The 72089-nt window shown below is 41.5% G+C and overlaps 1 long non-coding RNA gene across 1 annotated transcript; it reads right to left on the bottom strand.

Annotated features, from left to right (window-relative positions):
- Window positions 1–31594: 31594 nt before the first annotated feature.
- On the bottom strand, window positions 31595–68286 carry LOC121006200. The gene is made up of 2 exons (XR_005780069.1): window positions 67289–68286; window positions 31595–31720 (listed from the first exon to the last, which is right to left on the bottom strand). It is a non-coding gene; the product is annotated as an uncharacterized LOC121006200 (long non-coding RNA).
- Between the last annotated feature and the right edge of the window lie 3803 nt (window positions 68287–72089).

Below are 72089 nucleotides of genomic sequence, written 5' to 3'. Positions count from 1 at the left end.
AGCATTGACTTATACACATTTTCCAACAAGGTTACCACCCACAGGGTTTTGTAAAAACAACCAATAAACACGTACAACACAGTAAAACACTCCTGTGGCGAAAGCCACTTCGCCACGGTGTTTTGATGGGGGCTGTTTGCCCGCCTCCTGCCCCAGGATTACGGCCCTTTAAGATACTTTTACTAACTTTTAAACCCCTGAACCTATTCAAGTGAATTTTGGATAGGTTTGTCCCCAAGTTATACTGGTTAAATTGATATAAGTTATATGTATGTACAATGTAAACTCACAAAGTTGTAACAATTTATAAGAAGTGTAACTTTTCAGCTTAGGAGATAGTTGAGTAGATATAGAAATTGACTCAATTATCTCCTAGACAGAGGGTAGGAATATGCTGGGTGTGTTTCTATTGTCCCATTGTGCCATTGTCCCATTGTGTCCGATTGGCTGCTGTACTTACATTGTATGTGTTGTAATATATTGATTGGTTGTATTTCAAAACCCTGTGGGCAGTACTATGTTTGTGGATTGTGAATAAAAGAGGCTGTACGTGCAAGTACAGTCAGTTCTGCTTAACCCTCAAGCGAAGTGTCGTCTCGTTATTGGGGGAATTGGATTGTATGCTGATTGCCAGGAGTGTAAGCCGATTGTATGCTTTTCCTGTTCCGCGGTTTCCAGTGTTCGTGTAGTTTGCAGTTCGGCAGACTGGTGCTTGCAGTAGCTGCCTGTGCATTGGAAAGGAGGATATCGTCTGAACGGAGTTGTGTGCTGAACGGTCCGTTACAACTCCCACACAAAATCCTCCCCTCTGCCTGTGATACAATTACCTTACACGGGTTAATGTAATCATCACAGGCAGGAGAATACACAATGTCTTCTGTCCTGGAGACAACCGAGGAGTAATTCAATTATCTCTCAGGACAAAGGGAAATCACCAATACACACGTAGCAGACAATAGGACAGATATCACTACTCAAATATACAATGTCCCACCCTTTAAAGTACACATAGACATTTAACATATCCCAAAATGGCACGAATTAGACCAGGGGTTCAAAAGTTTAGCATGGGCTGATGAGAGGGCCCATAATCCTGGGGCAAGAGGCTGGCAAACAGGCCCCTCCAAAACCCAGTGGCGAGGTTGGTTTCGCCACAGGGTACATGAGTGATCTGGCAGCCTCTTTTGGTTTCACTTTGTCTGTGTGTTGCTGGTATGTCCACAACTCCTGTTCAGGTGTGGATCATGTGACCTTTACCTCTCCCTATTTAGTCTGACTTTATCCATCACTCCTTGCTCTAGATAGCTTCATTTGGTTTTGGAATCACTGGAATGTGGTTCTTGTTGAAGTCCTGTTCATCCATCATCCTCAGAATTTAAGGTGTTCCGCTTGTTGTGTTTTGTATTCCCCCCCCCCCCCCCCCCGGTTGTTTACTAGGCCTCAGAGAGACGCTGGTTCCTTCACCAGGGAAGGAACGGGTTGTCTCTGTCCTGTCATTACCTTTAGGGCATCCGAGGGTCACCAGAGTTTTCTAGGTTCCTGTGTATGGACATCTCTACAATCGAGAGGTGCCCATACGGATAAGAGTTAGGGCCAGGAGAGGGTTTTATAGGTGGTGACCCTTTTCCTTCCCTAGCGGTCAGGCCTTGTGTCTTTCCCCTTCCTTCTTGTTGTCTTTTGGTGCTCTCCCCTACTACATCTGTGACACCTAGACTTCCAATGTCTGGGGATTACCATCCGTGCAGCCGACAGGAAATGTCTTAGGATCCCTTTCTTCACCTGGGCCAGGGAGCCAGGAATGAGATATAGCAGAGTTATTTGAGGAGTGTTAAGTATCGTCTTGCCAGAATACTTAACGTATATCTGCAAGATTTGGTCCCAGAACGAGCAGATTGCTGGACAGCTCCACCATATGTGTAATAGGGAACCCCTATCCTTCTCACATCTCCAGCACATCTCTGAAACTGAGGGAAACATGTGATGTAGCGTGGTTGGACCATCTAGTGAGAATTTTGTAATTCTATTCTTTGACCTGCGTCGCCAGCGTACACATCTTCCTCACCTCCTCCTCTGTGAACTGGACCTGTTAATCAGATTCCCATTTATCAAAGAATGGGGCCCTAGCCCCACTATAGAGGTCTAAAAGCACCCCATACAATGTGGGCAAGATGCCTCTACCGTCTCCTGATTGTAGGTAAACTTTATAAAAATCTGCCAGTTTGTCCGTCATCTTGTTGGAGAATGTAGCTCTAAAAAATGAATTTATCTAGGCATACCCCAGCCAAGAAGTCATACTAAAGGTAGCGAGCGCTCTGGCGTAAGGCTTCAAATGAGGTCAATTTCCCTGAAGTCAGGACATCTCTTATTCCCAGGAAACCGTTATGTACAGTTTTAATGAGAAAGGACGAGGGGACCAATCCCGGAGTAAATGCTGGATTGTCATGTAATGGAGTCATGGGTCAAGGTCTAAACGAGATATGTGATTTGGTGATCCAGTCATCCCAAACTGCCAGGGCATGTCTTACAAGATATGGCCAGTCCTCTCTAGGTGGTCAATCTATCAAAGTGATCCAAAGTACAGCTTTAAGGGAAAGAGGTGACAGAAACTGCTCCAAGGTGACCCACAACTTCTTTGAACCTTTGTGCATCCAATCTAAATTTCTGGTGAGCACTGCAGCGTTATGATAGATGTGAATATCTGGGAGACCGAATCCTCCCAAGGATTTATGTTTGATTAGGACATTCTTATTTAACCTAGGTTTACTGGTGTGCCAGATGAACCTAGTGAGAGCTGATTGAATTTCTACAAAATACTTCCTCGGAACATGAATGGGTATAGTTTGGAAGAGATATAAAAATCTAGGAAGGATATCCATTTTGACAGTGTTCATGCGACCAAACCAAGAAAGGTGTTTCAGTTTATACAGCCATAGGTCTTCAAGAGTTCTCCTCTGAAGTGGCAAGTAATTCAAGAGGAATAATAAGTGTAGTTGCCGAGGAATTTGAATGCCCAGGTATGTCAGGCTTTGATCTTTCCATCTGAAAGAGAAATTATTTTGGATAGCTGATACCTTTATTTGGGAAAGGGAGATGTTTAAAGCTCAGTCTTAGCATGGTTCACCTTAAAGTTGCTAAGGTGACTGAACCTGTCGAAGAGATGTGAGGGAAAGTCACATAAAGAAAAAGATCATCTGCATAAAGCGCAAGCTTATGCTGCATATTACGGGTCTCTACGCCTTTAATATCAGGATTGTTCCTAATTGCCTTTGCTAAATGTTCCATTGTCAAAACATAGAGAAGAGGGGAAAGGGGGCAACCCTTCCGCGTGCCGTTATGGATCTCGAAAGTAGGAGCGAGAATCCCATTGGTTCGAACACGTGCTGAGGGGTGGGTATACAGAGCTGCCACCATCTCTAAATATCTCCCATCCAGGCCAATTTGTTTTAATGCTGCCAGCATAAACTGTCAGTGTACCCTGTCGAATACTTTTTGAGCATCCACTGACATCAGGGAGTCTGTTTTTTCTGGACCTGTGAAATCAAAGTAATGGTGCGGATAGTGTTGTCCCTCGCTTCTCTTCCTGGGACAAATCCCACCTGATCTTTATTAATAATTCCAGGAAGAATTTTGCTTAGGCTACTTTCAAACTTGTGGCATAGTGATCCGGCAATCAGTTCCATCGCCGGCAATCTGCATGCAAACGGACAGCATTTGTAGATGGATCCAGATGCGGATCCGTCTTACAAATGCATTGCAAGAACGGATCCGTCTCACCGGATGTCATCACATTTCACATTTTTAACGGATCCAGCATTGCGGTATTTTTAATGCCGGATCCGGCACTAATACACTGCATGTCCAAAAAAAAAGTCGCCACTTGGATTTAACTAAGCAAATAGTTATGAGCCTCCTATTGGATAATTACTGCATGGGCGATTATCTTTCAGCTGGCAATAAGTTATTTAACCCCAACTGGTGCAATGAGTTGCTTCTCATTTCTTAAACAACCATGTTGAAAGACACATCTCGTGGTCGTGGAAAAGATGTTAGTCTGTTTGAGAAAGGTCAAATCATTGACATGCTTTAAACAGAGAAAACATCTAAGAAGATTGCAGAAACTACTAAAATTGGGTTAAGAACTGTCCAACGCATTATTAAAAACTGGAAGGATAGTGGGGACCCATCGTATTCGAGGAAGAAATGTGGCAGGGAAAAAATCCTGAATGATCGTGATCGGTGATCACTTAAACGTTTGGTGAAATCAAATCAAAGAAAAATAACAGTAGAACTCAGGGCTATGTTTAAAAGTGAAAGTAAGAGCATTTCCCCACGCACAATATGAAGGGAACTCAATGGATTGGGACTGAACAGCTGTGTAGCCGTAAGAAAACCACTAATCAGTGAGGCAAACCAGAAAAAAAGGCTTCAATTTGCTAGGGAGCATAAAGATTGGACACTGGAGCAATGGAAGAAGGTCATGTGGTCTGATGAGTCCAGATTTACCCTGTTCCAAAATGATGGGCGCATCAGGGTAAAAAGAAAGGCAGATGAAGTGATGCACCCATCATGCCTAGTGCCTACTGTACAAACCTGTGGGGGCAGTGCTATGATCTGGGGTTGCTGCAGTTGGTCAGGTCTAGGTTCAGCAACAGTATGTGCGCCAAGAATTAGGTCAGTGGACTACCTGAACATACTGAATGACCAGGTTATTCCATCAATGGATTTCTTCTTCCCCGATGGCACTGGCATATTCCAAGATAACAATGCCAGGATTCATCGGGCTCAAATTGTGAAAGAGTGGTTCAGAGAGCATGAGACATCATTTTCACACATGGATTGGCCACCACAGAGTCCCGACCTTAACCCCATTGAGAATCTTTGGGATGTGCTGGAGAAGGCTTTGCGCAGAAGTCACACTCTACCATCATCAATGCAAGATCTTGGTGAAATATTAATGCAACACTGGATGGAAATAAATCTTGTGACATTGCAGAAGCTTATTAAAATAATGCCATAGTTAATGCGTGCCGTAATCAAAGCTAAAGACGGTCCAACAAAATATTAGAGTGTGTGACCTTTTTTTCTTTTTTTTTGGACAGGCAGTGTACATTTCAATGTAAATTAATGCCGGATCCGGCATTCCGGCAACTGATCCCGAATTTTGGACGGAGATAAATCCACAGCATGCTGCAGTATTTCTTCCGTCCAAAACGCCGTTCAGTGACTGAACTGAAGACATCCTGAACGGATTTCTCTCCATTCAGAATGCATGGGAATAAAACTGATCAGTTCTTTTCCGGTATTGAGCCCCTATGACGGAACTCAGTGCCGGAAAAGAAAAACTCTAGTCTGAAAGTACCCTTAGTCTGTTTCCCAGAATTTTTGAGAAGATCTTGATATCACAATTCATCAAAGATATCGGCCTGTAATTACTACATATACAGATATCTTTGCTAGGCTTGGTTATGACCACTATGTGGGCTTCGATGGATTTTTGAGGGAAGGGACACGTTGGAGATATAATATAAAAAACTGTAAAAAGGGTAGCTGTAAAGCCGTCCGGACCAGGGCTTTTCTTAACTTAAGTGAGGAGACTACATCCTGTACTTCTGGTTCCGTGAAAGGCTGATCTAGTTCTGTACTCTGCTCTGATGAAACCCATGGTAAAGCAGTCTCATTTACGTAAGAATAAATACGGTCTTCAAGATCTTTCTGGGGCATATCTGCAAATTGTCCTTTGATGTTATACAAGGATTCATAATATGTTTGAAAAACATCTGCAATGTGGGAGGGGTGATGTACTACCTGTCCCCTATGATCCTTAATCTATGGGTTATAAGTTTGTGTTAGCCTGGGCTGTAACAACTTAGTAAGCGCACGTCCACACTTATTGGAAATGGGGGAAGACAGTACACAGGGTGATAGCCAGACCACCCTCAGTTCGTCTTCTCAGCGCAAATTGGATGATGAGGAGGAGGAACAGGAGACGGTTGCCTCCGCTACAGAGGGTAGTACCCATGGAAGTTTTATTCCATCTGTTCAGCGTGGATGGGTAGAAGAGGATGCGGAGATTGAGAGTCATCCTCCTGATGAGGAAAGCGAAGTCTTGTCTGTTGGGACTCTGGCACACATGGCTGACTTTGTTAGGCTGCCTTTCCCATGACCCTCGCGTTGTACGCATTTAGGCCAACACGGATTACTGGTTGTTCACCCTTCTCGACCCCCGCTACAAAGAGAACTTCTCATCTCTGATTCCTGTGGTGGAGAGGACGAGCAAAATGGTGCAATACCAGAAGGTCCTTGTGGAAAAATTGCTCCAAAAATTTCTAGCTGACAACGCTGACTGCAGAGTACATAGTTCATTGGCCAACCAAGGAGGGGATACGAGGGGAACACACAGCAGTTCCAACATAGGCAGAGCAACACTCTCCAAGGACTGGGACAGTTTTATGACACCCCGCTAGCACCCTCAACCTGATGCGCGGCCTAGTGTCACAAGGAAGGAAAAATTTTGGAAGATAGTGAAGGAGTACGTAGCAGATTGTGTCAGCGTCCTCAGTGATCCCTCTGTGCCTTACATTTATTGGGTGTCCAAGCTGGACACGTGGCACAAACTGGCGCTCTACGCCTTGGAGGTGCTGGCTCCACCGTCAGCGTTTTGTCAGAGCGTGTATTTAGTGCTGCTGGGGGCATAATAACTGATAAGCGCATCCGCCTGTCAACTGAAAATGCTGACCGGTTGACTCTTATAAAAATGAACAAGTCTTGGATTGCCCCTGACTTCTCTACTCCACCAGAGGAAAGCAGCTGAACATAAAGGCACTCTAAATGTGGCTTTTATGGTGTATTGAATACACTATATTCCCATGCACCCCTTCCACCACTAAAAAGGGTATATGGTTCAATCTCCCTTTTCTCATCCTCCTCCTCCATCATATCAACATGCTTATTAGGCTGCCCTAACTCCTAATGTTTTAGAGGGTCAGCTCAGCAGCAGGCCCTCACCCATAATGTTTTTGAGGGTCACCAGCAGGCCCTCAACCATAATGTTTTTGAGGGTCACCAGCAGGCCCTCAACCATAATGTTTTTGAGGGTCACCAGCAGGCCCTCACCCATAATGTTTTAGATGGTCAGATCAGCAGCAGTCACTCGCCCCTAATGTTTTTGAGGGTCAGCTCAGCAGCAGACCCTCACCCCTAATGTTTTAGATGGTCAGCTCAGCAGCAGGCCCTCACCCTTAATATTTTAGATGGTCAGATCAGCAGCAGGCACTCGCCCCTAATGTTTTAGAGGGTCAGCTCAGCAGCAGACCCTCACCCCTAATGTTTTAGAAGGTCACATCAGCAGCAGGCCCTCGCTCCTAATGTTTTAGATGGTCAGATCAGCAGGTCCTTGCTCCAATAGTTTTTGAGGGTCACCAGCAGGCCATCAATCATAATTTTTCAAGGGTGTGTAGGATGCCCTCCTTTATGTGTAATAAAGGGTGTATTGTAGTGCCGGTTCCTTGTAATTTTTGGCAACCCTTTCACTTAGTGCATAGGCTTTATGAGTGTAGGAGTCCCACTACCTGAACTATTGTATCACAATGTGAATGAGGCCCTCCTTTATGTGATATGCAGGTTGTATCGGAGTGCCTCTTCCTTGTAATTTTTGGCAGCACTTGCACTCTATATAGAAGTAAATATACAGGAAAGAATGTTTCCTAACAATTTTTCCTCTAAAATCGATTTTATCTTCGGTTTTGTGAGTATTATTGTCAGTCTGTAAAAGTGGCGTACTACTCGGACAACATCGTTCCCAGCAGTGACCTGGGAGTCCAAGATGCATCCAGACATCCTCCTCATGCTGTTCCCGAACCATTCCAGTGGTGTTTCCATAAATTTCTGACCTTTTCATGTGAACCAGACACCCTCCCCTCTTCAGAGCAGGGGGTGCCTGGTTTAATGCTCTGGTTCTCCCACTGACTTCCATTGTGCTCGGGTGCTCTGTAGAGCACCCGAGCATCCCGAGGTGTTCTACTCGAGCACCCGAGCAATTTGGTGCTTGACCAACACTAGTGCCCACCTTACAGGACTTTTTCAAGAAAATCCTGGATAGATCTATCACAGATTATTTGGAAATTGACAGAGCTCATAGGGCTATGGCGCCTCCTAACCCCGATCCCTCCAAGCCTAGAGACGTTATCTGCCGCCTGGAATATTACACTGTGAAGGAGGAGAATGCGGAATCAACCTACTATTGAATATGGTGGCGATCACTGCTTCGCCGGACCGGGGCATGCACACTGCAATGCCCATTTTGGGTACGGCATCAATTCAACTAGTGCGCATGCGCCAGCCGGCGAAGCAGTGCACAGGCGCGGGATTTCGGCCAGACCTAGGGATGATACAAGGGAATAGGAGGGCTGGCAAAGGAAGAGGCTGGGGGTGGAGTAACGATTAAAAAGGCAGAGCAGCCTGGGCACCTACACACTGAACACCACCCCTGGGCACTTGCGAGTGCTCATTTGCATATGAAATAAACGTCGTTTTTCCTGCTTCTGGATGTCGAAAGAAAATAACAAAGGTACCATTAGAATCGTGTATAGGTGTGCTACAGCGCCATGTAAGTGCTGTATATGGTCATATAGTGGTGACAGACTTCCTTTAAGGGTATACTAGTGTATACACCTTTTAGTGTTTACACACTTCCTTTGTGCTTTTCCTTCCTTTCTTTTCCCCTTTCCTTCCCCTGTGTTTTGGGCCATAGTTGCAAGCTGTAATATATGAGCATGGCCACTCCTGGCTCCGTCAAGATTGTTTCCTTAAATGTTAGGGGATTTAATATCCCAGAGAAGAGATCAAAGATATTGTTGGATTTACAAAAATAAAAAGTCCAGGTAGTACTACTGCAGGAAACACATTTTAAAACACAGCATGTCCCATATTTTCGCTCTAAAAACTATAACACTTGGTTCCATAGCACAAATCCGGAAGCTAAATCCAAAGGGGTTTCCATTGCTTTACATAAATCCTGTTCTTGTTCCGTTATAGATACCCGAACGTGTGACAAAGGAAGATATGTCTTCATCAAGCTGGCGGTCCATGGGAGAACGTACACAATTAGCAACATATACTTGCCAAATTCAGGACAGGGTAAGACTTTTGCCACTATAATGTCCAGATTGCACTCCTTCATAGAGGTTGTTCTTCTTGGCGGGGATTTTAATCTGACTTTGAATCCAAAGTTTGACACTTCCTTGGGTAGGTCATTAGTGCCATTCTCAACAATATCCAGAGTATGAGCGGTGCTACACAGTAGGAGACTAGTAGATATCTGGCGAATACTGCATCCAGGGGAACAAGACTACACTTTCTACTCACCGGCCCACAACACTTACAGCAGGATTGAATTGTTCGCCGTTTCCTATCATGCTCTAACCTTCCAACCTAAATCTACTATTGGCTCAGCTTTGTGGTCGGATCATGCACCCATATTTCTCACCCTTGACCTACATGATATGGTGGCCAAGGAATGGACTCGGCGCCTTAACGAGACCCTGCTGAAAGACACTGTTTGTAGTCAGGCGATAGAGAAAACGATAAAAGATTTCGTGGTGACTCACTCTTCTGACAATACAGCTCCTCCTCTGCAGTGGGAAGCATTGAAATGTGTTATTAGGGGCACACTCATACAACACGGGTCCAGATTGAAGAGGGAAAGGGAAGCTCATATCAAAAGGCTGACGGACCGTTTACACGAACTAGAATCCTTACATAAACAATCTTTCACCCCAGCCCTCTTGGTTGAATTGGCAGAAGTGAGGGACAATCTAAAAGAAGCTATAGACAAATGATCCCTCCTTTCCAGGGAGCGCTTTCATAGTTTTTTATATGATAATGCAAAGCGTCCGCTGATAATAGCGTTATAGCCGCTCACCACCTGTGTTGATTCCTCAAAGTTGCGTAAAACCTCACAGAGGTCAGACATCAATGCCCACTCGTCGCTTGTGAAGAGCGGAAGCTGACTGGAAAGGCGTCGACCATGTTGCAGCTTGTATTCCACTACTGCCCTCTGCTGCTCACAAAGCTTGGCCAACATGTGGAACGTCAAGTGCAGTTCCAGCACGTGCTCACGTTGCACAACAGTTGGTGAGCTGGCAATTGCATGCGCTGATGGAGCGTTGCTAGACCGGCTGAAGCTGTCGATGACTTGTGGAAATGGGAACATACGCGGCGCAGCTTCACCAGAAGCTCAGGCAAATTGGGGTAGGATTTGAGAAACCGCTGAACCACTAGGTTGAACACGTGGGCTAGGAATGGTATGTGTGTGAGCTTGCCAAGCTCCAAAGCCGCCACCAAGTTACTGCCATTATCAGACACAACCATGCCTAGTTCTAGGTTGGGTGGCGCGAGCCACAGCTCAGTCTGGTCCCTTATCCCCTGCCACAGCTCTGCGGCGGTGTGCTGTTTGTCACCTAAGCAGATCAGTTTAAGCACGGCCTGTTGCCGCTTCCCCACTGCAGTGCTACACTGCTTCCAGCTACTGACTAATGTCTGACTGGTGCTGCAAGATGATAATTCAGTGCTGCAAGTGGAGGAGGAGAAGGGGGGGTTGCAGCTACTAACGTAGGTGGTGGCAGAAACCTTGATGGAAGTAGGGCCCGCAATCCTTGGAATCGGTAGCACCTGTGCCATCCCAGAGTACGACTCGCTGCCGGCCTCCACAACGATCGCCCAGTGTGCCGTCAGGGAAATGTAGCGTCCCTGGCCAAAAGCACTTGTTCATGTGTCAGTCATTAAAGGGGTATTCCATCTTCAGTTTTCATACCTTCGTCCAGCACGACGTTCACTTCCTGGATTTGGCGGTGCTTGATTGACGTCTTCTCCCGGCCAGGCCGCGCTTGCGCAGAAGACTGAAGTTTTTTTCCTGGCCGGGCAATGTCCTGAACGCGCACACCGCCGCGCATGCGTCATGGTGACTTATTCCTGGCCTGTATAGTACAGAGCCGGCGTGCGCTTTCGCGGCTCTGTACTATACTAGCCAGGAAGAAGTCATCATGGCGCATGCGCGGCGTGCGCGTTCAGGACATTGCGCGGCCCGGCCGGGAGAGAATCTTCAGTCTTCTGCGCAAGTGCGGCCCGGCAGGATTCGACAGGAGAGGTGGCCATAACCAGGGGAGACGAAAGACAACAATCAGGTAAGAGGGGACTTATTTTCTCAAAAAGGGTAGGAATTGGGTTATAAAACTAAATAATTGCGCTGAATGTCACAGAAATTTAGACTGCGCAAATGTAAAATAAAAGATGTAGCAGAGTTTGCGTCACTATCAGAAGCGGCACTAACAATTCCATGCAATTAAGCGCAGGTTGCGCTAACAATTATATTGCTGCCAGATACAATAGTCCTTAAAAGGACTTTTGGGTCTCTAACAAGTTGGCTACGGCATTACAGCAAGTGCCAGTACCTGCGCGCACTTTTATTGGCTGCGTAGCAGCCAACAAATGTGCAGGGAGGAGACTCAAGCATCACACAGCGTTTGGCTGAACACCACGATGTGCCGAGCATCGCGATGCTCGGCTGAACACCACGATGTGCTGAGTATCGCGATGCTCGAGTAAAATTTGTGTTTGGCAGAGCATGCTCGCCCAACACTAGTGGGCACTAATTCTGCCATGGATATAGACTCTGGGAGACCTCTGATCCTGATGTTGTTTCTTCTACTTCTATTTTCAGTGTCTTCATGAAGACGATAGAGTTGAATTGATATGTTGATCTCTGGTGTCTCTTTTATTCTCTAGATCTACTATTCTGGATGTTAATTTGTCCTGGTGGGATGCCACTGCTTCTACTCTTTCTTCAATGATTTGTAAATTGCTAGAAATTGTGTGACTCATGCTTATAGGATGTCTCCAGGCGCACTATAAATTGCTCCATTTCTTGCCTGATCGGTAGTTGTTTTACATGTTCTCTCCAGTCCCACGTCATCTCTGGGGCTGGGGGAAACTGCTCTTTGCCCTGCTGTCTAGAGGCCTGGGGCTCTGTGACTGGTGTACAAGATGGCGGCTACTGAGTGGAGGGAAGGACCTCTGAGGCCAGCGATGGTCCCCTCTGTTCCCACTCCGCTGATCTCGAGCCCTGCAGTATGGTATCGCAGGCATCGAGTATGGCCGGTGAGACTGTGGCTGCGCTGCTTATTTTGTGCGCCATAGGGGAGAAGGCTGCCGTTTGAGGGTTGCTGCCTGTTACCGCATGCCCCTCCGGGGCGAAGAAGTGTTGACTGCCGCAACGTCATATGTCCAATGCTGGTGTCGATAGGCCGGTCATCGAGCCCTTTCTTGTCCGGACCATCAAAGCTCTGGTAGGTCCATCTGGTGGGTGACGACCGCTTGCTTTTGGTCTCGTGGCGGGAGCTCACAGCAGGTGCGTGTTCACTCTGCCATAGTCAGGACATGCCCATCCCCCCGGTAAAATATTTTAATAGTATTTTATTGTGTGAGCAAACATAGGTGTCAAGCCACTTACCCATTTCATACAATAATAAATCACGCATAATTGTAAGATGCCTCTGCTTGTTCTCATCTTGATATACAACTGACCAAGGCTACAATTTCAATTTTCTTTTATTCCAGTAAAATAGTCTTTGTCATTTAACCTCCATTCATCCAAACCAGCTCCATGTTTTTCCCTAAAGACAAAAAAAAATGTGGTAAAAGTGGAGATGACAGAAACTGAAGCAAGGACACAAATTTATTAACACACACCACGCAGAATAGGGTCTGTTGTCTTGCTTATTGGAAAAAAGAATAAGGTGTTAATACCCAAAAGGAGGTAGTATTTATGTTTTTTATGCACCTATAATTCTAACCTTATAATAATATTCTACTAGTGTTTCTAACACAGCTCCGTTGCATCCATACATTTTGAACCCTTTCACATTATGAGCAGCTATGTCAGGTGATCACTAGTCTGTCCACTTGTAAGCTTGCTTTGCTGTGTAATCTTGAAGTCTCCTCTGCGTGGCTGACTGCAAACTACACAATTACATCAGCATCTAACAAATCCAGCCTGCCAGCTCTCAGACACAACCCCTTCACCCCCAATTTTGCTGAAGATATCTTTTTTGTTCTGTTTAAAAGACCAGGAGAGCAGTGGGTGACAAACAGTGCATATAATGATTACCGTATTTTTCGCCCCATAAGACTCACTTTTTCCCCCCCAAAAATGGGGGGGGAGTGCCCCTGCGTCTTATGGGGCGAATGCTGACATTTTTACATCGCAGGCTGCGATGTATGAGCGAGCGGGGAGGGACTGGGAGGAGGAGCTGGGGGCCAGAAATTGTGGCGGGGCCGGTGCAGTCACTGTACTCCGGCCCTGCCGCTCCAGTGCTGCACTATACAAATATAAAATGTCTCATTCAATTAAAAGTGATTAAACATGGCCCCCCCCCCCCACTTTTAATATTACCGTACACCCTAACAGCTTCTGTAGAAGGCAGGCAGGCCGGGCGGGCGGCAGCGTAACTCCCTGATGTCACGTGCCTGCGCCACCTACTTTATGAATGAAGAAGGCGGCGCAGGCACGTGACGTCAGTGAGTGACGCGCCGGCCGCCCGGCCTGCCTGCCTGCGTTGTACAGAAGCTGTTAGGGTGTACGGTAATATTAGGAGTGAGGGGGCATGTTTAATCACCAAAGATCCCCCATAACAGTGCCATCCACCGATCCCCCATAACAGTGCCATCCACAGATCCCCATAACACTGCCATCCACAGATCCCCCATACCAGTGCCATCCACAGATCCCCCATAACAGTGCAATCCACAGATCCCCATAACAGTGCCATCCACATATCCCCCATAACAGTGTCAGCCACAGATCTCCCTGCAACAGTATCCTTCACAGATCCCCCCCATAACAGTGTCTGTCACAGATCCCCCCATAACAGTGCGTCATCCACAGATCCCCCCATAACAGTGTGTCATCCACAGATCTCCCCATAACAGTGCGTCTTCCACAGATCCCCCATAACAGTGCCATCCCCAGATCCCCCCATAACAGTGTCCTTCACAGATCCCCCCCCATAACAGTGTCCTTCACAGATCCCCCATAATAGTGTCATCCACAGATCCCCAATAATAGTGCCATCCAAAGACCACCATTAGTTCCAAACCCACCAAAAGCACACCTTTTGGTTAAAAATAATTTTTTTCTTATTTTCCTCCCCTAAAAACCTAGGTGCGTCTTATGGGCCGGTGCGTCTTATAGGGCGAAAAATACGGTAGCTACAGAGTAGAGCTGAGCGAACACCTGGATGTTCGGGTTCGAGAAGTTCGGCCGAACTTCCCGGAAATGTTCGGGTTCGGGATCCGAACCCGACCCGAACTTCGTCCCAAACCCGAACTCCATTGAAGTCAATGGGGACCCGAACTTTTCGGCACTAAAAAGGCTGTAAAACAGCCCAGGAAAGGGCTAGAGGGCTGCAAAAGGCAGCAAAATGTAGTTAAATCCCCTGCAAACAAATGTGGATAGGGAAATGAATAAAAATTAAAATAAAATAAATAAAAATTAACCAATATCAATTGGAGAGAGGTCCCATAGCAGAGAATCAGGCTTCATGTCAGCAGAGAATCAGTCTTCATGTCATAGCAGAGAATCAGGCTTCACGTCACCCAAAACTGGAACGTCCATTGTCAGATATTTAGGCCCCGGCACCCAGGCAGAGGAGAGAGGTCCCATAACATAGAATCTGGCTTCATGTCAGCAGAGAATCAGTCTTCATGTTATAGCAGAGAATCAGGCTTCATGTCATAGCAGAGAATCAGGCTTCTTGTCACCCACCACTTGAACAGTCCATTGTCAGATATTTAGGCCCAGGCACCCAGGCAGAGGAGAGAGGTCCCATAGCAGAGAATCTGGCTTCATGTCAGCAGAGAATCAGTCTTCATGTCATAGCAGAGAATCAGGCTTCACGTCACCCACCACTGGAACAGTCCATTGTCAGATATTTAGGCCCAGGCACCCAGGCAGAGGAGAGAGGTCCCATAGCAGAGATTCAGGCTTCATGTCAGCAGAGAATCAGTCTTCATGTCATAGCAGAGAATCATGCTTCACGTCACCCAACATTGGAACAGTCCATTGTCATATAATTTAGGCCCAGGCACCCAGACATAGGAGAGAGGTCCCATAACATAGAATCTGGCTTCATGTCAGCAGAGAATCAGTCTTCATGTCATAGCAGAGAATCAGGCTTCACGTCACCCACCACTGGAACAGTCCATTGTCAGATATTTAGGCCCAGGCACCCAGGCAGAGGAGAGAGGTCCCATAGCAGAGAATCAGGCTTCACGTCACCCACCACTGGAACAGTCCATTGTCAGATATTTAGGCCCAGGCACCCAGGCAGAGGAGAGAGGTCCCATAGCAGAGAATCTGGCTTCATGTCAGCAGAGAATCAGTCTTCATGTCATAGCAGAGAATCAGGCTTCACGTCACCCACCACTGGAACAGTCCATTGTCAGATATTTAGGCCCAGGCACCCAGGCAGAGGAGAGAGGTCCCATAGCAGAGATTCAGGCTTCATGTCAGCAGAGAATCAGTCTTCATGTCATAGCAGAGAATCAGGCTTCACGTCACCCAAAACTGGAACGTCCATTGTCAGATATTTAGGCCCAGGCACCCAGGCAGAGGAGAGAGGTCCCATAGCAGAGAATCAGGCTTCACGTCACCCACCACTGGAACAGTCCATTGTCAGATATTTAGGCCCAGGCACCCAGGCAGAGGAGAGAGGTCCCATAGCAGAGAATCTGGCTTCATGTCAGCAGAGAATCAGTCTTCATGTCATAGCAGAGAATCAGGCTTCATGTCATAGCAGAGAATCAGGCTTCTTGTCACCCACCACTTGAACAGTCCATTGTCAGATATTTAGGCCCAGGCACCCAGGCAGAGGAGAGAGGTCCCATAGCAGAGAATCTGGCTTCATGTCAGCAGAGAATCAGTCTTCATGTCATAGCAGAGAATCAGGCTTCACGTCACCCACCACTGGAACAGTCCATTGTCAGATATTTAGGCCCAGGCACCCAGGCAGAGGAGAGAGGTCCCATAGCAGAGATTCAGGCTTCATGTCAGCAGAGAATCAGTCTTCATGTCATAGCAGAGAATCATGCTTCACGTCACCCAACATTGGAACAGTCCATTGTCATAAAATTTAGGCCCAGGCACCCAGACATAGGAGAGAGGTCCCATAACATAGAATCTGGCTTCATGTCAGCAGAGAATCAGTCTTCATGTCATAGCAGAGAATCAGGCTTAACGTCACCCACCACTGGAACAGTCCATTGTCAGATATTTAGGCCCAGGCACCCAGGCAGAGGAGAGAGGTCCCATAGCAGAGAATCAGGCTTCACGTCACCCACCACTGGAACAGTCCATTGTCAGATATTTAGGCCCAGGCACCCAGGCAGAGGAGAGAGGTCCCATAGCAGAGAATCTGGCTTCATGTCAGCAGAGAATCAGTCTTCATGTCATAGCAGAGAATCAGGCTTCACGTCACCCACCACTGGAACAGTCCATTGTCAGATATTTAGGCCCAGGCACCCAGGCAGAGGAGAGAGGTCCCATAGCAGAGATTCAGGCTTCATGTCAGCAGAGAATCAGTCTTCATGTCATAGCAGAGAATCAGGCTTCACGTCACCCAAAACTGGAACGTCCATTGTCAGATATTTAGGCCCCGGCACCCAGGCAGAGGAGAGAGGTCCCATAACATAGAATCTGGCTTCATGTCAGCAGAGAATCAGTCTTCATGTCATAGCAGAGAATCAGGCTTCATGTCATAGCAGAGATTTAGGCTTCACGTCACCCACCACTGGAACAGTCCATTGTCAGATATTTAGGCCCAGGCACCCAGGCAGAGGAGAGAGGTCCCATAGCAGAGAATCTGGCTTCATGTCAGCAGAGAATCAGTCTTCATGTAATAGCAGAGAATCAGGCTTCACGTCACCCACCACTGGAACAGTCCATTGTCAGATATTTAGGCCCAGGCACCCAGGCAGAGGAGAGAGGTCCCATAGCAGAGATTCAGGCTTCATGTCAGCAGAGAATCAGTCTTCATGTCATAGCAGAGAATCATGCTTCACATCACCCAACATTGGAACAGTCCATTGTCATATAATTTAGGCCCCGGCACCCAGACATAGGAGAGAGGTCCCATAACATAGAATCTGGCTTCATGTCAGCAGAGAATCAGTCTTCATGTCATAGCAGAGAATCAGGCTTCACGTCACCCACCACTGGAACAGTCCATTGTCAGATATTTAGGCCCAGGCACCCAGGCAGAGGAGAGAGGTCCCATAGCAGAGAATCAGGCTTCACGTCACCCACCACTGGAACAGTCCATTGTCAGATATTTAGGCCCAGGCACCCAGGCAGAGGAGAGAGGTCCCATAGCAGAGAATCTGGCTTCATGTCAGCAGAGAATCAGTCTTCATGTCATAGCAGAGAATCAGGCTTCACGTCACCCAACATTGGAACAGTCCATTGTCATATAATTTAGGCCCCGGCACCCAGACAGAGGAGAGAGGTCCCATAACAGAGATTCAGGCTTCATGTCAGCGACTCAGCAGAGAATGAGTCTTCATGTCATAACAGAGAATCAGGCTTCATGTCACCCACCACTGGAACAGTCCACTGTCAGATATTTTTAGGCCCCGGCACCCAGACAGAGAGAGGTCCCATAACAGAGATTCAGGCTTCATGTCAGCAGAGAATCAGTCTTCATGTCATAGCAGAGAATCATGCTTCACGTCACCCACCACTGGAACAGTCCATTGTCACATATTTAGGCCCAGGCACCCAGGCAGAGGAGAGAGGTCCCATAACAGAGAATCTGGCTTCATGTCAGCAGAGAATCAGTCTTCATGTCATAGCAGAGAATCTGGCTTCATGTCAGCAGAGAATCAGTCTTCATGTCATAGCAGAGAATCATGCTTCACGTCACCCAACATTGGAACAGTCCATTGTCATAAAATTTAGGCCCCGGCACCCAGACAGAGGAGAGAGGTCCCATAACATAGAATCTGGCTTCATGTCAGCAGAGAATCAGTCTTCATGTCATAGCAGAGAATCAGGCTTCACGTCACCCACCACTGGAACAGTCCATTGTCAGATATTTAGGCCCAGGCACCCAGGCAGAGGAGAGAGGTCCCATAGCAGACAATCTGGCTTCATGTCAGCAGAGAATCAGTCTTCATGTCATAGCAGAGAATTTAGGCTTCATGTCACCCACCACTGGAACAGGCCACTGTCAGATATTTTTAGGCCCCGGCACCCAGACAGAGGAGAAGTTCATTAAACTTTGGGTTGCCCCGCAATATAATGGTAAAATGAAAATAAAAATAGGATTGAATGAGGAAGTGCCTTGGAGTACAATAATATATGGTTAAGGGGAGGTAGTTAATGTCTAATCTGCACAAGGGATGGACAGGTCCTGTGGGATCCATGCCTGGTTCATTTTTATGAACGTCAGCTTGTCCACATTGGCTGTAGACAGGCGGCTGTGTTTGTCTGTAATGACGCCGCCTGCCGTGCTGAATACACGTTCAGACAAAACGCTGGCCGCCGGGCAGGCCAGCACCTCCAAGGCATAAAAGGCTAGCTCTGGCCACATGGACAATTTGGACACCCAGAAGTTGATAGGGGCCGAACCATCAGTCAGTACGTGGAGGGGTGTGCACAGGTACTGTTCCACCATGTTAGTGAAATGTTGCCTCCTGCTAACACGTTCCATATCAGGTGGTGGTGCAGTTAGCTGTGGCGTGGTGACAAAACTTTTCCACATCTCTGCCATGCTAACCCTGCCCTCAGAGGAGCTGGGCGTGACACAGCTGCGTTGGCGACCTCTTGCTCCTCCTCTGCCTTCGCCTTGGGCTTCCACTTGTTCCCCTGTGACATTTGGGAATGCTCTCAGTAGCGCGTCTACCAACGTGCGCTTGTACTCGCACATCTTCCTATCACGCTCCAGTGCAGGAAGTAAGGTGGGCACATTGTCTTTGTACCGGGGATCCAGCAGGGTGGCAACCCAGTAGTCCGCACACGTTAAAATGTGGGAAACTCTGCTATCATTGCGCAGGCACTGCAGCATGTAGTCGCTCATGTGTGCCAGGCTGCCCAGAGGTAAGGACAAGCTGTCCTCTGTGGGAGGCGTATCGTCATCGTCCTGCGTTTCCCCCCAGCCACGCACCAGTGATGGGCCCGAGCTGCGTTGGGTGCCACCCCGCTGTGAACATGCTTCATCCTCATCCTCCTCCACCTCCTCCTCGTCCTCCAGTAGTGGGCCCTGTCTGGCCACATTTGTACCTGGCCTCTGCTGTTGCAAAAAACCTCCCTCTGAGTCACTTCGAAGAGACTGGCCTGAAAGTGCTAAAAATGACCCCTCTTCCTCCTCCTCTTGGGCCACCTCCTCTTCCATCATCTGGCCATGTTGGTGGAGTACTCGAAACAGCGCAACAGGGCACATAGGTCTCGCATGGAGGCCCAGTCATTGGTGGTGAAGTGGTGCTGTTCCGCAGTGCGACTGACCCGTGCGTGCTGCAGCTGAAACTCCAGTATGGCCTGCTGCTGCTCGCACAGTCTGTCCAGCATGTGCAAGGTGGAGTTCCACCTGGTGGGCACGTCGCATATGAGGCGGTGAGCGGGAAGGCCGAAGTTACGCTGTAGTGCAGACAGGCGAGCAGCGGCAGGATGTGAACGCCAGAAGCGCGAACAGACGGCCCGCACTTTATGCAGCAGCTCTGACATGTCAGGGTAGTTGCGAATGAACTTCTGCACCACCAAACTCAGCACATGCGCCAGGCAAGGGATGTGCGTCAAACCGGCTAGTCCCAGAGCTGCAACGAGATTTCGCCCCTTATTATCGCACACCACCAGGCGGGGCTTGAGGCTCACCGGCAGCAACCACTCGTCGGTCTGTTGTTCTATACCCCGCCACAAATCCTGTGCGGTGTGGGGCCTGTCCCCCAAACATATGAGTTTCAGAATGGCCTGCTGACGTTTACCCCGGGCTGTGCTGAAGTTGGTGGTGAAGGTGTGTGGCTGACTGGATGAGCAGGTGGAAGAAGAGGAGGAGGAAGCTGAGTAGGAGGAGGCCAAACAGCTCTCCGCCTGGGGCCCAGCCGCCACTACATTTACCCAGTGTGCAGTTAGGGAGATATAGCGTCCCTGGCCGTGCTTACTGGTCCACGTATCTGTGGTTAGGTGGACCTTGCCACAGATGGCGTTGCGCAGTGCACACTTGATTTTATCGGATATTTGGCTGTGCAGGGAAGGCACGGCTCTCTTGGAGAAGTAGTGCCGGCTGGGAACAACATTCTGTGGGACAGCAAGCGACATGAGCTGTTTGAAGCTGTCTGTGTCCACCAGCCTGAATGACAGCATTTCATAGGCCAGTAGTTTAGAAATGCTGGCATTCAGGGCCAGGGATCGAGGGTGGCTAAGTGGGAATTTACGCTTTCTCTCAAATGTTTGTGAGATGGAGAGCTGAACGTGCCAATGTTCCTCCAGAGGCGGAGGAAGAGGCCGAGGCGGCAGCAGCAGAAGAGGCCGAGGCGGCAGCAGCAGAAGAGGTAGCAGGGGGAGCCTGAGTAACTTCCTTGTTTTTAAGGTGTTTACTCCACTGCAGTTCATGCTTTGCATGCAGGTGCCTGGTCATGCAGGTTGTGCTAAGGTTCAGAACGTTAATGCCTCGCTTCAGGCTCTGATGGCACAGCGTGCAAACCACTCGGGTCTTGTCGTCAGAACATTGTTTGAAGAAGTGCCATGCCAGAGAACTCCTTGAAGCTGCCTTTGGGGTGCTCGGTCCCAGATGGCGGCGGTCAGTAGCAGGTGGAGTCTCTTGGCGGCGGGTGTTCTGCTTTTGCCCACTGCTCCCTCTTTGTCTTTTGCTACGCTGTTGGCTCGGTCTCACCACTGCCTCTTCCTCCGAACTATGAAAGTCAGTGGCACGACCTTCATTCCATGTGGGGTCTAGGACCTCATCGTCCCCTGCATCTTCTTCCACCCAGTCTTGATCCCTGACCTCCTGTTCAGTCTGCACACTGCAGAAAGACGCAGCAGTTGGCACCTGTGTTTCGTCATCATCAGAGACGTGCTGAGGTGGTATTCCCATGTCCTCATCATGAGGAAACATAAGTGGGTGTGCGTTAGTGCATTCTATCTCTTCCACCCCTGGGGAAGGGCTAGGTGGATGCCCTTGGGAAACCCTGCGAGCAGAGTCTTCAAACAGCATAAGAGACTGCTGCATAACTTGAGGCTCAGACAGTTTCCCTGATATGCATGGGGGTGATGTGACAGACTGATGGGCTTGGTTTTCATGCGCCATCTGTGTGCTTTCTGCAGAAGACTGGGTGGGAGATAATGTGAACGTGATGGATCCACTGTCGGCCACCCAATTGACTAATGCCTGTACCTGCTCAGGCCTTACCATCCTTAGAATGGCATTGGGCCCCACCAAATATCGCTGTAAATTCTGCTGGACCCGAGGTAGTTGGTTCACTAGGACGTGTGGCTGTGGCAGAACGGCCACGTCCTCTCCCAGCACCAGAGGGTCCACTAACACCACCACGACCATGTCCGTGTCCCTTACTTGATGTTTTCCTCATTGTTACCGTTCACCACAATAAGAAAAATATTATTTGGCCCAATGTATTGAATTCAAATTCAGGCCTTTTTTTACAGACACCTAACACTATCTGGCTATCTATTTAGGTACCGTATTACACTAATACAGGCACAGCAGTAATGACAGATTTAGCTGAATATAAATTTGAGGCCTATTATTTAGGCGCTGGGTGACAGGTATACGTTTACGGACAGAATTAGACTTGGATATGCACAGTAGCGTGTGTGTGAAGTTATTGAGAATGACCCTATCAGCACCTTGAATATAATATACCCTTTTAGGGATAGATTTAAAGTAGGCCTGATACATCAGAAACCACTAATTTCGAAAATTGCTAGGTTGGGAATTGTATTTCAACCCAGAACAAAAACTGTGCTTTGACGGACACAAAATAACTTGAGCAGCTACAGCAATAGCCACAGATTTAGCTGAATATAAATTTGAGGCCTATTATTTAGGCGCTGGGTGACAGGTATACGTTTACGGACAGAATTATACTTGGATAAGCACAGTAGCGTGTGTGTGAAGTTATTGAGAATGACCCTATCAGCACCTTGAATCTAATATACCCTTTTAGGGATAGATTTAAATAACCACACTATTGATGGTTAAATGGACTTGGTGGCAGCTTGCCCCTGATGTAGGCTATAGCCAAAAAATAACCACAATATTGATGGTTAAATGGACTTGGTGGCAGCTTGCCCTTGATGTAGGATATAGCCAAAAAATAACCACACTATTGATGGTTAAATGGACTTGGTGACAGTTTGCCCCTGATGTAGGATATAGCAAAAAATAACCACACTATTGATGGTTAAATGGACTTGGTGGCAGCTTGTGCTGGCGCACCACAAGCCACAAAATGGCCACTGATCACCCCAGAAAAAAGTGACTGAAAAACGCTCTGGGCAGCCTAAAAACAGTGAGCAATTGAATAGCAGCAGTTCAATGATCCACAGCTGTAGATCGATCACTGTCTTAAGTGTTTTGGAGGAGTTAATCACTGCCTAATCTCGCCCTAACGTCGCGGCTGCAACCTCTCCCTACACTTGTAACAGCAGAGTGACGTGCAGCGCTACGTGACCCAAGCTTATATAGAGGCTGGGTCACATGCTGCACTGGCCAATCACAGCCATGCCAATAGTAGGCATGGCTGTGATGGCCTCTTGGGGCAAGTAGTATGACGCTTGTTGATTGGCTGCTTTGCAGCCTTTCAAAAAGCGCCAAGAAAGCGCCAAACACCGAACCCGGACTGTACTATACAGTTCGTGTTCGCTCATCCCTACTACAGAGTTATACAACTCCCCAGAATTGCACTAACTCTCTATCCGGAATGTGTGCAGAATCTCAAGTGTATTTCTATGAGATGCTTCACACTGTTTCCTTGCCCCCTGCTGACCTATCCCAAGCATAGAGCAAGAGAGACAGGCTGAAGCTCATAGGCTAGACAGGGGATTTTGCACACTGCACTCACACATACAGTAAGTGAGTGAGAATTAAGGGAGTTATATAACTCTCATATAATCCTAAATTTACATGTGGGCTGAACAGGAGACTGCACTAGGGGAAACATAACAGAGGGAAGAAGGAGCCAAAATTGCTGGCAGCCCATATATGCTGCATCAACTAAAACAGGCATATACAAAACATATACAAAAGCCTTTACATTATTCTTAAAATAGCCTATGTTGAAATATACAGGAAAAGAAAAAATGGGGCAACTATAATAGAAAATTGCAAAAAATAATTGCTATTCTTTTTAGAAATGTTTGATGAGATAGAAGCCAACAGAACAGTGTGGTAAGGCCATGCTGGAGTAAAAATATTTAAATAAATATCCTAAATACCTGCAGTTTTCACACTGGCCTCTAGGTCTAACATATGCAACATTTCCTGTTCTTTGAGAGTAGCTACAAGGGACATAGACACAATGGACAGGAGGGGACCTCATTAACTTCTATGTGAAAGTTTTCTAGGCATGCTCTGTGACCTGTGCAGAGGTCGGGATTGAGCTGATAAGATGTGATATCACCTATAGTGAATAGTAGATCCTATGTTATATATATAGTGGTGTTACTTGTCATTGTAATTCTGTCTGTGATAAGGATAATAGCTACTGAAAAGTTACCTGTACAAAAAAGAGAATTAAGGACCTATTTTTAGACCTAGTGGCCAGTGTAAAAAATCATGATTATATAAATTTTTTTAATATAGAGACATGGTAAATTTTAAAACAAAATAAAAAATAAAAAAAAAACTTAATTTAACCAATAGGTAATTTTCTGATGACATATCCCTAACATCCCTCAGCTATAGACATTAGGATGCCCCAATACATATAACTTTAGCAAATAGACTTTATCATGTAGAGAAAATTAATACAAGGCACTTACTAATGTATTGTGATTGTCCATATTGCCTCCTTTGCAGACTGGATTCATTTTTCCATCACATTATACACTGATCGTTTCCATGGTTACAACTACCCTGCAATCCAGCAGCAGCGGTCGTGCTTTCACACTATAGGAAAAATCACTAGCCTATGTGCACTCCCACGGTCCCAGCCACCAGAGAGGCCGGTTCCTTTTCCTATAGTGTGCCACTAGAGATGAGCGAATTTTTCAAAAATTCGATTCACCAGTTTGCCAAATTTTGGGGGGAAAATTTGGTTTGATTCGAATAAATATGTGGCGAATTCTGTAAAAAAAAAGGCTATTTCCTGGCTGCAGAGAGCCTTTATAGAGGTGTAGAACACTGTGCCTTGCAGTAACACGCATAGGGAGTCTGCTTTGGTAGTGATATAATACTGTGAGTCCGTATGACATGCAGATGACAGGCGTCGCTCCTAGAATCATTGCACACTTCACTTATTTGGGCAGTCACGGGGCCAAAACTGACCAAATAAGTCAGGTATGAGCTCAGCCTTACAGGTCAACAGGAAGAAGCGCATTCCTTTTACACCGTCATCAGCTGATTCCACATAGATGTCTACAGACCCTCTTCTATTAAACGCTTATACAAGTAGAGCCCCCCCAATAGAGTGGAGAGGGTGTCAGCAGTAAGTTTGTGTTGACGTCACTGATTATTTTGCCCTTCCTCTGATCCATCAGAACAATAACCCCTAAAAAACGGATGCTGTCTGTGGAGCATCCGCCTTCACTCGGTCAGCATTTGGTCAGTAATCTATCAGTATTGCTAAAGCCCAAAAAAACTGGAGTGGATCCAAAACAGAGCTGACACGTGAACTGAATAGTTGCATGTCTTCTGTGTTTTGTACCCACTCCTGCTTTTGGCTACCAAATCACAAGCCAATTCTTTTTTTTTTTTTTTGAACGGGGAGAAAAAACAATGCTTATTTAACAAACAGGATATTAACATACAGAAAATACAACACAGAAGGGGCAAAACCACAAGATTTAAAAGACAAACTGGAAAAACAAAGTGCTTCATCAACCAGAATGGATTGACGACCAGTGTCGGAGTGACCCGGATGGTAATGCACACGGATCAAGAAATGTATGGGGTTATGGCTGATAACTGGAGGACAGTCCAGCAAACAAGCTGACTCCAGATCATTCCGTGATGAGCTGGGTTGCTGATAAGTGGATTCTAAAGTGTCTGAAGAAATGCGAGTAAAGACATTGGAATAAATTGTCCACTTCTCCATGACCCCGTCCTTTGATTTATGAATGTCATTCCATAAAGTCTTGAAGTCCTCTGCGTGGATGGCATAAGAAATGTCCATGCGAGGTTCGACGGGCACAGAGAAAACAAGCTCTGTGGCCGACACTGATCCAGATACGTCATACCCGGTCCGCATTGCTGTTAGCCAAGTAAGGTCCTGAGAACTGATCACCAGCTTACCCAAACAACAGTCAAAGTTTCTTTGGAACCACATCCCTGCGATAGCCATGAGCGCCTCAGAGCCGTTATACAGGAAGAGCGGGAGGCAAGTAAAGGTCTTTGGTAACACCTCCAATAGATCATCCCTCTGTGCTTGCCTTGGTGAGTGGAGGCTTTGATGAAATCTGTATGAGCACAGCCAGTGGATCTCTGTCCTTTCCTTTGAGTCCAGGTAAACAGGAAAATTTGGCTTTTAGGTTCAGCTCTGAGCCCATTTCAATGGCAAGACCCTTCTGCTTCTCGGCAGCTATGTGGGCAGAGAGGTGCTTGGAATACTCTTTCAGTCTGGTGTATGAGAAATTATAGAGGCAGTAGTAAGAAAGAGAATAAGTGCGGCACTCACCAGTGCTGGTTAAACATCAAGGCTTTATTGCTTCTTAAATGAAGACATCTAGGCAGGCTGGGGAGCGGGACATGCCTATCACTGGGGATCGGTGGTAACGGCCATTTCGCGCTGAACTAGCGCTTCGTCGGACCGCTATTATACATCGTGTCAGAGTCCATTGTTTTTGAAGGAGCAAAGAAGCCTGTGCCGGATCAAGAGTTTCCTCCAAGGGGGTGCACTTCGGGATTTTTCTTTTAGACAAGCTTTGCAATGCAGACCGTCAACGTGCAGAGGTCAAGCTTCCGGGAGGATATCTTGAGTTGTGAAAATGACTGCTCCTTCGTGCTGATGACCTACTTCTGGCGGTTGACACCCCATCGGTTGGTTTTTGCATATCCTTGCGATTCACTTACTGTAAACAGATATTGACAGACAAACGTATCAAACTCTGCCACCATCTTTCTAGGTGCCACGTCTCCAGTGCCCTGACCAGCCAGATTTACCAGCATCTGTTCCAGGACATGAAGCAGAGGAATGACATTGTTCATCCAGTAGTCATGGCAACTGAAAAATAACGTGGCCTCCTCAAAGGGCCTGAGCAAACGGCAGGTGTCAAGCATGAGCTGCCACTGGCTGACATCGAAGTTACACAGGGGACTACTCCTGTCCGCTTGGATCATCATGAAATCATTGATGGCCTTTCTCTGTACAGTCGGTCCAACATATGGAGGGTGGAATTCCAATGGTTGGAAACGTCGCATATCAGCCTATGTTGGGGGATGCCGTTCTGCTGCTGCAGCTCAAGGAGGGTGTGCTTTGCAGTGTACGAGTGGCTGAAGTGCATGCAAAGTTTCTTGGCCATTCTTAGAATGTCTTGCAGATGGGTGGAAGACTTCAGGAACCGCTTGACAACCAGATTTAACACATGTGCCATGCAGGGTGCATGGCTCAGCCCTCCTTGACGCAGCACTTACACCATGTTCTTCCCGTTGTCGGTCACCATGGTTCCGATTTTGAGTTGTTGAGGAGAAAGCCAGGAATCGATTTCTTGATGAAGGACACTGAGCAGTTCCTCCCCTGTGTGACTCCGTTCGCCCAGGCAAACCAGGTGCAGAACAGCGTGAGAGTGATGAGAGGGTTCGCACATGGCTAGCATACACTATATGCCTCCAACATAATTCTTGGATCTCTACATGAAAATAATGCATTTGGTGTAAATTTCGAGAGGGGCATATTTGGAGACATTGAGTTCACAAGATATACAGAGCAGCGGAGTTTACTTTGAACTAAAAAATTTCAACACTACGTAATTCGGCCCATACCGCAAAAGGAGGTGTACAATCACCCATAAATAAAAAAATAAAAAAGCCAGTGTCACATAAAGAATTTCACCACTAAGTAAGTCGTTCCATACCGCAAAAGGAGGTATACATTCACCCATACATTTTGCAAAAAAAGCCAGTGTCACAAAGAATTTCACCACTAAGTAAGTTGGTCCATACCGCAAAAGGAGGTGTACATTCACCCATACATTTTCCGAAAAACGCCAGCGTCACATAAATAGTTTCACCACCAAGTATGTCGGTCCATACCGCAAAAGGAGGTGTACACTCACCCATACATTTTCCGAAAAAAAGCCAGTGTCACATAAAGAATTTTCACCACCAAGTACGTCGGTCCATACCGCAAAAGGAGGTGTACATTCACCCATACATTTTCCGAAAAACGCCAGTGTCACATAAATAATTTCACCACCAAGTGAGTCGGTCCATACCGCAAAAGGAGGTGTACACTCACCCATACATTTCCGAAAAAAAAGGCAGTGTCACAAAGAATTTCACCACTAAGTACTTCGGTTTATACTGCAAAAGGAGGTGTACATTCACTATTTCACAATTTTCCGAAAAAAAGCCAGTGTCACAAAAAAATTCACTGCAAAAAGGGCTTTAACCACATATAACTGCACCGCTGAACGACAAGTAGGCCCTTAATTGAGAGGGGACGCACATGGCTTGCATACACTACATGCCTCCAACATAATTCTTAGGTCTCTACAAGAAAATAATGTATTTGCTGTAATTCGCGAGAGGGGCATTGCTGGAGACATTGACTTCACAAAAGATACAGAGCAGCGGAGTTCAGCCACCTCTATTTGCTTCCCGCTGTTTACTGCTCCTGAATTAAAATTGGGGCAGGCAACCAGCTTCAGCTTCCTCTGATGTGTATGCCTACTTTTGTTATGGCTTTGCATAGAGAGCAAGATTGTTACACACAATTCTGATAGAACCCCTGATCTTAAGAAACTGGACTTGGACTCCAAAGCAGAGGCTCTCCTGTCAGGTCTTGTGTGCAGTGGAGATCGAATGCCGACGGAGCAGATAAAAACACATGAATGTTTTCAACTTAGTGAAGCTGCTTGATTTAATGTGAATAGAGGGTAAAGGCAAAGTCTGCTGGTGTGTTGTCATCAGCGTCTTCATTATGTTTACTGCAAAACCAATGAAGACGCAATTCGGTCCATACAGCAAAAGGAGGTCTACAATCGCCCATCAATTTTCCTGAAGAAAACATGGTTGAAATAAAAAATTTCACCAATGAAAGGATAATGGAATCCAGTTCATACAGAAGAAAGTCTACAATCACACATCAATTTTCCCCCCAAAAAAGGCTGTTTCCCATAAAAAATTTCACCACTACTTAATTCAGTCCATACCGCATAAGGAGGTGTACAATCACCCATCAATTTTCCCGAAGAAAACATGGTTGAAATAAAAAATGTCACCAATGAAAGGATAATGGAATTTGGTTTACACAGAAGAAAGTCTACTATCACCCATCAATTTTCCCCAAAAAAGCCTGTTTCCCATAAAAAATTTCACCACTACGTAATTCGGTCCATCCTGCGAAAAGTGCTTCACCACATATAACTGCACTGCTGAATGGCAATTAGGCCCTAATTGTTTTCTACTTTTACACAACATAAAAAGCTTTTCAACAGATAAGTGCAGCGCTGGATGGCGAATATATTTTTATTTCGCCAGTAATACATGGCAAACTGGGCTTTGGAGTATAGCACTGCACCGCACAAGGGCAATTAGGTCCTAGTTCTTTTACAGAACACAACAGGCTTTTCAACTGAAAAGTGCAACCCTGGATGGCGAATATATTTTTACTTCACCAGTAATACACGCCAAACTGCGCTGTAAAATATCTCACTGCACCGCAGAACAGCAATTAGGCTGTAGTTTTTTTTCTGTTTTTACACAAAAGGCTTTTCAACACATAAGTGCAACGATGAACGGCGAATATATTTTTATTTCGCCACTAATACACGGCAAACTGGGCTGTAAAATATCTCACTGCAACGCTGAACAGCAATTAGGCCTTCATTTTTTTCTACTTTTACACAACATAAAAGGCTTTTCAATAGATAAGTGCAACGATGAACGGCGAATATATTTTTATTTCGCCAGTAATATACGGCAAACTGGGCTTTAGAATGTATCACTGCACCGCTAAGCGGAAAATATATTTTTCCTTTTTTCACTAATACACGCAAAAAAGGGCTTTAAAACAGATAACTGCACCGCTCGGCGGCAAAGATATTTTTTCTTTTTCCACTAATACACGCAATAAAAAGCACTTTTTTTTATCACTAATACAAGCCAAAAATGCTTTAGAACATATAACTGCACCGCACAAGGGCAAATAAAATGTAGAAATATTTCCTTGTAATAAACCCTGTTAATGCCTGTATCAAACAGCACTTGCACCCTAATAAGAACGGTTTGCTGGAATTACAGAGCTGTATAATGGCAATTTAGATCCCCAGTCAGTGCTGCAAGGTTCCTATTACCCAGGCTGTCACCTCCCCGACTGAACCCTGTTCAACATAAATGCTGTCATTGATTCCTCGCTATACTTTCCCTACACCTTGAATAATCTTTCCCTGCACTTGTAAATCGTTTTTTTTTTTAGCACAATAAAGTTTTTTTCTATCATTGTCCCTAGCGCCTGCAGACGTCTCTCCCTGCACTAAGTACACTGGTAAACGGCAGAATCTAAGATGGCTGAGGCTATTTATAGGGCTGTGACATCACAGGGCTGGCTGCTGATTGGCTGCATGCATGTGAGTATGGGTGATCCTACTTTCCCAGAGTTCCTTTCTCTATGTCCTCACACGTTCAGCAGCCATTTTAGGAAAAAATGTGAATCGTTACCACGAAGCGTGAGGAAATTCGCATTTGGTGCGAATCAAATTTTTCCTTAAATTCGGAACTAATTCCACTTTGTCAGCTTCGATTCGCTCGTCTCTATGTGCCACCACTGATGGATTGCAAGGTGGTCACAACCATGGAAACGAGCAGTGTATAATGTGATGTAATGTTCTGATGACACATTCCCTTCAAGACAGACTGGATGCTAGGGATATGTCGCCTAACAACTACAGCTATTATTAAGTCTCTTCCCTCAGCTACAGACATTAGGATGCCACAATGCATATTACTTCAGCAAATAGAATTTATCATGTAGAGAAAGTTAATACAAGGCACTAACTAATGTATTGTGATTGTCCATATTGCTTCCTTTGCTGACTGGATTAATTTTTCCATCACATTATACACGAGGCTATTTAATAAAGGGAATCTGTCACCAGTTTTCTGCTGCTAGGCTCTAACAGCTTCTGCACATGCCAACAAGTCCTGATATTTATGAGCTTCTGACTTTCTCCATTGACAGTTTTTCCAACTGAATTCTTATAAATACTCAGGACTCATTGGCATGCACTGGAGCTATTCGATACAAGATTTTAGAAAAATGTCAGTCAGTTAAAGCATTTTGCAAAGTAGTAGTTTATGTTGCCCTTTGTTAGGACATCATAAAACTGGTGACAGATTACCTTTAAGGAATTGCCCGCTTTGGACATTCACTTCTTTTTAAAAGATTCCCGCTATAGTCAGGTGATCACCGGATGTCCCACTGCAGCAACCTCCAGAGATCAGTTGTAATCTGCAGAGGACGCTAGCAACATGTGTTTCATTTCGCTACAGCGCCACCATAAGGGAAATAGAGCATTGCAAAGTTCTCAATGGAATCAATAGACCGACTGTGAAATAATAATAAATAAGGCTACTTTCACACTTGCGTTGTTCTTTTCCGGCATAGAGTTCCGTCACAGGGGCTCTATACCGGAAAAGAACTGATCAGGTATGTCCCCATGCATTCTGAATGGAGAGTAATCCGTTCAGTTTGCATCAGGAGGTCTTCAGTTCAGTCGTTTTGACTGATCAGGCAAAAGAGAAAAACCGTAGCATGCTACGGTTTTATCTCCGGCTAAAAAAACTGAAGACTTGCCTGAATGCCGGATCCGGCATTTTTTCCATAGGAATGTATTAGTGCCGGATCCGGCATTCAGAATGCCGGATCCGTCCTTCCGGTATGCGCATGCGCAGACTGAAAAAAAGGTGAAAAAAATAAATGCCGGATCCGTTTTTGCCGGATGACACCGGAAAGACGGATCCGGCATTTCAATGCATTTTTTCGACTGATCAGGCATTTTTAAGACTGATCAGGATCCTGATCAGTCTTACTAATGCCATCAGTTAGCATACATTTTGCCTGATCCGGAAGGCAGTTCCGGCGACGGAACTGCTTGCCGGATCTCTCTGCCGCAAGTGTGAAAGTAGCCTAAATATCCTGAGTGCGGTTTTTTAAAATCCCATTTTAGTGTGTTCATAAGCATATGCAATTCCAAGAAGTTATCTTCTGTATTCATGCTGTTAGTTAGTTGGTTAGTTGTCTTGCTTGCAGCCTTTGTTTTCATTTCTGTTGGGTTATTTACCTGTATTGACAGAAGATAAGAAAATGGAAATTATGGAATTTTTTAAATATGATTTGAAATAGTAATAACTGTAATTATAAAAAAAATGCACATTGTGGTCCATTGTGCTGCACATTTATTTCATAGGTGTATAATAGGTCATGGCGTGACCACCGGGGGAGCTAAGAGCACTTGTGGTGCTAGCGGTACTCCCATCTGAACAATTTGGGGGCCATTATGAAACAGATATGCGCCTATATATTTTCTGGCGCAGATTGCGGTGCAAAGGTTCTTTGCGCTGCAATCTGTGATTTTTCCCCGCTCACGTCAGGTCTAAAAAAAGTGAGCGTGGCATGGAAGCGGGCTAGACAGGAGGCCCATCTCATTTACCATTTTCTACACTTGGTTTAGGCATAGAAAATGGTCTAAATGTAAGACAGCAAGGAATCTGGCTTACATTTAGAAGCGGCAATGGATGCGCCGAAGTTATGTAGAGGCCTGCGCCTCTTCATAACTGTGGCGGAACCACCGCCAGTGCAGGGCCTTATTAATCTTAATGTATCTTAATAAATTTGCCCCTTTGTATTGAAATATGTATAACAGTGAGATTAGGGGTTACAATAACAACCAAGCCCATTATCAATGTCCACCTAGCCACATAAGAAGACATTTGATGCTAGATATATGCTAGATATAGTTACCTCACGATCAGCCATAACATTAACATTCACTGGCAGGTGAAGAAAATAACATTGAGGCTCTCTTAAGAATGGTCCATGTCAAGGCACGAAGGGGCACATTTATTAAGACCGGCATTTAAGACGTTGGCCTTAATAAGGCCCTGCACTGGCGGTGGATCTGCCGGAGTTATGTAGCGGCACAGGCCTCTACATAACTTCTGCGTATACACCGCCGATTCTAAACACAAGACAGCTTCCTAGCTGTCTTACATTCAGGCCATTTTCTACATCTAAAACAGGAGTAGAAAATGGCAAATGAGAGGGGCCTGCCAGCCCGTCCCCATCCCGCCCACACCATGCCCTTTTTTTTTAGACTTGGTGTGATAGCAATCTGCACCACAAATATGTCTAATATAGGCGTATTTCTGTTTAATAAATGATCCCCTAAGTATCTAGTCAGCATAAAGACCAGTGCGTTTTTGACGAGGACCAAACTGTCATGGGTATCTCTCAAATGGCTTGTGGGGTGCTCCAAAAGTGGTCCAAGGAAGGACAACCAATGAGCTGGTAACAGAGTAACGGATTCCTCCAGTTCATTAAAGGGCATGGGAAGTGAAGGCCAGCCTGTTTGGTCCTCTAAGATAGAAAGATGAAAGAACAGGACAGAATTTAAAGGATTTGCTGCAGATAATTTGGTGCCCAATACCACTGGACACTTTCACTGAATCAAAGCAGATCTGGTGGTTGATGGATGATAGGTGTATTCATTGCATAATGTACCATATATACATCCTATTATTGCTTGTCATTTTTAAATACAGTGGCATTTTAGGGCATTGACAACTAGGCCCCAATTAGACTACACAATTTTCGGGGCCAATGGTTGGGAATGGTTGGCCCGTGTAATCAAGCAACTGATCAGCCATTGAGCAAGAAAATGCTCACTTGTTGGCTGATGGTCCTCTTTCATCCATCAGGGCTCGCACTGCTGGAACATTGGGTCGTTTCGCAGAGCCCTTAGATGGATGCCCCAATACAGCTCTTGCAAAAGGTCCAATGACATCCAAGGACCACTTATGATACGCAACTTGTCCATGAGAAAAAAACCCTCCATGTGACTCTGTAGAGAATTAGAGGCACAGTATGGACTGCAGTGGGTTTAGTATTATAGATCTGTACTACATCAGGGTACATGAAGCCTTATTTCTTTAGCATTAGTCTTTCGATATGCGCTGGACTAGTAAATCTGTGCCTCAGGCTGCAGCATGAAGTTTCTTATGCAGTGTGTGTGTCAGCTACAGACACCGTAGAGGTTAAATATTACTTTTGGCAAGGTGCAGGCTCCACATGAATATTCATACATACTTCTGACAGACTCTGGGGCGCAGACTGCAGCAAGAGTCTCCAGATAGGCTATAAACACCAGTGGGCCTCTCCGACGGCACAGGCCTTTGTCTTATATGTGCCATGCCCATACAGTTCTGCCATATATTGTATAGGGGATACCACACTGCTATACCGAGTCTGTGACCATTATTATTAATATTGCCTTTTAATTAAGTGCTCTCTTAGTGTTCAGCAAACTGCTTTGACAAAGAATATTTGCTTAAACCATGCCAGGCAGATAACAAAATGTGCCTTCAATTGACAGAGGGTGTTGGGTTGAGGGTCAAGGTGGCACAGGAAAATTCACGAATAGTGAATTGTGCATTATGCCCCTTTCAACGTGCTTTAAATGGTTTTGGATCACGACAATTTTAAGGAATCTGGTCTCATAAGATTAGCTTGCAGCAGTTAATGTACACACATGTAGCAGAGCTAAGTTTGTCCTTTCATATATATATATATATATATATGTAGTTTTACATAAACCGGTGCCATATCTTATGGTATTTCATGGTAGGGTACGATTGTATTACAGCTTCATATAATCACCAAGTTGTAATACAGCACCCATGGAAGTCTAGGGACCGTACTGTTCCTCTTTATGGCTCCGATCTCACGCAGAGGTTATTCTAGTCAGATTCCATCTATTCCATTGGTTGCCATAGATTAGTGATGAATGAATCGGTTCCCTCTACAGATAAACCCGATTCCTTCACCATATTATCTTTACTGTAGCCAAAGGACTGACTTTATAGCGCTGTTAAATTGGTTTCTTTCCGATGAGGTCAAGATAGAGATGACTGCCGACATTTTAATGTCGAGCATGCGCCGTTGCTGTGAGCAGCGGCACATGTATAAATATACTTCATTACAAATCCGAACATGAGTTCGTTAGGATTGTGGCATATGCCACAAATCCAAGGTTCGGATACGTAATGAAGTATATTCATGCATGTACCGCTACTCACAGTAACGGCGCAATGCGCAGATTAAATGGTCTTGCAAGGCCGGCAGCCATCTAAATCTGGCTTCATCAGAATAATCCATTTTAACAGCGCTATAAATACAGTCCCTCGGCCACAGTACCGCTAATTTGATGAACGATTCGGAGTTGTTCGTAGCAGGACAAACCAATTCACTCATTGCTAATCTGTACATGGCACCTAGTGGATTCTGCCAGGAACAACCTCTGTATACGATCAGAGTCATACGGAGGAACAGTACGGTCCCCTGACTTCCATGGGCGCTGTATTACAACTTGGTGGTTAAATAGAGCTGTAATACAATTGTGCGCATGGAGTTATCATTGTCCATATGATACGTTCTTAAATGGTTAAATGACAAAGTCAGCTCTGCTACATTTGCATATATACAGACAATGGAATGTGCTTGGAATAGGCGATATAAAAGCGGTCTCTGTTTCCCAGGCAATATCCATGTATCAAAAGTGAAAGTAAAGCATTCAATAATTTTGGCAGACTATGAACTTTCAGATAATATGGAGAAAACGCAAACCGACATTTAGTTCCTTTACAGCAATGATCCAGCTGCTGATGTAACCCTGAGAGTAATGGAAGAAAGAGCAAGTAATGAGGAGAATCACATTCACCAGGAGATAGATTAGTGCAGATGGGGTGGGGTTCAGTGCCATCAAGGAAAAAGTAGATTCTTCTTTTAAAACTGCTGCTCTTCAGTGCATTTTTCCACTTTCGGAAGGAAGCTTCCACTTCGGCTGCTGAAAATAAAGCAAACTTCTTTTTCTACCAGCTTAGAAGCCTGTTACATGGCTGCTCAGTCCACTACCGAGGGGAAACCTGATTTCTGGAGCAGTCAGCCAAAAGTATACATAATAGTGGAATATGAACTAAAAGAATCATTATTTTGCAAAATTAGATAGATAAGACATTTAAAGGGGAACATACACAGTAAACCTTATAGTAATTATATTTGTATATCCTGATATTATTGGTCCAATAAACACTATGGCAGAAATATCTTCCCTGTATTGAGAATGGTGTGTCTTTACAAAACACCATTGATTCTAGCTGTGCAGCTAGACAGACAGATATAGATAGATAGATATGAGATAGATAGATAATAGATAGATATGAGATAGATAGACATGAGATAGATAGATAGATCGATCGATAGATAGATAGATAGATAGATAGATAGATAGATAGATAGATAGGAGATAGATAGATAGATAGATAGATAGATAGATAGATATGAGATAGATAGACATGAGATAGATAGACATGAGATAGATAGACATGAGATAGATAGACATGAGATAGATAGATAGATAGATAGATAGATAGATAGATAGATAGATAGACATGAGATAGATAGACATGAGATAGATAGATATGAGATAGATAGACATGAGATAGATAGACATGAGATAGATAAATAGATAATAGATAATAGATAGATAGATAGGAGATAGATAGATATGAGATAGATAGATAGATATGAGATAGATAGATAGATAGATAGATAGATAGATAGATAGACATGCGATAGATAGATAGATAGACATGAGATAGATAGATAGATAGATAGATAGATAGGAGATAGATAGATAATAGATAGATAGATAGATAGATAGATAGATAGATAGATAGATATGAGATAGAGTAGATAGATAGATAGATAGTATGAGATAGATTGAGAATAGATAGATAGATAGATAGATATGAGATAGATAGATAGATAGATAGATAGATGTAGATGATAGATAGATAGATAGATAGATAGATAGATAGATAGATAGATAGATAGATAGATTGAGATAGATAGATAGATAGATAGATAGATAGATGATAGATAGATAGATAGATAGATAGATAGATAGATAAAAAATTCCACTGCACTTCCCAAAAATAGATACATGTTTATTTCACCAGATGCAACGTTTCGGTTCTCCCTTTGGAACCTTTTTCGAGCAGTGACGGTCACTGCTCGAAAAAAGTTCCAAAGGGAGAACCGAAACGTTGCATCTGGTGAAATAAACATGTATCTATTTTTGGGAAGCGTCGTGGAACTTCCTTTTTCATTTATGGGTTTGACGGGAGGATCACCACCACAGCCGGCTGGCACCCCTTTTTTTCTACTTTTGTTCTACTATTGTTTGCAGGTGCTGCCCAGCCGCTTTGACTTGGTAGATAGATATTAGATAGATATGATATATACATAGACAGATAGATAGACAGATAGATATTAGATAGATAGATACACACAATAAGATATGAAATAGAGAGATAGATAAAAATTTTCTGCGGAAGTGTTTTTAGCGGGGAATTTCAATGGATTATCGTAGCCTCTGCGCCCTGAGGAGCATGTATTAGTGATAATAATAATTATTATTATTATACTTATAATCACTTATAAAAAGGCTTTACAATTTTTTGTAAATAAATGTTGGTATATTCATGTAGATATGTTATAATAATGCTCATGTTAACAAAGTCGCTTTACATATTTGTATTATATCGTCAAATGTCAAATTTTTAACCCCCTTTGACTTGGAATTATTTATAGAAAGTTAATCCTGTTCTTTTTTGTCTGACCCATAATATTTGGCTGAATTATATTTTTTGATGTATTATCTCTTATAAAAGAAAATCTATAGTAATGCTTTCCTTTTTCCTATACTTAATAGGCCATTTTTTTTTATATCTTAAAACTTTATGTAAATTTAAAAGGCAAAATACTATTGTATCAGTGCCATTGTAATCAAGACCAAAAAGTGAGATTAAAAAAACACATAAAAAATAAATAGCTTAAATGTCAGCCTGGAGCTAAAATTGACAGTACATACTGCTGGAAGCCCATAGTGACAATCCCTCCAGCACGGGTTACGATTTGTATGGCTGTATAATGAGTGTCGGGAGATATATAAGAGGCAGTTAGACACAGTTTGAATGGCCGGCTGGGAGAAAACTGGGATTAAGTTAGAGTGATAAGTACAAAGTCCTGACAATGCAGTAGATTCACCTTTGCAAATACCTTAACACTTTAACTTTAACCCATTCTGTGACAGTCTCATGTTATTATAGAATAAGTTATAACAGTTGCAGTAGACAAAGCTGCCAAAGGTCACAGAATGCTCTTTGATTATCCTTATCCACCTCGCAATACACACGCACAGTTTTTACAGCAAAAAATAATAATTATGGAGAGTTTTCTTAAAAGTCAAACTGGGGTTAAAACTTCACATTTTGAAATTTCTAAACCACGAATGATATGGTAAATTTGTATTAACTGCCAAATTATACTTTTTTTTTAACTTAAGATTAATGATAAGTGACAATAGAAAGTGACATAGAATTTATCTATATATCTACTGTAAGTAAATTTTTGTCTGTATCTCTAGCTATATGTTTATATAGAGCTCTCTATATCTATCTATTCCATATCTATCTAATATCTCTAGCTTCTATCTATCCATCTCTTATCTATCTATCTTATCTCAAATCTATCTAATGTATCTTCTATCTATCCATCTCTTATCTATCTATCTATCTACTATCTATCTATTATCTATCTATCTCAGATCTATCTATCTATTATCTATCTATCTCATATCTATCGAATGTATCTTCTATCTATCCATCTTATCTTCTATCTAACTACTATCTATCATATCTATCTATATCTATCTATCTATTATCTATTATCATATCTATATTATCTATCTCATATCTATCTAATGTATCTTCTATCGATCCATCTCTTATCTATCTATCTATCTATCTATCTATCTATCTATCATATCTCTTTATCTTCTATCTATCCTTCTTTACATCTCTTATCTATCTATCCCATATCTCTTTATCTTCTATCTATCTTTCTATACGTCTTATCTATCTATCTCATATCTATCTACCTATCTCATATCTATCTTTTGCTATATGTCTATATACCTATCTTTTTATTTGTATCTATATGTCTATCAACATTTGTTCATGTAATTCAGGGTCAAAAAATATTAATTTAGGGTGCAGTATTAATAAGAATTTAGCTTGATGACAAAGAATAATTCACAGTTATACATATCATATGTTGGTTAAAGATCAGAATCAGCAATATTGTAAAAAATAATCCATCTGAACAACCTGTAAGGAAACTATGAGGAAAATTACTGTTAATTATATTATACCACATGAACATGACAGTGCCTATTTTCTATGTACCTATATATTTTTCTCCTATCTGTATTACTGGGAAGCTGATACAAGGAATTTAGAAAGTACCTGCTGAATATTTTAATATTTCTTTTTTATTGTATGTTATTTATTCTTGCCAGTCAGAGAAACTGGATCAGATTTTCATCCATGCAAAACTATCAATGTATAGGTATCCACACACCCTTATAAATGACTTATAGTTGCAGTCATCAATTATAAAAGATTTATAGCCTTATACATAATCAGTGGAAGGTCCCTGTAGTGATGATACTACTAGCTAAAAAACTTCATGTAAGTTAATAAAACTAAGATATTGTTAATATTATTCACATCATTAAAGCTACATTTTAATATGTTAATTGAAGGAATTTTTGTTTGATTTCCTTGGCATAAATACTATATATATATTTTTTTAATATTAAAATATTTATGTCTCTCCAAATAAATGCCAATGTTAGGAAAAAAAAGTAAAAAAAAAAAATATTGAATCGTAGCAATAGTGTGTGACTTGATTATTAATTAGAAATATTATTCAGGGCAAATATGACCTTGTTGTTATTGTCACTTTTTAGGCTTTAGAGGTACCCGTTGCAGTGAATGGAAGTAATATTTGATATTAGGACAGAAATGTGAGACTAATAAGAGCATTACAATTTATTTTGTGCTAATTGTGAAAATATATTTCTTATCATTTATATATATATATAGGGATTTTTTCCTAAGTAAAAACATTGTAATAGGAATTATAAAAATGACTGAATTGATATGAATCCTTTTCATGGCTATAAATGTCATCTGACCATCGTTCATGTTTTATTTATAGTTTTACATTTTTTATTCTATTGCCAAAATAATGTAATATTTAACATAAAATTGGAGCATTGTATAGAAAGAGAAAAATTATGATATGTGTGCATGAAGTAGGTCATACCATAGCCCCTGATGCCTGTCCTGTATGTTCTTATCTATTCAAATTTTTATATATTTATTTAATATTTATCAAACTCAATAACATCCTGAATTTTTCTTATATTTTGAATAGCATCTATATAAAAATAGCACAAATGAAAATTTTGCGTTGAAATAAGTATAAGGACATTATTCAAAAAGTACACAATGAGTCTAGAGTCAGTATGTAAAATAGCATGGATGGTAACGTAAATACAGTATAGTTAATTCTACAATAATAATAGAAATAGAAGTCAAATATAAATATTTTAATATGACACTACTATAGTGAGATTATAGCTACTGTATACCAGTTACAGATTGGCGAGTTTTAATTATTTATTAGAATCACAAGTTTCTATGGCTAACGGTTGGCAAATAGCTGAAATCTAATGCCACTCAATTAAGTTAATAAAATGTAAAATAAAAATATGTGTAATAGGAAAGAAGGCAAGGCAGGTGTCATGCAGGTGTAGATATGTTCCAATATTTATTTTTTTTTTATTTTTGCTGGGACAGTATTGAGGAAATTATATTTAATAGAAGTAATATACCTTTTTTTTGTCAGAAAGTTTTACTTTCATTTTTGGTAGACATTTTAGGTGAATTTCACATCTTACAGTTTTTTTTTTATGAACTTTCATGGTTCATGAAAAAGGGAGTATATATTGGTGCCCCGATACTGAAATTATTATTTTTCTTACTGTATTTTTAGATAATTTTTTTTCCTTGGCCACAAAACTTGGAAACCTGCATCCCCTCTTATTTGTATCTGATAGGTCACTGTATTTTTCAAGGGGAGGCAGGTCTTAGCTATATATCAGTTATAATAGCTATTTATAATAGTATTCCTACATTTTATAAGATCTGAATCTGTTATAAATAGCTGAATGAATGGAATATGCAGAAGATGAGTGCGAAGACTTATATATTAATACTGATCTATTACCCATTTATTGACGAATTGGGAATCAAACTTTTTAAGGCAGTTTTCCCCAGGGAAACAGTAGTGATGCTATAGATAGATAGATAGATAGATAGATAGATAGATAGATAGATAGAGCCATAGTAGTAATATTAGAATTTTTACAATTTTGGTAGTGGGATTGGTATTTTTTTTATGTTTGCAGTGATATTGGCATTTATTTGGCAGCAGTACTTTAGTGAATTTAACAAGCAAACATGGGCATATTGCCAACTTGTTTATTGCAACTTGGGGCAAATGACTATGGCAGTGTTGAGGTCTTAATACTAATACTTATATGAGTGCTCAGTATAGTGTGATATTTGTTTTGGCAATTGCACAACCCTTAAAAAGAACGGCTGGCAACATTTTACTTGTTAATATTCTATTCAGTATCAAACACTTTCAAAAACTCTGCACGGAGTTGAATAGTTGGGGAAAGTTATATTTTTTTGTGACTGTTTTAGATGAACAACTTAAGAATTACATCTGGAAACTCTAAACCCATGGAACATAGCAAATATGTTGAAATAATTTTTAACATTGAATTACTTTAGGAACCAGTGGCCACGGTTTTTATTGGGTTATTAATTGTGATTAAAGTGTCAGCTTTTTGGTTGGAGTACAATTATAAGTAGAATTTATTAATGAACACATTTTTTTATATATATATATATATATATATATTATATATATTAAATATATATATACACACACACAGAGCACAGGTGAAACTCGAAAAATTTGAATATCGTGTAAAGTTCATTTTATTTCAGTAATGCAACTTAAAAGGTGAAAACTAACATATGAGAGACTCATTACATGCAAAGCGAGATATTTCAAGCCTATTATTGTATAATTTGGATGATTATGGCTTATAGCTTATAAAAACCAAAGTCACAATTTTGAGGTACCCTTTGCTCAGGGGGTATGGATTAATTAGCTGACTAGAGTGTGACACTTTGAACCTAGAATATTGAACCTTTTCACAAAATTCTAATTTTAAGCTGCACTGCATTAATTCATATCCTTAAATTTTTTGAAAAAACACAATATAAAAATTTTTTCGAGTTTCACCTGTATATATACAGTATATACTATATATAATACAATATATATATATATATACATATATATATATATATATATATATTTTTTTTTTTTATTTACCAATGAACTTGCACCTTTACTTTTCTGGTAATTTTTTTCAAACTCTCTTGTATGTTCATATTGCTCAAAAAAGAATTAACTGAATAGGAAATAACAGAAACTGGACAGCTGGACAGTCAATAAATTAATTTCACCTTGGATACTTTCATATAACAAAAATATAAGTTACAAGGTAGAAGACAGAAGGCTTATATACACAATGTATGTGGGATTTGAAATCCTGCAGGATTTCCACATTTTTACACAGAAAAGATGTATTTCTCTCTATATACCCATGTCTTTATATCTATTTGCTAACTATCTATCAGTCTATTATCTATTTTTGTTTATGTATTCATTCATTCATATAGCTGAACATATTCCACATATTCCATATTCTCACAATCTAATTTCCCATTCTCATACACCCACTAGGGCCAATTTCATAGCACGTCAATTAAACTACTTATATGATTTTATCTATCTATCAATCTCTATATTATCTCAAATCTATCTGCTTTATCTGTAAAATTATATATCTATATATATCTGGCATATAAGGCAAAAAGGCAGCACTCTCCAAAAATACGAAAAAAGTTATTTTTATTCAAAAATTGTTTTAAAGTTTCATCTCAGCAACAGAGCCTTTTTAAGGCCAAAAGCTGTTCTACTTATTGGATCCCCGAGTCATGTTTCCTAAGGACTTGAACCTCTGTTTATTACTAGTTACTCAGTTCTGCTATTCTGTATTATTAGCTGTCTCTATATTATCTAATATTGTTTTCTTATATCTAATATCTATGTATCTGCTTTATCTCTATATTATCTAAATATCTATCTTCTATCTATCTAATATCTATGTATCTGCTTTCTGTCTATATTATCTATCTAATATCTATCTTCTATCTATCATCTATGTATCTGCTTTATCTCTATATTATCTATCTAAAGTATATCCATCTTATATCTATCATATACCTATCTATTGATCTCATATCTATTCTATCTATCTAATACCTATGTATCTGCTTTTACCTCTATATTATCTATCTACTATCAATCCATCTTATATCTATCATATATCTATCTAATTTATATATTCTATTTTTCTACGATACCTTTATATTATAATCTGTATCCATCTTATATTGTTATTTATCTATCTATCTATATTGGTCATCTCAACTCTATATCCTGTTATATCTATCTATATAGTATATATCCAATATCTATCTATCAATCATATATCCATCTGCCTTTTTTGACAGTCAGCATCCGTCTGAATTCAGGGTGCGGTTTTGTACTGGAAAGTAATTCTGTTAGCCTCAATGACTCTCATGTGACAACATTGCTGGAAAAAGTGAATCTCTCCAGCACTAACGCAATGTAAAGTGTCCTGCGTGCTGGATTTCGCCACTTGCTTGAATCAGATCCCTAGGGGTATAACCTTTTAATCCTCTTTAGTTAATGTATTGGTGATCTTTACTTAGGCAAAAAAACAGAGCAGCTCCCAACAAAGGAAGGTCAGACCTTCCTCAGTTACTCTCTGACCTCTGGGTCATGGCCTTTGTTCACTTCTCAATGGGAGCTGCTCTCAAGGGGCATCACAAATAGAGAACTAATTTAGGCACGTGCATTGAAAGAATCACTGGGTATCAGATTAAATAAGCTGAACTTTTTTTCCTATAGGAGTAAAAAAATAATTTGCCTGTTATATGTTAGGGTCCAGTATTGCCTATTATACTGACAGCTGACTAGTAGATCTAGAGAAAAAGCAATGATTTACTAGATGCACACTGTTGTATCGTATATACTAGGCCTCATTCACACTAGAGTTCTTCCGCACTTTGTTGCACATCTTTTTGTAAAGTACATAAAGGTTCGTCACCGCATTCCATTCATTTCTAAGTGATTCAGTAGATGCTAAATTTGGCATCTGCTGCAATTCAAAACCCTGTATTAAAACACTCTGAGAGGGGGGGGGGGGAGATTAAAAACAAAATGGAAAAATTGCTTTTAAAATTATGGTTTACTAACAACCAAATTTTGAATATCTATTCACCGATCCAAGTTAATCAATATCCACAGATTTTAAACAGTGGGGGAAAAATTTTTGTATGAGCAAACCTGTCTGTTTGGATCTATGTATAAACAAAATATGAAAACAAAAGTTTGGAGCCCCAACCCATAAACTTAGAAATAATGTGAAAGCTTGTTCTTGGCACACAGCAAAACAGAGCCGACAACCAATTCAACATCCTTCTGAAACACAGCAGCAGAGTATATGTTAAGATTCTGTAAAACTTATTAATATAATTTTTTATGACCATTTCATCATTTAGATGTTTGATAATCTTATACATGTCAAAGCCAGATTAAAAGAATTTATAATACCTTATTTGTAATCCATATGGTACATTTTATGTTTACTCCTCACTCGGCAGCAGTCACAACATTACTATCCTTGTTGTATAATTCAGCATATACTTTTGTCAAGGTTAAATGACTAAAAAAGTTGTACCTTTCACACACAAAAAATCCTCCCCTGCATTTTCAAGACAGAAACTGTTGAGAAGGCCGACTACAAATATTATCATAGTTAGAACTATAAATTTTTAGCTTTATCCTTTAGATGCTAAAAAAAGCTTAATATGGCCACATTTTAAGGTCTGCATTAAAGTTGAAAGCACCTGGTCCCCTGTGGGTCTACTGAACAGAACGTCGATCAGCATAAAACCTTATGGGGAACTGATTTTAGTTTAGTAGTACCAGGGAGCGACAGGGTCAAGTGTTCTGGCCATAATACAGAAGCAAAATCACAGACTTAGGCCTATTGCACACGACCGTATGGCTTTTTCAGTGTTTTGCGATCCGTTTTTCACCGGATCCGTTGTTCCGTTTTTTGTTTCGTTGTGTTTCCGTTTCTGTTCCGTTTTTCCATTCCGTTTTTCCGTATGGCATATACAGTATTACAGTTATTACATAGATAAAATTGGGCTGGGCATAACATTTTCAATAGATGGTTCAGCAAAAAACGGAACGGAAACGGAAGACATACGGATGCATTTCCGTATGTGTTCCGTTTTTTTGCGGACCCATTGACTTGAATGGAGCCACGGACTGTGATTTGCGGGCAATAATAGGACATGTTCTATGTTAAAACGGAACGGAAAAACGGAAATACGGAAACGGAATGCATACGGAGTACATTCCGTTTTTTTTGCGGACCCATTGAAATGAATGGTTCCGTATACGGACCGTATACGGAACGCAAAAAACGTCCAGTAAACGGGAAAAAAAAAACGTCCATGTGCAATAGGCCTTACTGTATAAGAGCTGTGCAGAAGCATTCTTTTCTCCTTTTATTACATATTATTAATGTTATACCAGTCAAAATGAGATATCATAGCTTGCATCTCATTCATGATATGTGAGAAGATATTTTAAAAGTTGAGTTAGAATATAAATTAAACTTTCACACTACAGCTAAAGCTAGATATGCCAGTAATATAAAAGATGATCCTTCAAACACCCCGATATTTAATTAACTGATTAATAAGATCATAAAGAAGTCTTCCCTATAGAATTACAAAAGTATTGCCGAATTTCTAGACATGCCCTAAAAATGCACACCAAAAAAATTCAATCATTCATGTATATACTGTAAATGTACTCAATGTTGGCCACACCATTTCAGGTGCTCAACTACAGTGAGGAACAGAAGTATTTGAATACCCTGCGATTTTGCAAGTTCTCCTACTTAGATAATCATGGAGGGGTCTGAAATTCACATTGTAGGTGCATTCCTACTCTGAGAGACAGAATTAAAAAAATGAATTCAGGAAATCACATTGTATGATTTTTAAAGAATTTATTTGTCTTGCACTGCTGAACATAAGTATTTGAACACCTGAGAAAATCACTGTTAGGCTAGTTTCATAGTTTCACACTAGCGGCAGGGGACTCCGGCAGGCTGTTCCGGCGGGTGAACAGCCTGTCGGATCGTCCTGTCACTAGTTCACATGTGCCCCCCGGACTGCCGCTCCGTCCCCATCGACTATAATGGGGGCGGGGGCGGAGTTCTGGCTGCGGCACGGCAGCGCAAGGCGAGAGGCAGCCGGACTAAAAGTACTCCACCCCCGCCCCCATTATAGTCAATGGGGACGAAGAGGCAGTCGGGGGCACATGTGAACTCAGGTGCCATTCAAGAAGACCTAGCCTTGGTCATAAACCATACCCTTATTTCACGATAATCTTGTTCAGGATATTGAGATGTGAGTTCCTTTTGTACTTATTTTTTCCTGTCTGAATGTCTGTATGGAAATTCCTTTGAAGTGGTCCAGACCAGTTTTCCGAGAAACCGTAACACAATTTAATGTTTCTACCCAAAAATAATGGCTTTGTCCTTTATACTGCTACAAAAGGAATAACAATATTCTGGCCAAAGCTTTGAGATGTACATAATCTCAAAAAGTTACTTATAAATAGACACTGGTCCAACATATTAAAATCACTTTCTATGAAGTTAGCCTATATAAATATGTATATGTAATATATATACAGTATATATAAAGAGAAAGAGACACTGCATTCAGAAAATATTCAGATCCTTTCTCGGTTATCACATTTCATGTTATAGCCTTGTGCTAAAATAATGAAAAATACATTTAAAAAAAATACGTTTTCCCTGTCAATCTGCACTCAATACTCCTAAAGTAAAACAAAATTTTAGAAATTTTTATTCTATTCTGTTTTATTTTATTCTGTAATCGGTATTCTTTTCACTAAATTCTGTACCCTTTTTTTCCAAACATACCTTTGCTCATTCTGGCCAAAGAGTTCCATTTTAACCTAATCGGTCCACAGGACTTGTTTCCAAAATGCATGAGGCTTCTTAGATATTCTTTTGCAAACTTCCGACAGAATTTTGTGGTGAGGATGCAGGAGAGGTTTTCTTCTGGTGACTCTTCCATGAAGACCATATTTGTGGAGGTGTCGCTGAACAGTAACACAGTGTACCACAACTCCAGAGTCTGCAAATCTTCCTGAAGGTCTTTTGTAGTCAATTGGAGGGTTCTTATTTGCCTTTCTAGCAATCCAACAAACAGACATTCTCTTGACCTCCACTGTTCCTGTTAATTGACATTTCTTAGGAGTATTTCAAACTGAGGAAATGACAACCTGAAAATGTTTTGCTATCTTCTTATAGCCTTCTCCTGCTTTTTGGGACTCACAATTTTTATTTTCAGAGTGTTAGGCAACTGGTTAGAAGAACCCATGGCTGCTGTTTTTGGGACAAGGTAAGAGGAGTCTGAGTATTTATAAAGCTTTGAAATTTGCAATTGCTGGCCTTTCCTAACAATGATTATGAACAAGTCTTAACCCTTAACAGGCCATTTAAGGTCTGAGACCTTGGTCCATCTTATCCGAGTGCTAAAATCTCCTTGAGTTCCCATACTTTTGCAAGGTTTTTCACTCCAAAATTGTACAAAACCAAAATACACTGATATTGCTTAAAAAGTTGTTTCATCTTTAATTTTATGCCTTTTTGGATATCATTTCATCCTCAAATTGCTTAACTTTTACAGTAACAGTAATTTTGACCAGGCTTGCACAAACTTTTGAATTTCACTGTACGTATTCAGACCTTTTTCTGTGACACTGGAAATTTACCACTGAGGGGCCTCCCATTTCTCTTGGTCATTTTTTGAGACATTTAAACACCTTGATTCGAGTTCACCTGCAGAAAATTTAGTTGATTGGACATGATTTTGAAATACACACCTATCTATATGAAGTCTCCCATCTGACAATGCAAATCAGAGCAAAAGCAAAGCCATGAGGAGGGGAAAAAAATGCCTGTAGAGATCAGAGACAGGATTGTGTGCAGGTACATATTTGGAAAAGGATAGAAAAAAATTCTCCTGCACTGAAAGCTCCCAAAAGCACAGTGGCCTCCATAATTCTTAAATGGAAGAGGGTTGGAACAACCAGGACTTTTCCAAGAGCTGCGACCCCCACCAAACTAAGTAATCAGGGGAGAAGGGCCTTGGCAATACAGGTGACCAAGAATCCAATGGTCATTCTGCCTGAGCTCCAAAGATCCATTGTGAAGATGGGAGAAACTTCCAGAAGGTCAGCCATCACTGCAGCATTCCACCAATTTGGAATTTATAGCAGAGTGGCCAGAAAGAAGCCTCTCCTGAGTAAAAACAAAAATATATATATATATAAAGGTTTGCAAAAAATCACCTAAAGGACTATTTTAGCTGTGAGTAACAAGATTCTCTGGTCTGATGAAACGAAGATTGAACTTTTTGGCTTCCGCAAGAGACATGTCACCACTGAAGCCACTGTTGAAGAGGATCAGGTGACCATGCCCATGCTGAAGAAGAAGAAAACAAAGCCCAGGCTGAAAGACGGAGATGTGGGAGTCAGCACGGAGGACCGGAGCAGCAGGGAAACAGGTAAGAATGATCCTTTCAGTAGGGGAGGCACGCTGCCACCACCTGTTAGAAATTATTTATTCCTGGACAAACTCTAAGTCTTATTAAGGCATATAGTCAGCCAACTATCTACTGTGGTAATAGTTGCCTCCATGCTGAATGGAAAACTGATTACTTTGTAAAAAAGCAATTATCAATCATAGTTCCTTTTTACTGAACTCTGTAAAAGGATTGTGAACTGGAACTCCTGATTCTGGACAAAAACACAAAAAGTTTACCACTGAAATCCTTGATAGCTTTATTGCCATGTGTTTTAGTAGAGGCCAGGAAAGTTAAATTATGGCTACTCACTGTTGAATTTTTCAATCTTTCTATATTATAAATGGTTTAAAACAGTTCTAAAGGGATGACAGGGTTAAGATGACTAAAGACATGAGACGAAACCAGCCAAGTGATAGGCAATCAATCAAAGAACACTTGGCAGATATCTGACTAAAAATAGGTGAACATCCTCAGATTCAAAAATGGAAAAACCCATGTGGCATGCCCTGATAAGGCAGAAATTCGCTGTTCGTAACGTGAGTTGCAGACAAAAATGTCCAACATGGAGGTTAATTTTAATCAGCAATGACCGGAAAGAAATGACCAGTTGGGAAAAAACGAATAAACAACAGCTAATAAAATGTATCTGATACGTTTACACACAAAATAAAAATGTTTCTGTAATACTATTTAGCCATAATCACCTTTTTCTCACGCATGACATCAAGCCTTTGTCACATAACCAACCCTAATAGTAATATTCCACAGATGAACTGTATACATTCCATCTGTATATAAAAATACAAGAAAAAGAACTGGATTGCACATCCTCAATACTATGCTTTTATCTAACTGCTTCTCAGCATAATTACCATCGCTACTCAGCTTAATTTATCGTATACCTACCCCTATGCTGCATGCTGTACATGAGGCAATAGTATACAATTTGATCAAAAAGCATAGGCCCACTCACCGCGACAAGGTTGCCTCCTTGAATGGGACCCTATTCTAAATTTGGTGCAGCACTGCACGGGCGACCACCGACGCCGCAGCACCACCCCAGCAGGCAGCGGGACCCAGCAGTCAAACAGCGCCCCCGCTGTCTAACAAAGCAACCCTGGCACTGGGCCCCACAACCCACCAGGACAGCACCAAAGCAACAATGGCCGCCGTGCAGTACTGCACCATGTGAACAGGTGTGGAACTCACCCCATCAAAATACTCTCACCATGTGAACAGGTGTGGAACTCCACCCTATCACATACTCTCAGGAACTCCAACTGAGAGGTAGGAATATATACCCTAATTAAAAGCACCTGGGCCGAATGGGGAGGAGTGCTGATACCAGGAGGGAAAAGAGCATAGATTCTACAATACATGTAAACATTTTTCTTGTATTTTTACATGTATTGTAGAGTCTACGCTCTTTTCCCTCCTGGTATCAGCACTCCTCCCCATTCAGCCCAGGTGCTTTTAATTAGCAGGAGTCTGCATAAGGCCCCTTTCATACGGGCGAGATTTCCGCGCGGGTGCAATGCGTGAGGTGAACGCATTGCACCCGCACTGAATCCGGACCCATTCATTTCTATGGGGCTGTGCAGATGAGTGGTGATTTTCACGCATCACTTGTGCGTTGCATGAAAATCGCAGCATGCTCCTCTTTGTGCATTTTCCACGCAACGTAGGCCCCCTAGAACTGAATGGGGGCTGCGTTAAAATCGCAAGCATCCGCAAGCAAGTGCGGATGCGGTGCGATTTTCACGCCACGGTTGCTAGGAGACGATCGGGATGGGGACCCGATCATTATTATTTTCCCTTATAACATGGTTATAAGGGAAAATAATAGCATTCTTAATACAAAATGCATAGTACAATAGGGCTGGAGGGGTTAAAAAAAATAATAATAATAATTTAACTCACCTTAATCTACTTGCTCGTGCAGCCCGGCTTCTCTTCTGTCTTCATCTTTGCTGTGCACAGGAAAAGGACCTGTGGTGACGTCACTGCGCTCATCACATGGTCCGTCACATGATCCATCACCATGGTAAAAGATATGTGATGGACCATGTGATGAGCGCAGTGACGTCATCAAAGGTCCTATTCCTGTGCATAGCAAAGATGAAGACAGAAGAGAAGCCGGGCTGCGCGAACAAGTGGATTAAGGTGAGTTAAATTATTTATTTATTTATTTTAACCCCTCCAGCCCCTAGTGTACTATGCATTCTGTATTAAGAATGCTATTATAGGGAAAATAATAAACTCTACACAACACCTAACCCAAATCCGAACTTCTGTGAAGAAGTCCGGGTTTGGGTCTGGGTACCAAACATGCCGATTTTTCTCACGCGCGTGCAAAACGCATTACAATGTTTTGCACTCGCACAGAAAAATCGCGCATTTTCCCGCAACGCACCCGCATCTTATCCGGCCCTAAAACATGACGCCCGTGTGAAAGAGGCCTAAGGGTATAAATTCCTACCTCTCAGTTGGAGTTCCTGAGAGTATGTGATAGGGTGAGTTCCACACCTGTTCACATGGTGAGAGTGTGTGATGGGGTGAGTTCCACACCTGTTCACATGGTGCAGTACTGCACGGCAGACATGGTTGCTTTGGTGCTGTCCTGGTGGGTTGGTGGGGCCCAGTGCCAGGGTGGCTTTGTTAGACAGCGGGGGCGCTGTTTGACTGCTGGGTTCCGCTGCCTACTGGGGTGGTGCTGCGGCATCAGTGGTCGCCGTGCAGTGCTGCGCCAAATTTAGAATAGGGTCCCATTTAAAGAGGCAACCTTTTCGCAGTGAGTGGGCCTATGCTTTTTGATCAAATTGTATACTAATGCCTCATGTACAGCATGCAGCATAGGTGTAGGTATACGATAAATTACGATGAGAAGCGATGTTAATTATGCTGAGAAGCAGTTAGATAAAAGCATAGTATTGAGGATGTGCAATCCAATTATATTTCTTGTATTTTTACATATATTCCATCTGTTCTTACTTCAAACATCATGACAAGGTTTGTCCTTGGTATGGCAATTTTTCAGCACTGACAATATTCACAATAAAACCGTCCCTATCTGTGCATTTAATTTCAAACATGTATTATAATAATCAGTTGAAAAACAGTTGTCTATGACCTAAATTTTAAAAAGTAAAATAAAATCCACTAAACTCTACTAATATGAAAAGATAGGAATAGGAGATCAAAAGTGTAATAAGTACTTTAAAATGTAGTCCACAGTCTAAGGCTACATTTACACGTACATTGTGTTTTGCAGATACGCAAACTGCGGATCCGCAAAACACGGATACCGCCCCATGTGCGTTCTGCAATTTGCGGACCACACATGCCGCCGCTATCACAGAAAATGCCTATTCTTTTCCACAGACGCGGACAAAAATAGGGCATGTTCTATTTTTTTTGCGGGTGTTCTGTCTGCAAATGTGTGCTGTCCGCATGTGTGCAGTGTGCTGTCCGCATCGTTTGCGGCCTTATAGAAATGAATAGGTCCGCACCGTTTCCGCAAAATTGCGTAACGGATGCGGACTCATTTATACGGTCGTGTGAATGTAGCCTAAAATGGTACACGTAAATAGGTATTTGTTGTATACAAATTTCAAACAGCATGACCGTAACTAATGGATACAACGTATATACTACCAATATCTGTGCTACCCAATTATTCTGTAATGCTGTATTATACAGCCAGATGATTGCTATTACATGCTCCGCAGCATGGGAAGAAGTGATCGCTATGCCATCGCTTGTCCCCATGCTGTATATTGATTGGGCAGTGGTATATTGTTATTAGATACCACGATCTGCCGACTGCATACAATAATTTTTTAGCATGTCAAAAGATTTGGATTGCCCGATAATCGAGCAATGATAGTTTGCTCGTTCATCGGCAGCAGTATTACACTACAAGATGATCGCTAACGACCGTTAATGCGAATGCTCGTTAGTGATTATCCGCCAAAAAATCATGCAGTGTAATACAGGCTTTAGAGTACTTTCACACTTGCGGCAAAGTGATCTGGCAAGCAGTTCCGTCGCCGAAACTGCCTGCCGGATCCATCAAAACGTATGCCAACTGATGGCATTTGTAAGACTGATCAGGATCCTGATCCATCTTACAAATGCATTGAAATGCCGAATCAGTGTTTCCGGTGTCATCCAGAAAAACAGATCCGGAATATAAATTTTTCTAAAAAAAAAATTCGGTCTGCGCATGCGCAGATCGGAAAGACGGATCCGGCATTGCGGTATTTTGAATGCGGTATTTTGAATGCCGGATCCGGCACTAATACATTCCTATGGAAAAGTGTTCAGGCAAAGCGTTTTTTTGGCCGTAGATAAAACCGCAGCATGCTGCGGTATTATCTCCGTCTTGAACAGTCAAAAAGACTAAACTGAAGACATCCTGAACGGATTGGTCTCCATTCATAATGCATGGGGATAAAACTGATCAGTTCTTTTCCGGTATAGAGCCCCTAGGATGGAATTCTATGCCGGAAAAGAAAAACGCTAGTGTGATAGTACCCTTAGGTGAGGGAGAGGTGGTCTTTAGGATAGTTAGCAAGTTCAAAAACATGTCTGCAGGTATGTTCACTACTTTATCTTGAGGTAATAGTACCTACTCAAGTGTTTACTAAATTGCAAAAAGTTGAAAATGGCTACTTCCTTTGCATGAAGGTATAATCACTGTAAATAGGTTGTCTGGATCAGAAAACAAATTTTCTCAGATGCTAATTAGGGAAGGCTAAGATAATTGAGGGAACCTTTTATTTATTAGCCAGAGCAGAAAGCAGCTACAAAGAAGATCTCTCACTCTGGAGGACCTGGCACATGGACTGTCTGACTTCAGTGGGATCTGGGTAATGCTTCTTTTTTCCTGTGATGGCGCTGCAGGGCAGATGAATAACTGCACAGTTTCATTACATATTAAGGATGCATACTAACATATATATTTAGCGGTCTGTGTGCTTTCTGCATCTATTTATCCGTTCCGCAAAAGATAGAACATGTCCTATACGTGTCTGCAACGTGGAGAATTGGGTCCGTAAAATAATGAATGCAATGCGGACACCATGCGTATTTTTTGGACCGCAAAAAATATATATATGGTTGTGTGAATGTACCCTAAAACTAATTGCTGGAGGCCCAAGCAGCGCGATATGTTTTAATCAGCTTATTGTTGAGGGATCCCTTTATCAAAAATGAATTGTCCAAAGCAGAGAATCCCTTTAAGCGTCTTTTTACTATCCCTTAATGAACGTTTACCATAGAGCCCATAAGAATACATTTATAGACTGGTTACTTCTGCAGAGCTTGTGCATCTTTGGCATTATGCTTGTTTGAGATTGATGATTATGAGTAAAATAGATATGACGAGTTCTGCCAATTCCTTTAATAATGTGATGTGGTTATTCTCTGGTCCCATAAAATAAATCCCTAATTTATCGCAGAGGTTGAGACTAGAGATGAGAGAATTGATTCATAAGAATCAATTCATCTCATGAAGCAGAGTTCTGCACCTGTCACAGGGTGTTCCCAAAGTTGAGGATACTCCCCCTAATGCTTGATTGGCAGGGCCGGACATTTCAGCCAGTCCTGACAATCTTACACCTGTGCCACTGCTAAAAGTTCGCTACTGGAGCAACGAATTGTCACGCACCACTACCTGGAAGTGCAGTGACGCACGTGCAGTCGCTGCTCCTGTAGCGGAAGAAGAGCCTCTGTGCTTGCATCAATCATTGGAGCAGCAGCACAGGAGTGATATGTGAACTGTTTAACTCTTCACTTTAATAGTTATCTTTTAGAGCAGAACAAAAATGTTTTTTTTGGTTTGGGACCTAAAATGATGACTTACCTGCCCTCTAGAACCATGGACCTGCTTTTTCAAGGCCGGTGTGTGCTACTGCGGCTTTGACAAGACCCACACTTCTGGAGGAGGCATGTAATTTATGACGAGATGCAGTCTTAAATTACCTTCTTCCTCCGGATCCCCAATCATTATTTAAACCAGATTCTGGCAGAAATAATGATGAATTTGCAGGGGACGATGACCTCGCCTTTGCTCTGCCCTCAAAACACCTCCTTTTCGTAGACTTGGTGAGAGCGGCTCACAACGCAGAATGCTACTTTTAGTCTCATTATGGGATACAATATGATGCACACGTAAATTTGCTGCAGCTATATTATCCTTTTAGTGTAGGACTGCCCTGAGCTGTTTTGACTTCTGCCACACAGTTGTCTTCCTTAAACAGGTTATCCCACAAAATGCATTATTATTCAATGAATAGGACATTCCATATGAAGTATTATTTCAATATACATGTAATAAAAATATTGTAAGTTTGTACATTACATTTTCTTCCTTGGTAGCTCTCCACCTTTTCCTGTATTCAATCGTGGACTAACATGCTCAGTAGCTTCCCTGCTCTCTTCCTTCTTTCAGTGCCGTTATAGTGATCTCAGAGAAGCAGTTCAGACACCTTTCATTCATCTCTCCTTTTAAATTCATACAAATACACTATTAGGACAAAAGTATCGGGACACACCTCTTAATCACTGAATTCAGGTGTTTCATTCAGCTCCTATTTATTCCCTCCTAGATATTCCACCATCAACTGTGAGTGGTATTATTTCAAAGTGTAAGCATTTAGGAACCCCAGCAAGTCAGCCACGAAGTGAAGACTACGTAAAGTTACAGAGCAGGGTCACCGAGTGTTCTGACGCACAGTGCGTAAGTCACCAACACAAAGCTGACTGTGCAGGACTCCAAACCTCCTCTGGCGCACAAAACTGTGTGCTGGGAGCTTCATGGCATGGGTTTCCCCAGATGGAGTGGTGTAAATCATGCCACCACTAGACTCTTGAGCAGTGGAAATATGTTCTCTGGAGTGATGAATCATATTTCTCTGTCTGGCAGTCTGATGGACGAGTCTGGGTTTGGTGAATGCTGGAGGGAACATTACCTGCCTGACTGAATTGTGCCAGCTCTAAAGTTTTGAGAAGGAAGGATAATAAGGTTGTTTTCAGGGGTTGGCCTAGGCACCTTAGTTCCAGTGAAAGGAAACCATAAAGAGGTTTTCCCGACTATCTGATCAGTGGGGGTCTGATACACAGGGCCACTGCCGATCAGCTGATTGAGAAGGCAGTGGCACTCGCATTAGCACCGCAACTTTCTCCAGCTTTGCCTAGGCCAGGTGACCCTATGTTCATCGGTCACATGGCTTAGGAGCAGCTAAGCTTCATTGAAGTGAATGGGACTGAGCTGTGAAACCAAGCACAGTTGCTATACAATATACCGCGCTGTTCTTGGTAAGCTGCGAGAAGGCAGAAGCGCAGTTGCCATCTTAACCCCTTAGGGACGCATTACGTACCGGTACGGCATGTTTCCCGAGTCCTTAACCACTTGCCATCTGGGCCATTTGCCCCCTTCCTGACCAGGCCTAATTTTGCAAAACTGACATATCTCACTTTATGTGGTAATAACTTTGGAACGCCTTTACTTATCCAAGTCATTCAGAGATTGTTTTCTCGTGACACATTGTACTTCATGACAGTCATAAATTTGACTCAAAATATTTCACCTTTATTTATGAAAAAATCCCAAATTTACCAAAAATTTAGAAAAATTTTCAATTTTCTAAATTTCAATTTCTCTGCTTTTAAAACAGAAAGTGATACCTCATAAAATATTTATTACTTAACATTCCCCATATGTCTACTTTATGTTGGCATCATTTTGGAAATGACATTTTATTTTTTAGGACGTTAGAAGGCTTAGAAGTTTAGAAGCAATTCTTCAAATTTTTAAGAAAACTGCCAAAACCCACTTTTTAAGGACCAGTTCAGGTCTGAAGTCACTTTGTGGGGCCTACATAGTGGATACCCCCATAAATGACCCCCCCATTGTAGAAACTACACCCCTCAAGGTATTCAAAACTGATTTTACAAACTTTGTTAACCCTTTAGGCGTTCCACAAGAATTAAAGGAAAATGGAGATCAAATTTTTAAATTTCACTTTTTTGGCAGATTTTCCATTTTAATAAATTTTTTTCTTTAACACATCGATGGTTAACAGCCAAACAAAACTCAATATTTATTACCCCGATTCTGCGGTTTACAGAAACACCCCACATGTGGTCATAAACTGCTGTATGGGCACACGGCAGGGCACAGAAGAAAAGGAACTCCACATGGTTTTTAGATGCCATGTCCCATTTGAAGCCCCCTGATGCACCCTTACAGTAGAAGCTCCCAAGAAGTGATCCCATTTTGGAAACTAGGGGATAAGGTGCCAGTTTAATTGCTACTATTTTTGGGTACATATGATTTTTTGATCATTCATTATAATACTTTATGGGGCAAGGTGACCAAAAAATTGGTTGTTTTAGCACAGTTTCTATTTATTTATTTTTACAGCGTTCACCTGAGGGGTTCAGTCAAGTGACATTTTTATAGAGCAGATTGTTACGGACGTGGCGATACCTAATATGTATACTTTTTCTTATTTATTAAAGTTTTACACAATAATAGCATTTTTGAAACAAAAAAATTATGTTTTAATGTGTCCATGTTCTGAGAGCTATAGTTTTTTTTATTTTTTGAGAGATTTTCTTATGTAGGGGCTAATTTTTTGCGGGATGAGGTGACGGTTTTATTGGTACCATTTTGTGGGACATACGCGTTTTGATCACTTGGTGTTGCACCTTTTGTGATGTAAGGTGACAAAAATTGCTTGTTTTGACACTGTATTATAATTTTTTTTTTACGGTGTTCATCTGAGGGGTTAGCTCATGTGATATTTTTATAGAGCTGGTTTTTACGGACGCGAAATACCTAATATGTATACTTTTTTTAATTGTTTCACTTTAACACAATAAAAGCATTTTTGAAACCAAAAAAATGATGTTTTAGTGTCTCCATGTTCTAAGAGCTATAGTTTTTTAATTTTTTGAGAGATTTTCTTATGTAGGGGCTCATTTTTTGAGGGATGAGGTGACGGTTTTATTGGTACCATTTTGTGGGACATACGTGTTTTTGATCACTTGGTGTTGCACCTTTTGTGATGTAAGGTGACAAAAATTGCTTGTTTTGACACCGTTTTTTTTTGGTTTTTTTGGTGTTCACCCGAGGGGTTAGGTCATGGGATATTTTTATAGAGCTGGTTTTTACGGACGCGGAAATAACAAATATGTCTATTTTATTTTTTCTATTTTTAACATTTTTTTTTATTCCTTACTTGGGGAATTTTTTTTTTTACATGTGAAACCTTTTTTTTCTTTTATTTTTTCAACCCTTTATTTATTTATTTTTTATTTTACACTTTTCGTCCCCCATAAGGTCATACAAGACCTCTGGGGGACATTTACTTCACTTTTTCATTTTTTTTTCACTGTTGATTTCTCCTGTAACTGGGGCTGACATAGTAGCCCCAGTTACAGGAGAAATACACCCCCCAGAGAGGCTGTACAGCATAATTCTGCGCTGTACAGCCTCAGAGCAGGGCTGATCGAGGTCTCTGAAAGACCTCACACAGCTCCTGCACTCTCTGGTCACGGCGCTTCCTGCTCTGCATACACAGCGCTCGGTGAGCGCTGTGTATGCAGCGATCCAGAAGGCAGGGACACCTGGGAACTGTCCCTGCCTTCTCTCTGGGTTGCCCTGCTGTCACTGACAGCGGGCAACCCGCTCTGCAGCTGCACCTCTCATATGAACACCGTAAAAAATAAAAAATAAAAACTGTGCTAAATAAACCATTTTTTGTCACCTTACATCACAAAAAGTGTAATAGCAATCGATCAAAAAGTCATATGCACCCCAAAATAGTGCCAATCAAACTGTCATCTCATCCCACAAAAAATGAGACCCTACCTAAGATAATCGCCCAAAAACTGAAAAAATTATGGCTCTCAGAATATGGAGACACTAAAACATGATTTTTTTTTGTTTCAAAAATTATATTATTGTGTAAAACTTACATAAATAAAAAAAGTATACATATTAGGTATCGCCACGTCCGTATCGACCGGCTCTATAAAATTATCACATGAACTAACCCCTCAGATGAACACCGTAAAAAATTTTAAATAAAAACTGTGCTAAATAAACCATTTTTTGTCACCTTATATCACAAAAAGTGTAATAGCAAGAGATCAAAAAGTCACACGCACCCCAAAATAGTGCCTATAAAACAGTCATCTCATCCCGCAAAAATCATACCCTACCCAAGGTAATCGCCCAAAAACAAAAAAAATTATGGCTCTCAGACTATGGAAACACTAAAACATGATTTTTTTTTGGCTTCAAAAATGAAATCATTGTGTAAAACTTACATAAATAAAATAAAAGTATACATATTAGGTATCGCCGCATCCGTGACAACCTGGTCTATAAAAATATCACATGATCTTACCTGTCAGATGAATTTTGTAAATAACAAAAAATCTAAACGGTGTGAAAACAGCTATTTCTTGTTATCTTGCCTCACAAAAAGTGTAATATAGAGCAACCAAAAATCATATGTACCCTAAACTAGTACCAACAATACTGCAACCCTATCGCGTAGTTTCTAAAATGGGGCCACTTTTTTGGAGTTTCTATTCTAGGGGTGCATCAGGGGGACTTCAAATGGGACATGGTGTCAAAAAAAACTGTCCAGCAAAATCTGCCTTCCAAAAACCGTATGGCATTCCTTTCCTTCTGCGCCCTGCCGTGTGCCTGTACAGCTGTTTACGACCACATATGGGGTGTTTCTGTAAACTACAGAATCAGGGCCATAAATATTAAGTTTTGTTTGGCTGTTAATCCTTGCTTTGTTACTGGGAAAAATGGATTAAAATGGAAAATTTGCCCAAAAATTGAAATTCTGAAATTTCATCTCCATTTGCCATTAACTCTTGTGGAACACCTAAAGGGTTAACGACGTTTGTAAAATCAGTTTTGAATACCTTGAGGGGAATAGTTTCTTAGATGGGGTCACTTTTATGGAGTTTCTACTCTAGGGGTGCATCAGGGGGCTTTAAATGGGACATGGTGTCAAAAAACTAGTCCAGCAAAACCTGCCTTCCAAAAACCGTATGGCATTCCTTTCCTTCTGCTCCCTGCCGTGTGCCCGTACAGCTGTTTACGACCACATATGGGGTGTTTCTGTAAACTACAGAATCAGGGCCATAAATATTGAGTTTGGTTTGGCTGTTAACCCTTGCTTTGTAACTGGAAAAAAATATTCAGTTTTGAATACCTTGAGGGGTGTAGTTTATAGAATGGGGTCATTTTTGGGTGGTTTCTATTATGTAAGCCCCGTAAAGTGACTTCAGACTTGAACTGGTCCCTAAAAATTGGGTTTTTAAAAATTTCTGAAAAATTCCAAGATTTGCTTCTAAACTTCTAAGCCTTATAACATCCCCAAAAAATAAAATATCATTCCCAAAATGATCCAAACATGAAGTAGACATATGGGGAATGTAAAGTAATAACTATTTCTGGAGGAATTACTATGTATTATAGAAGTAGAGAAATTGAAACTTGGAAATTTGCAATTTATTACATTTTTTTGGTAAATTTGGTATTTTTTTATAAATAAAAATGAATTTTTTTTACTTCATTTTACCAGTGTCATGAAGTACAATATGTGACGAAAAAACTATCTCAGAATGGGCTGGATAAGTCCGTCAAAGCGTTTTAAAGTTATCAGCACTTAAAGTGACACTGGTCAGATTTGCAAAAAATGGCCAAGTCCTTAAGGTGAAATAGGGCTGAGTCCTTAAAGGGGTTATCCCATCATAATGATCACTGTTAAATCTGTTAATGATTTGACAGTGATCATTTTTGTAAATATATTTGATTAACCCATTCCCACCGTTTAGGAGAAAATTCATCCCCACTTACCTCATTGTTGTCTTCGGTCTCCCCTGGTTACAGCCACCGCTCTTCTCCGGAATCCCGATGGCCGCGCTTGCGCAGAAGACTGCTTCTTTTCTCACGGCCGGGCCGCTAGCTGTCCTGAACGTGACTTCTTCCTGGCGAACGCTCACGCCGGCTCTTTACTATACTGGCCAGGAATAAGTCACCATGGCGCATGCACGGCGGCGTGCGCGTTCAGTCCAGCGCGCGGCCCGGCCGGGAGAAGACTTCAATCAAGATGAAGCCCGCCCCCAGCCAGAATCCAGGAAGTGAACGGCACGCTGGCAGCAGGTAAGTATGAAAATGCAAAGTGGGATAACCCCTTTAAGGGGTTAAAACAGCTGATCAGCGGGGACATCCACTGATCAGAGTGTCACGAGTAAAAAAAAAAAAATCTTTCGGAAAACCCCTTTAAGGCTTCAGCATAGACAACTGTATGCGTCCAGCCTTGTGAGAATAGTTTGGGGAAGGCTCTTTTCTTTTCCACCATGAGTTTGCCCCAGTGGACAAAGCAAGTGCCATTAACGCATGTTAACGCACATGATCCCCAACCTCAACAATATTGAACAATTTTGAGATGGAATAGAACCGAGACTTTGAGCCAGGCCCTCTCGTCCAAGAGTGTCTGACCTCAAATGCACTTCTGGATGAATAGCTAAAAATTCCTGCTGTCTCACTCCAGAATTTTGTAGAAAGTCTTTCCAGAAGAGTGGAAGCTGTTTAATTGCAAAGGGAGGACCAACTCTATATTAATGCCTATAGAATTAGAATGGGATAACAGCTCCTGTAGTTTCAATGTATAGGTGTCAAAATACTTTTGTCTATATAGTTCATATAGCTATATCTCTGTCTAGACACCATGGTGATAGTGATTTGTGGAATCATTGGGGCTTTGTGTGAGGGACTATTTTCTTCTCCAGTGGTGGAAGAGGTTAGCAAGAGTTGAACACCTGGGAGATGCAAATACCCAGTGGCCAATTGTGACAAGCTGCTGCCCACTGACAGAAAGGGAAGAAACAAGTCCTCCAGATATGTGCCATTTTCTAGAACACAGTATAAAATAAAATAAATTCTATAAATGTGCCTCCATTTTTTTCTTTTTAAAATCTTTAATTTGACTCTACGATAACATTTTCTATTCAAACAAATTATTAGTTATTTAGGAGGTAGGTGATTTTGTTGTGTATCCAAATTGTAATTCCACCGATGCAAACGAACAAGCTCACCGCCATCAGAGGACTTCTTTATACAAGGAATGAAAAGAAAAAAAAAACCTTGTCAAAGGGAAGAGGAATGGAAGAAAACATCCTTACATCTCTCATAGGGCTGAGAAAAGCTGCTAAAGTAGGTCAACAAGAATTTCTTTTGAAAACCAACCATGAAATTTTTAAATTGGCAGCGTCGTTGCTGGTTTAAAAATGCCTTCCCCTTACAAAGAAGCTGATAAAATCGCGGCTCCGGTGCGGACAGACAAAAGAGGGCCCCCATAAAATGTTGTGGATACCCCAGTAAAAATTTGGCAGTGTGCACCCATCTGCAGAAGCCTCGTAAATCTCTCCATCACTGTTGTGTAGCGTGTGAGAACAGTTCTTAAATGACAGAACAATGTCTATAAGCTGGCAAAGATTTTTATTTTATTTTTTACCTATTTGTGACATATGGCTTTAACCCCTTCAGAACGATGATATTTTCCATTTTTGCTTTTTTTTTCATTTTTGTACTCCCTGCCTTCCCAGAGCCATAACTTTAATGTTGCATTCAGATGAAGGCTGTATGAAGTCTTGTTTTTTAGGTGACGAGTTGCACGTGCAATTTAATGTTGCATACAATGTAGTGGGAAGTTGTAAAAAATTTCCAAATGGGTTGAAATTGGAAAAAAATAATAATTCTGCCATACTTTTATGGGTTTCCTTTTTATGGTGTTCCCTATGTGGTAAAACTGACCTGTTAGCATCATTCTCTGGGACAGCACAGTTACAGCAATACCACACATTATACAGGCTTTCTTGTGTTTTAATACTGAAAAAAAAACTTTGTAAAAAAAATATTTTTTTCTTTGCATTGCCATTTTCTGACTCCCAAAGTTTTTTTGTGGTTATGTCTACAGAGCTGTGTGAGAGGCTGCTTTCTGCGAGGCAGTCTGTAGTTTTTAATAAGACCATTGTGGCGTGTGTATGAATTTTCAATCACTTTTTATTAAAAAAAATTTAATCACCTTTAATTCTTCTTATGACAATAGAGTCCAATTACATAATTTTTTTTACTTTTCAACTTTATTTGTTTCATTACTTCTCAGTTACATAAGGCAGCAGGCCAGACTAGTTTATTTATTTTTTTACTTTAAAATGTGTTTCCTTCTTAGGTTACTTCCAGGCCGTCAACAATTTTCAACTGAAGAAGGCAACACTTACATACAATTTTATGATTGTTGTATTTTTTGTTTTTGTTTTTTGCTTTCTTAGGCTTTTACACACTGATGCTACTTCATAATTGCTTAAGGCAACAGGCTACACTCAGTACTTTCCGCATCATAATTAGTTGTCGTTTGCAACAGGTTACACATTTTTTTATTTTCATACATTCTTTACTTTTTTTTATATTGTTTACATTATTTCTAGATATTAATATAAAAAACACAACATTTGAGCTATTTGACAGTGCATGTATATGTATATATGTGATATATGTGTGTGTGTATATATATATATATATATATATATATACACACACACACACACACACACACACACACACACGCACACACACACATCAACCCCATTTTTGTGCACTGTGAAGAGTAACAATGGCCTAGTAGGTTTGAAACAAATTTATCTGCTAATGTCATCCAATGACAGCTTATGGGTTAATTGTACTTGAGACAGGTAGTGTTTGCCACGTACAAATGCGGGGCCAAACAGCCATAAACGAAAAAGAACAGACTTACAGTGGAAAGCTTGCTAGGTAAAGTAGGTGCATGCCATTAGAAATGTTTGCCTGCTGTTACTTGGAGCATTATTAAATCTGCCGATAACTGATTAGCTGTGGAATGGTGTCACTAGATCCAGTAATTATTCCTCGTACTGCCTCATTACAAGTCAGGAATTGATCAGGAAGAAAGAATACCAGCAGAGTCTTATGTCAACTGCAGGTGGGTAGATAGGAGAGCACCTGAGAGCACATCCATATGGTCCCGTCTATTGTTTGCATTAGCGCCAGTAGAACTTTTTATATCGTGTGGTCAGTACATTCTTTATTGTTCGGTTTTGTCGTCTGTCCGTGCAGTCTATCTTGCTTTTTATAAGTATTGCATTTGATATTATTTGGAAGCGTAATACTGCAACATTGTGTAAGCGACACATATATTGCATCATATTCTATAATATATATCTTAATCTGCTCATTTTATAGATATAGTGTACAAACTGAATATATATATATATACACATATATATATACTATTTTAGATCTACCTACCTATCGTCTATCTTCTATGTACCTGTATATATATATTCTATCTACATATCTATCTATAGTCTATCCCCATCAATATATTTATATTCAATCCATCTTCCATTTAGAGTTCATCTTTTATCTCATATCTATTTGCATATATAGCTATCTTTTTTTAAAGTACACCTTTTATCTGTCAGGTTATTAGCACTAAGCAATACAGATATATGTATCGAAGCTTTGTGAGGCATTATCTCATTATTCTGGTTGTTTGATATAAAATAAGAGATTTCTTGATCAGAATACTATGAAGTAATAATAAATCTAATCATGCTGAATTATCAGCTTTTATATTTACTGACTTTACAGCTCAAACCCTTTTCCACACAGACCCTGTGAATAGGTCCCATCCACCGTTTATTTCAGCTCGATAGAGCTTGAGGTCAGAGTCAATCTTTCAGTGGTTAATAACCTTGAATATTGTTTCTCAGAAAGACGGAAATTACAATACAAAAATGTGCAAAAATTCAGGGTATTGCTGCGCACTGTATGAAGTACACAGGCATTGTGCATGTGCGGTTTTTAAATAGAATTCATATATACAGTATATATACCCCTCGTTTGTTCGTTGTATGTACCAGGTAAAACTTGGGAAACAAAATGTCGGACTTTAGAAAGCTGTAAAATGGCGTCTGGATACTGACAATGCGTGGAATAAAGCCAGATACAGAGACAAATTTGTTTTAGAAGAGATCTAGTTCAGTCTGTCTGTTCTGACTATCTGACTTCATGTCTGTCTATCTATCAACCTATCTATATCATGCTCATATATCTCTATGTTCTATTATCTATCAATCTACTGTATCTATCTATCTTGCTCTCTATATATGTAATTATTAGCATTTGATTTTTATAATGGTATTAGTGGTGTACATGACCTGTATTTTAGTTGCATATTCTATGACTGACCAGATCATTTTCTTCTATGCTGTAAGCACGGCTGTACCAGACACAGTTACAAAAATGCTGAGTGATCCATGTGCTTGCTTTTACAGAATAGCCAAGTCACTGCACTCTGGCGAGAAAAGGGTTAAACTATTAACCACTGTCATCAATTCCACTTATTCGATCGTCTATTGTATTTAATGGCCATTTTCTACATGCTAGCTGTAAGGTTATTTCAATTATAGTTAGAATCTCTTGGGATATTGATTTTAGATTGGATAGTCATTGTCTGGTGTGGGAAATAAGTGAGATAGATGGATATGAGATAAATGAATAAATAGATAGATAGATAGATAGATAGATAGACTGATAGATTATAGATAGACAGATAGATAGATAGATAGATAGATAGATAGACTGATAGATTATAGATAGATAGATAGATAGAGATAGAAGATAAATGAATAGATAGATAAATAGATAGATAGACTGATAGATAGATAGATAGATGATAGATAGATATATAGATAGACTGATAGATGATAGACAGATAGATAGATACAAGATAAATGAATAGATAGATAAATAGATAGATAGACAGACTGATAGATGATAGACAGACAGACTGATAAATAGATAGACAGACTGATAGATAGATACAAGATAAATGAATAGATAGATGATAGATAGATGATAGACAGATAGACAGACTGATAGATAGATAGATAGATAGATAGATAGATAGATAGATAGATAATAGATAGATGATAGATCATTTAAGTGGAATAGATTGATGTCGATTCTACAGATTTTAGGCTCTATTGTATCCTATTACTTTCACTATGCTTTCACCTGTATACTGTACCACACTGCATAGCTCAATAAAAGGTAACATCCACGTTACTACCATTAGAAGCCAGTTACACTTCTATGTGACTCAGTACTAAGAACTTCCATAGAAATCAATCTAAAAGTTAGGCAGCGTGCTCATTGGCTACCTGGCTCCTGGCATCCATCCAGCCAATTGTATGTCAGCTCGCCAGACTAATGTACGTTATACTGCATGTGCCCATACTAGTATAGCCCTTCCTATATAAGCCACGGTATACTGATATTGCATAGTATATTTGGAGCTTATGTTACTGTCCCTGACACAACCGATAATATAATGATAATAATAGTAATAAATATCAGCGCACTCTCTTTTTGTAGTCGCTAAAATTAGCGCCGCATTAGACGTCAGTCACTAATTCCACTAGATAACTATGAGTACAATGCACAAAACAATAGTAAAATAAATACTCCAAAGAAAGAAAGGAAAGGCCTAGGGTGTAACTTTAAATGGGGTACCTTTCTCCTGTGGTCTTACGTATCATGTAGGCCCTGTGACGGTGTAAATCACAAGGTGCGCGTAATACTAATATAATAGACCTGCTACATACAAGCCCAGGATCTGAGCTCCTTGCTGTGAGCTGAACACATTGAGTTATTTTGAAGTGATTACTCGCAGCGTCCCCCACATCCTGCCCACAAGGGAATGTGACTATTTTTAAGCCCTTAAATTTTTTTTTTCTTTGCTGTTGTCTTATATTGTATTCTGCCTTATACATGTGTATCCGTCTAGATTATATATCTATTTATACAACTTAGCTTGTGGCTATCCTTTTACTTGTCTTATTTATATGTATAGCTATGTAGATAATACTGCAGACACCATTATAATCGCATGTGTACATTTTATACATAGTCAGATATGAGCCTCATGTATCGTTAATGTATATTAAAAAAAATAAAAAAAACTACTTAGAGGCAAATACTTGACCCACCAAACCTGTTCCTTCTTTTTCAGTACACAGCTACAGGCCCCATAAAGTTTAGTCAAGCCAATGCACGTATAATAGTCCCTCTCTAACTCCAGTCCTTTTTTTTTTTCCCTCCTTCAAATTTACCAATGAAGTTAAAAGTATATCTTTTTTTATTAAAGCAGGGAGAATTCAATTGGTTGAGAGAAATGGCGAGAGATGACGCAACGGGATACTTGGCCGGGTAGAAATGCTGATGTATGCCAAAGCAGACGTACCAAGAAGTACTGTTGCTATGAGAGAATTAGCTGGTAGAGGTCTGATTGCCACCCCCCACCCTCCCTCTCGGGTTTTTTTGGCTTGTACCATCAAGACTGCAAACAGCTCACTGTAAAGAAGGGAAAGGAAGAGTCCGGCGGATGTTTTCATTAGAATGAATAGGAAAAAAAATGGGGATACAGGTTAGTGAGAGAATTCAAGGCAAAGGCGTCTATACAGAAGGGGTGGGGGTGGGGGGGGGCAATGGAAAATGCGAGAGGTGCAGTTAGAATGCTTTGGACTAGACATACCGAAAGATCACAGCACATCAGGCAGCCATAATCAATCACCACTGCTCCTATTTTTGGTTTTTATTTTTTTATCTTTTTGACAAACGATAAAAAAAAGACCCCCACCTTAGTTTCTTTCAGTCAGTTATCCCTTCTGTGGATCTCGGTTAAGATTTGGCTTTAACTCCTTGACGTATAAAAAAAATTATAATAAATAAATAATGAAGTCAAAAAAAGTATAGTAAGGGAGAAAAGAACACAAAGAGAAAAAAAAGATAGAACGCAGAAAAACCTGGGGAAAAGCTTGCAGGAATTTTTTTTTTGTCTTGCTTCTTCGGCAGAGAGAGAAAAAAAAAAAAGTTTGTTCTGCTGAACTTAGTTGAGCTGCCTTTGGAACCGATGCCAAAAGAGGCAGGATGTTCTCCTTACAATAGCCGTACAGTGATCTGCCACAAATGGAAAAAGCCAAATGTTGGTCTTTGGGAAAGAAGGGGAAAAAAAATTTCATACACTCGCTCCCGCTCGCTCTCTTTCTCTCATGCTTGCCGTCCATCTCTGAGAAAGTGTAACATCTTTGCTGCAGGAGGAGGCAGTGCTTGCACAAGCGAAGGGTTAAGGAGCTGCTGGTCTTTTTGTGTCATTTTTTAATATCTGGTAGCGAGGAGGGTTCTCTTCTCACAGTCGCTCTCTCTGGTTTCCTCAAGTGTTTTTTTTTTTTTTTTTTAGTAGTTACTATCTCATTGGCTTTTTATAAACCGAGGGACGGAGGGGACGTTTATTTAAAAAAAAAAAATGTTCTGGGTAACCAGCAACGTGACATTTGGCATGATTTCTGCAGCTTGTTTGAGGTTATACAGGGGGAGGGAGGGCAGGCAAGGCTGCGTTATGAGTTCGGCAGTAAAGAGAGGAGAGAAAATGGAGGGCAGACACTTTTCTCTCTTCCAGCATGGTGGATCTTCGGCAGAATCCTCTGGCATTTTGCAGTCTCTTTCTTTTGCAGCCTGATTTTTTCCTCCTGTAAGCACACTCAATCAAACTGCAATCATGGCAGCTGGGGTTTTTTCCAGCCCAGCAGTTGAGCTGTGTCGCCCAAGTGCTTATCAGCTTTTGACTCTGTGCCAAGATCATAGCTCGGAAAGAGCCAAGCAGCTTCGGCTCAGTTTTTGCAGATGGTTTTAAAGTGAAGGCAGGGGAGTTACTGTGGGACAGGAGAAAGAAAGAAGGGGGGCAGGGCACCCAGTCGAATAGAAAACCGAATAGGGGAAATCTACGTGTCAGCTGGGTGTTACCAGGGTGAGAGTTGCCCAAGGGAACTGGGGTGCCATTGTATGCGTACATACGGGTACACGTCATTGCATCTATCTATGCCATATCTATCTATCTCATATCTATCTAACTATCTATCTATCTATCTCATATCTATCTATCTATCTCATATCTATCTATCTATCAAACTATCCATACCATACTATCTATCTATGCCATATCTATCTATCTATCTATCTAATATCTATCGATCTATCCATACCATACTATCTATGCCATATCTATCTATCTATCTATCTATCTATCCATCCATCTGTCTATGCCATATCTATCTAATCTCACTATCTATGCCTGGCTATCTATCCACATTTATGTCCACGTGTTCATACACGTTTGTGTAACATATGTTACGTGCATACGTGTGCATATATGTATTAGTAAGTATTAAGGACTATTCAGATAGTCAAAATCCGATCCGCATTTACTAGCGAATCCAAAGATGAAATCTGTAGCTGACACTGGGCTTCCGATCTGGATCCTTAGTTTCATGTGCCGTGGATCCGCAGAGGGATTTGCCTTATGCAGAGCTAATCCATGAGGCTTTCTGTGCAAAATCTGCAAGAATAATCAGCCTCGAAATCCCAGACCCTAAGTGACAATATAGAAAATCAGTTCCTATACAACAGTATGGGCCTGAGGTTATTATAATTTTTCTCCCCCCCCCCCTCCTTGCAGGACATATTAGGAAGCCAATACCTTCCAGGAGATATGGTAGTATAATGTACACCATCGAGTGAAATAATAAAAGGCATTGGCGATGTCAAAATGCATCCCAGAGAGGGGGGCGACAATGTGTGGCAGTATTACACGGTGTGCGCACATAGGGTATGTATACATACACCTGATCGGGGCGCTATAGTGGTGCACATGCATGGGGCTGGAGGCTTTTCCTCTTGCAGTCACATGTTAGCTTTGTATGGCTGCTTTGTGCCTGGATGGGATTGTACAGTAGGGAAGGCAGTGCTGGCTGTTGTCTGGGTTCATGCAGTATGTGTTTGTGAGGGTACGTGTGTTCACGACGAGCTTGCTCACGCAGGGCCGTGCCTCTATTTCATCATCAGCCCTAACCCATCTCTTTCGCTAGCTCATGTACTCCTCCTCTTTCTAAAAGGCAGACTGCTCTAGTCACTTGCAAGGGGGAGATGGAAGTCTGCAAATAGCTACTGCTGCTGGTTGCATTCCTGCTGCAAGGGCCTCCCCTTCAGATGGCTTGTGCCAGGGCACAACTTTTCCAGTTGCAGCGAATAGGATAATTTTTCGCCTTGCTTTTCACTTTAACCCTCCGCTTCATTTGCAGACTAATTTGTGCTTCTTTTGTTATTCGCAGCTTTACTTTTTTATCTCGCGTTTTCCCTGTTTATGATTGAAATTGATTTTTTTTTTTCCTTCCTCGGTGTAACAATGAGCCAGGCTGTGCCAATTTGCTGCCTGTACAGTCTATGGCTTCCCTCCCCCTTCTTTTTTTTTTTTGCGCTTCGTGACGCATTTGCCCATCGAGCAAACAAAACGCCCTTTTCAGTTTTTTTTTCTTCTTACCCCCCCATCAACCACGGACCAACGCCACCTAACTAAAAGGATGGATAGTTCTGCTTCCTCTTTTAATCTGACAGTGGCTACAAAAGGGAATACTGCTTTTTTTTTTTTGTTTATTTTTTCCCCCCTGCTTTCCTTCTCTGACTATTTCAGTTTTTTTGGGGGGTTTGGGAGACATTTCCGTGTGCGTAGTAATGCACTGGCTGGGACAGGTGCCAGCTTAGAGACAAAAGAGAAAAAAATAGGCGGCAAAGATGGAAAATGGCAGTAAACAACAACAATTTTTTATTCGAGAGAGAGTCCAAAAATTGCTGCTACCACTGCAGCCAAAGCGCCCGTATATATATATATTGTAGAATTTTCCACATAATTAAAGGTGTGAGTTAACGTTAGGGGGCGGGGTCATATATTTTTTTTTACCTGCTGAATTATTCATAATTAAGTAGTGGAGCAGGACCATTAGCATGCACCAGATATGCTGTTTGCTAACATTCTTCATTCAAGACTTGTTAACTGCCAGACATGCTTAACACGCTTCTCTCTGTCTCTTTCTCCCTCCCTGCTTCTCTGTCTTTCTTTGCCTTTCATGCCAGCCCTCTCAGCCTTCTGTCGTTGCTGGGTGCTGGTAGCCAAGGGGTAGTGGTGGCAGGAGGAACGCACGCTGCCGAGAATCTGAGGCTAGTTGCTAGGTAAGGACCGCCTTCCAGCCCTTACAGGCCTGCAAGCACTTGCACAAACTGAGCTCTCAGTCTGCTCTTGTCTGCTTTCCACAGGAGCAAGGCTGCAAGGTGACTGCATTCGAGCATCTGTCCCCCCTTTCTTCTGCGGCTCGGAGGAGGCTTTCCCCTTTCACATGGGTAAGAAGAATATTTTTGCATACAGACACTTGACTCTGCATTTTCAGACTTAAAAAATGTCTATAATTCTTGGCCACTTTAACACAAAGCAGCGAGGTTAACCAGCTTCTCAAAGGTTTGTATTTGTCTCCCAGGGGGAAGGGGGGGCAGTTTTATGTTATAGCATTTTCACACCTTTTTGTATTTTTCAAGGTTGTTCATATTGATAGGATTTTAAGAATTGCTAGGCAGCGTAATGATCTCTTAAACATCCTGCTGTCTCCAGGACAGATAACATACAGTTAACATACTTTCATTTTCACACAGCAAATGGCCATAGAGGAATGGCATGCTAGGAGGGAGCCTCAGCTTACGCTGCTTGTAGACTTTCATGGCAGACTCAATTATTCGCTGCTGTGATTTTTTGGGAATTTTTTATTTTTTGCTTTAAGATCATTTGTATAATTCTGGTTGGCACATTGAGGAAACCTCACCGAATGAACGAGTGGTAGAGAGGTGTTTTATTGTGTAGGGTCCTCACCAGTTCCTTGCTTGATTTCTTTTTATATCAATTAGTTGTGTCCGTTTTTGAATTATTATTATTCTTTTTTTTACGTCTTGACCGTAGATCGATAGTTCTTATGCAGTTTCGGCCTAGTCATTTGCGGCTTATGCCTTTTACTGCTCATTTATCGAGATATAAAAAAGATGAAGCTTATGTATATGTTAAAAAGCGTGAGAGTGTATAGATCTTTATATATAGTCTGCACTTGTCTACTGTAGTATTTTCAGGACTTTCTCTTCTCCATCTTTGAATTAGTACAAATTCTAATTATCGGGAGAAAAAAATCTATTTTAAATAGAATTTTTAGCTGTTAGTTCATCTGCTGCATATATACGCAAATCTGTGTGTATAATATTAATATATATATATATCCACATACACAATACTAAAGATATTCTATAACAGTACTATATATAAAAGTGCGCGAATACCTTCCAAACCCCCCCCCCCCCCTTTTCATTCCTCCAAATTAGTATTTCCGCCTATAATATGGCCGTAGATTATTTTGGCGCCAAAAAATACCATGGCGTATGCCGATCACCGTGAATTATATATGCTGCTTTGCCAGAAGTCCACACAGTACATATTACAGTTAATAATATAGGGAATATATCCCGTCTTGTTATGCATTATGATACACCCTATATCTTAACATAAAATTGATCCT

This window comes from Bufo bufo, chromosome 1 (assembly GCF_905171765.1).
Source record: "Bufo bufo chromosome 1, aBufBuf1.1, whole genome shotgun sequence".
NCBI lineage: Eukaryota > Metazoa > Chordata > Amphibia > Anura > Bufonidae > Bufo > Bufo bufo.
Note: the sequence above shows the minus strand (reverse complement) of the source record. Positions and strands in the feature narration are given on the sequence as shown.